Here is a 71,304-nt window from a genome sequence, read left to right as displayed (position 1 = left end):
GTAGAATATGTGGGAGCCAATATGAGCATCCAGGTTCCGCTATTGGTTATTGACTGGAGACGTGTCTCGGTCATGTCTACATAGTTCTCGAACCCGTAGGGTCTGCACGCTTAACGTTTCGATGACAGTTATGTTATGAGTTTATATGTTTTGATGTACCGAAGGTTTTTCGGAGTACCGGATGTGATCACGGACATGACGAGGAGTCTCGAAATGGTCTAGACATAAAGATTGATATATTGGAAGCCTATATTTGGATATCGGAAGTGTTCCGGGTGAAATCGGGATTTTACCGGAGTACCGGAGGGGTTACCGAAACCCCTGGGGGTTAATGGGCCATAGTGGGCCTTAGTGGAGAAGAGGAGAGGCGGCCAAGGCAAGGGCCACGCGCCCCTCCCCCCTAGTCTGAATAGGACAAGGAGAGGGGGGCGGCGCCCCCCTTTCCTTCTTCTCCTCCACCTCTTTCCCCCTCTTCTCCTAATCCAACAAGGAAAAGGGAGGGAGTCCTACTCCCGGTGGGAGTAGGACTCCTCCTGGGGTGCCCCCTCCTGGCCGGCCGCACCTCCCCCCTTGCTCCTTTATATACGGGGGTAGGGGGCACCCTAGAGACACAACAATTGATCGTTTGATCTTTTAGCCGTGTGCGGTGCCCCCCTCCACCATAGTCCACCTCGATAATATTGTAGCGGTGCTTAGGCGAAGCCCTGCGTCGGTAGAACATCATCATCGTCACCACGCCGTCGTGCTAACGAAACTCTCCCTCAACACTCGGCTGGATCGGAGCTCGAGGGACGTCATCGGGCTGAACGTGTGCGGAACTCGGAGGTGCCGTGCGTTCGGTACTTGATCGGTCGGATCGTGAAGACGTACGACTACATCAACCGCGTTGTGCTAACGCTTCCGCTTTTGGTCTACGAGGGTACGTGGACAACACTCTCCCCTCTCGTTGCTATGCATCACCATGATCTTGCGTGTGCGTAGGAATTTTTTTGAAATTACTACGTTCCCCAACAGTGGCATCCGAGCCAGGTTTTATGTGTTGATGTTATATGCACGAGTAGAACACAAGTGAGTTGTGGGCGATACAAGTCATACTGCTTACCAGCATGTCATACTTTGGTTCGGCGGTATTGTTGGATGAAGCGGCCCGGACCGACATTACGCGTACGCTTACGCGAGACTGGTTCTACCGACGTGCTTTGCACACAGGTGGCTGGCGGGTGTCAGTTTCTCCAACTTTAGTTGACCCGAGTGTGGCTACACACGGTCCTTGCGAAGGTTAAAACAACACCAACTTGACAAACTATCGTTGTGGTTTTGATGCGTAGGTAAGAACGGTTCTTGCTAAAGCCCAGTAGCAGCCACGTAAAACTTGCAACAACAAAGTAGAGGACGTCTAACTTGTTTTTGCAGGGCATGTTGTGATGTGATATGGTCAAGACATGATGCTAAATTTTATTATATGAGATTATCATGCTTTGTAACCGAGTTATCGGCAACTGGCAGGAGCCATATGGTTGTCGCTTTATTGTATGCAATGTAATCGCCCTGTAATGCTTTACTTTATCACTAAGCAGTAGCGATAGTCGTAGAAGCATAAGATTGGCGAGACGACAACGATGCTACGATGGAGATCAAGGTGTCGTACCGGTGACGATGGTGATCATGACGGTGCTTCGGAGATGGAGATCACAAGCACAAGATGATGATGGCCATATCATATCACTTATATTGATTGCATGTGATGTTTATCTTTTATGCATCTTATCTTGCTTTGATTGACGGTAGCATTATAAGATGATCTCTCACTAAATTTCAAGATAAAAGTGTTCTCCCTGAGTATGCACTGTTGCCAAAGTTCGTCGTGCCCAGACACCACGTGATGATCGGGTGTGATAAGCTCTACGTCCATCTACAATGGGTGCAAGCCAGTTTTGCACACGCAGAATACTCAGGTTAAACTTGACGAGCCTAGCATATGCAGATATGGCCTCGGAACACTGAGACCGAAAGGTCGAGCGTGAATCATATAGTAGATATGATTAACATAGTGATGTTCACCATTGAAAACTACTCCATTTCACGTGATGATTGGTTATGGTTTAGTTGATTTGGATCACGTGATCACTTAGAGGATTAGAGAGATGTCTATCTAAGTGGGAGTTCTTAAGTAATATGATTAATTGAACTTAAATTTATCACGAACTTAGTACCTGATAGTATCTTGCTTGTCTATGTTGATTGTAGATAGATGGCCCGTGCTGTTGTTCCGTTGAATTTTAATGTGTTCCTTGAGAAAGCAAAGTTGAAAGATGATGGTAGTAATTACACGGACTGGGTCCGTAACTTGAGGATTATCCTCATTGCTGCACAGAAGAATTACGTCCTGGAAGCACCGCAGGGTGCCAGGCCTGCTGCAGATGCAACTGACGACGTTAAGAACGTCTGGCAAAGCAAAGCTGATGACTACTTGATAGTTCAGTGTGCCATGCTTTACGGCTTAGAACCGGGACTTCAACGACGTTTTGAACGTCATGGAGCATATGAGATGTTCCAGGAGTTGAAGTTAATATTTCAAGAAAATGCCCGGATTGAGAGATATGAAGTCTCCAATAATTTCTACAGCTGCAAGATGGAAGAGAATAGTTCTGTCAGTGAACATATACTCAGAATGTCTGGGTATAACAATCACTTGATTCAACTGGGAGTTAATCTTCCGGATGATAGCGTCATTGACAGAATTCTTCAATCACTGCCACCAAGCTACAAGAGCTTCGTGACGAACTATAACATGCAAGGGATGGATAAGACGATTCCCGAGCTCTTCGCAATGCTAAAGGCTGCGGAGGTAGAAATCAAGAAGGAGCATCAAGTGTTGATGGTCAATAAGACCACCAGTTTCAAGAAAAAGGGCAAAGGGAAGAAGAAGGGGAACTTCAAGAAGAACAGCAAGCAAGTTTCTGCTCAAGAGAAGAAACCCAAGTCTGGACCTAAGCCTGATACTGAGTGCTTTTACTGCAAGCAGACTGGTCACTGGAAGCGGAACTGCCCCAAGTATTTGGCGGATAAGAAGGATGGCAAGGTGAACAAAGGTATATGTGATATACATGTTATTGATGTGTACCTTACCAGAGCTCGCAGTAGCACCTGGGTATTTGATACTGGTTCTGTTGCTAATATTTGCAACTCGAAACAGGGACTACAGATTAAGCGGACACTGGCTAAGGACGAGGTGACGACGTGCGTGGGAAATGGTTCCAAAGTTGATGTGATCGACGTCGGCACGCTACCTCTACATCTACCTTTGGGGTTAGTATTAGACCTAAATAATTGTTATTTGGTGCCAGCGTTGAGCATGAACATTATATCTGGATCTTGTTTGATGCGAGACGGTTATTCATTTAAATCAGAGAATAATGGTTGTTTTATTTATATGAGTAATATCTTTTATGGCCATGCACCCTTAAAGAGTGGTCTATTTTTGATGAATCTCGATAGTAGTAATACACATATTCACAATGTTAAAGCCAAAAGATGCAGAGTTGATAATGATAGTGCAACTTATTTGTGGCACTGCCGCTTAGGTCATATCGGTGTAAAGCGCATGAAGAAACTCCATACTGATGGACTTTTGGAACCACTTGATTATGAATCACTTGGTACTTGCGAATCGTGCCTCATGGGCAAGATGACTAAAACGTCGTTCTCCGGTACTATGGAGAGAGCAACAGATTTGTTGGAAATTATACATACAGATGTATGTGGTCCGATGAATGTTGAGGCTCGTGGCGGATATCGTTATTTTCTCACCTTCACAGATGATTTGAGTAGATATGGGTATATCTACTTAATGAAACATAAGTCTGAAACATTTGAAAAGTTCAAAGAATTTCAGAGTGAAGTTGAAAATCATCGTAACAAGAAAATAAAGTTTCTACGATCTGATCGTGGAGGAGAATATTTGAGTTACGAGTTTGGTCTACATTTGAAACAATGCGGAATAGTATCGCAACTCACGCCACCCAGAACACCACAGCGAAATGGTGTGTCCGAACATCGTAATCGTACTTTACTAGATATGGTGCGATCTATGATGTTTCTTACTGATTTACCGCTATCGTTTTGGGGTTATGCTTTAGAGACGGCTGCATTCACGTTAAATAGGGCACCATCGAAATCCGTTGAGACGACGCCTTATGAAATGTGGTTTGGCAAGAAACCAAAGTTGTCATTTCTTAAAGTTTGGGGCTGCGATGCTTATGTGAAAAAGCTTCAACCTGATAAGCTCGAACCCAAAACGGAGAAATGTATCTTCATAGGATACCCAAAGGAGACTGTTGGGTACACCTTCTATCACAGATCCGAAGGCAAGACATTCGTTGCTAAGAATGGATCCTTTCCAGAGAAGGAGTTTCTCTCGAAAGAAGTGAGTGGGAGGAAAGTAGAACTTGATGAGGTAACTGTACCTGCTCCCTTATTGGAAAGTAGTTCATCACAGAAACCGGTTCCTGTGACGCCTACACCAATTAGTGAGGAAGTTAATGATGATGATCATGGAATTTCAGATCAAGTTGTCACTGAACCTCGTAGGTCAACCAGAGTAAGATCCGCACCAGAGTGGTACGGTAATCCTGTTCTGGAGGTTATGTTACTAGACCATGACGAACCTACGAACCATGAAGAAGCGATGGTGAGCCCAGATTCCGCAAAATGGCTTGAGGCCATGAAATATGAGATGGGATCCATGTATGAGAACAAAGTGTGGACTTTGGTTGACTTGCACGATGATCGGCAAGCCATTGAAAATAAATGGATTTTCAAAAAGAAGACTGACGCTGACGGTAATGTTACTGTCTATAAAGCTCGACTTGTTGCGAAAGGTTTTTGACAAGCTCAAGGGATTGACTACGATGAGACCTTCTCACCCGTAGTGATGGTTAAGTCTGTCCGAATCATGTTAGCAATTGCCGCATTTTATGATTATGAAATTTGGCAAATGGATGTCAAAACTGCATTCCTGAATGGATTTCTGGAAGAAGAGTTGTATATGATGCAACCGGAAGGTTTTGTCGATCCAAAGGGAGCTAACAAAGTATGCAAGCTCCAGCGATCCATTTATGGACTGGTGCAAGCCTCTCGGAGTTGGAATAAATGCTTTGGCAGTGTGATCAAAGCATTTGGTTTTGTACATACTTTTGGAGAAGCCTGTATTTACAAGAAAGTGAGTGGGAGCTCTGTAGCATTTCTGATATTATATGTGGATGACATATTGCTGATTGGAAATGATATAGAATTTCTGGATAGCATAAAGGGATACTTGAATAAGAGTTTTTCAATGAAAGACCCCGGTGAAGCTGCTTATATATTGGGCATCAAGATCTATAGAGATAGATCAAGATGCTTAATTGGACTTTCACAAAGCACATACCTTGACAAAGTTTTGAAGAAGTTCAAAATGGATCAAGCAAAGAAAGGGTTCTTGCCTGTGTTACAAGGTGTGAAGTTGAGTAAGACTCAATGCCCGACCACTGCAGAAGATAGAGAGAAAATGAAAGATGTTCCCTATGCTTCAGCCATAGGCTCTATCATGTATGCAATGCTATGTACCAGACCTGATGGGTGCCTTGCTATAAGTCTAGCAGGGAGGTACCAAAGTAATCCAGGAGTGGATCACTGGACAGCGGTCAAGAACATCCTGAAATACCTGAAAAGGACTAAGGATATGTTTCTCGTTTATGGAGGTGACAAAGAGCTCATCGTAAATGGTTACGTTGATGCAAGCTTTGACACTGATCCGGACGATTCTAAATCGCAAACCGGATACGTGCTTACATTGAACGGTGGAGCTATCAGTTGGTGCAATTCTAAACAAAGCGTCGTGGCGGGATCTACGTGTGAAGCGGAGTACATAGCTGATTCGGAAGCAGCAAATGAAGGAGTCTGGATGAAGGAGTTCATATCCGACCTAGATGTCATACCTAGTGCATCGGGTCCAATGAAAATCTTTTGTGACAATACTGGTGCAATTGCCTTGGCGAAGGAATCCAGATTTCACAAGAGAACCAAGCACATCAAGAGACGCTTCAATTCCATCCGGGATTTAGTCCAGGTGGGAGACATAGAAATTTGCAAGATATATACGGATCTGAATGTTGCAGACCCGTTGACTAAGCCTCTTCCACGAGCAAAACATGATCAGCACCAAGGCTCCATGGGTGTTAGAATCATTACTGTGTAATCTAGATTATTGACTCTAGTGCAAGTGGGAGACTGAAGGAAATATGCTCTAGAGGCAATAATAAAGTTATTATTTATTTCCTTATATCATGATAAATGTTTATTATTCATGCTAGAATTGTATTAACCGGAAACGTAATACTTGTGTGAATACATAGACAAACAGAGTGTCACTAGTATGCCTCTACTTGACTAGCTCGTTGATCAAAGATGGTTATGTTTCCTAGCCATTGACATGGGTTGTCATTTGATTAACGGGATCACATCATTAGGAGAATGATGTGATTGACTTGACCCATTCCGTTAGCTTAGCACTCGATCGTATAGTATGTTGCTATTGCTTTCTTCATGACTTATACATGTTCCTATGACTATGAGATTATGCAACTCCCGTTTACCGGAGGAACACTTTGTGTGCTACCAAACGTCACAACGTAACTGGGTGATTATAAAGGTGCTCTACAGGTGTCTCCAAAGGTACTTGTTGGGTTGGCGTATTTCGAGATTAGGATTTGTCACTACGATTGTCGGAGAGGTATCTCTGGGCCCACTCGGTAATGCACATCACTTAAGCCTTGCAAGCATTGCAACTAATGAGTTAGTTGCAGGATGATGTACTACGGAACGAGTAAAGAGACTTGCCGGTAACGAGATTGAACTAGCTATTGAGATACCGACGATCGAATCTCGGGCAAGTAACATACCGATGACAAGGGGAACAACGTATGTTGTTATGCGGTCTGACCGATAAAGATCTTTGTAGAATATGTGGGAGCCAATATGAGCATCCAGGTTCCGCTATTGGTTATCGACCGGAGACGTGTCTCGGTCATGTCTACATAGTTCTCAAACCCGTAGGGTCCGCACGCTTAACGTTTCGATGACAGTTATGTTATGAGTTTATATGTTTTGATGTACCGAAGGTTGTCCGGAGTCCCGGATGTGATCACGGACATGACGAGGAGTCTCGAAATGGTCGAGACATAAAGATTGATATATTGGAAGCCTATATTTGGATATCGGAAGTGTTCCGGGTGAAATCGGGATTTTACCGGAGTACCGGAGGGGTTACCGGAACCCCCCGGGGGTTAATGGGCCATAGTGGGCCTTAGTGGAGAAGAGGAGAGGCGGCCAGGGCAAGGGCCGCGCGCCCCTCCCCCCTAGTCCGAATAGGACAAGGAGAGGGGGCGGCGCCCCCCTTTCCTTCTTCTCCTCCACCTCTTTCCCCCTCTTCTCCTAATCCAACAAGGAAAAGGGAGGGAGTCCTACTCCCGGTGGGAGTAGGACTCCTCCTGGCGCGCCCCCTCCTGGCCGGCCGCACCTCCTCCCTTGCTCCTTTATATACGGGGGCAGGGGGCACCCTAGAGACACAACAATTGATCGTTTGATCTTTTAGCTGTGTGCGGTGCCCCCTCCACCATAGTCCACCTCGATAATACTGTAGCGGTGCTTAGGCGAAGCCCTGCGTCAGTAGAACATCATCATCGTCACCACACCGTCGTGCTAACGAAACTCTCCCTCAACACTCGGCTGGATCGGAGTTCGAGGGACGTCATCGGGCTGAACGTGTGCTGAACTCGGAGGTGTCGTGCGTTCGGTACTTGATCGGTCGGATCGTGAAGACGTATGACTACATCAACCACGTTATGCTAACGCTTCCGCTTTTGGTCTACGAGGGTACGTGGACAACACTCTCCCCTCTCGTTGCTATGCATCACCATGATCTTGTGTGTGCGTAGGAATTTTTTTTGAAATTACTACGTTCCCCAACATCCCCTCCATCCGGCCGCCATGCCGCCGAAGAAGTACGTCGCCCCTCGTGCCGTCACCGATGCCAGCGCTGCCCAGTCGAAGCAGAGGAAGCAGAGGGCGTCGTCGTCCAAACCCCAGGGCATGTCAAACGCCGATTGGGAGGCGGAGGTTCAGCGCCGGGAGGCTGTCACCACCGACCGGCGGAACAGGCTCAACACCAAGAAGGCCCGAGATAGGGCGGCTCTGGCGGCGGCGGCTGCCTTGGCCGAGCAGGCGGATCACGCGGTGGAACAGGCCGAGGCGTCTCGCGCGGGGATGATGAATCCGCCCGGCGGCCATGGCCCACACTCTCCCTGGAGCCAGCAGAGCGTCGGGTCGCCAACTGGATTCTCGACGTCTCCCTGGGGCTGCACTCCCTCGCCTGGCTACGCCGACGGCGACGCGCATGACGGGTTCAACCCCAACATCACCTTTCCACATGGCCACCCCGCCCAGCGCACGCTCTCGTCCGCGTTCGCCGGCGTCCAGTACCCCCCGTACACCTACTCCCCACCGGCTTACGCATACTCCCCAACGCCGCCTTTGCGCGGTGGCGGGCTCTTCTCACAAGGCTCGTCATCGCATCTCGGCAACCCCGACGCGACGGAGGCCGACATGGATGACATCATCACGACCGGCTCGGCCGCCGCCTCCCCCGGGTTCAATGCCCTAGAAGATACAATGGACCTCAACGACGACATGGACGACGAGCTCGACTATGGCAAGGAGGAGCCAGAGGAGGAGGAGGAGGAGGAAGAGGAGGAGGAGCCGGCGCCTGCTCCGGCGAGGAGAGGGAAAAAGAAGAAGCGTGCGGCCAAGACTGGCGAGCCGCGCGTCAAGTGGACGTCCAAAGAAGATGAGTGCCTCGCCGAAGCGTGGAAGATGGTCTGCCTCGACCCGATCACTGGCACGAGCCAGAGCGCCGACACGTACTGGGAGCGCGTCAAGTCGGATTTCGATGAACGCAAACTGGTCGACCCCTACTTCGCCGGCGTCCACATGCAGCGCGGCTCGAAGGCCATGGCGAACCATTGGGGGCTCATCTAAACGGCGTGCAACAAATGGCATGGGATCGTCGAGGAGGTCGCGGCTCGCCCGGAGAGTGGCGCCAGCATCGAGGGTCAGGTATGCCGCCGGTCTCTCGCTCGTTTTCGCCGCGTGTGTGCGTCGCCGACACTTGTTCCTCGGCACAGATGGTCCGGATGTTCGCCATGTTTTGGCTGGACAGCGGCACCGGCCAAGATTTCAAGTACCTCCACGTGTTCTCCCGGATCGAGAAGTGCGAGAAGTGGGCGGAAGTCCGGCGCACCCTCGCCAAGGCCAAGGAGACCTACAAGCCGGACACGCCGACGCCGGGCGCGTCCGACGGGCGCCCCGACGACAACAAACGGGCCAAGTCGGCGAAACACGCCAAGCTGGCCACCGCGCGTCTGCAAGAGTCCATCGAGCATTGCATCGCCGGCGCCAAGACCCGGGCCGCCCAGAGGGAAGAGAAAACCGAGGCGCGATGGTCGGCGTTGATGACGAATAGCACCGTCAAGCTCGACCTGCTTCGGACCAACGTCGCCGCGAAGAAGAGAAACACCGACCTGGCTTTCCTGATATGGGGGGGGCATGTTCTGGAGCGACGCCGAGCAGCTCAAGGCGTGGTACCCGGCGGAGCGTGGCCTCATCCTGAACCAGATGCCGTCGATGGCGGCGCCAACTCCCACGCCGGACCCAATGCCGCCGCCAAGCCCGAGCGATGATGCCTGCCTCCACGACGCCCAGCACAGAACTCGCGCTGACGCCGACCAGCCCGCGCACTCCGACTCCTCCGACGCCGGAGGCCGATGCCGCCGTTTGATGCATTGCTTACGTGTCCTTTCTTTTGCACGCAGAACTTTTTTATTGATCGCCGAACTGTGGCAAGGTGATCGCCGATCGCCGAGACTTTTGTGGCGCCGATCGCCGGACTTGTGGCGTTTTTAGGGTAGCGGGAATGAACAAGTTTGAATTTACGACGCCTTAGGGCGGCACCTGGGGATCGCCGGACGAGCTGCCGAAATAGCGCCGGCCTATGCGCTGGGGGGCCGAATGAGTGGAGTTGCTCTAGTCTCCATGGCTGCGTATGCGACTGCGACTAGATATGGCATGATCGAAACAGGCGAACCACGAAAACTCGTACCGCCGTCACATCCCCTTTGCCTGATAAAAACCGCGTAGGCGTAGCCAGCAGTGTTTTTCAGCCAAGGTCAACAAATGGCAAAACGTGGGCAAGAAAAAGTCACCCGAAATCCGAAACCTTGAAAGCCCCACCCCACCTCAAACCACACTACTGCTTCTTTTTTTTTTTGGTTCCAAACCACACTACTACTAGTAGGTACCAAAAAAAGCTCTCCCACCCAGGACAGGAGGCATCCATCCAGCCGTCAGCGTTGCCCTCAGTATCGTACACGGTAAACTCTACACTCCCCAGCCCCCGTTGCACGCCGCAGGATGAACCATACGAGGCTCGCCGCGAGCCAAAAAAAACAAACCGCAACTTGCTTCGTCGTTCTTCCCGGCCGGCCGAGGCGAGTGTGCTGTGCCTCGTCGCCCTTCCTTCCACGGTTTCTTCCCGGTTTCCACCACCCGCGGTGAGCGGAGGGGCGGGTCGAGGACGGGCCCGTGGCGGGGGCCGCAAGCGACAATCTGCACGGGAAATACCCAATTTCCCAGCCTTCTTTTTTCTCCCGACTCAGCTCCCTATGCTGCCGCACTGTACTGCCAGTACTGCTTGCTCTTCGCAGTCCAGCTATTTCCCATATGGACCTGGCACCAACCCCCTCCCCGTCGCGCACACCCGAGAAACAAAACAATATTAGTACTACTATAGACTTTGTTTTGAGAAAAGAAGGAAGGGGAAATAGAGGGGGGAAATTATACTAGTACCACCACTAGTGATGCTCTACTGTCCAGCCAGGCAGCCACGGACACCAAGGCAGGCAGGCAGGGACGGGAGGGAGGAGGAGCCAGAAAGAGATGAGCTCGGCGTGCTGCTGAGGTGAGGTGAGCTCAGCTGAGGCGACACAGAGAGACGAGCGGTGCGGTGCGGTGCTCTGCTGCATTGCATTGGCCGACGAAGGATCGCCTTCCCGCCCGACGCCCGCGGATCTCGGCCTCGCCGCCAGACGGCCCGAGCTCCGCGGCCGCTGGATTCTCTGCCGTGCCGTGCGTGATCTGCTGCAAGCGCGCCGCCACTTGCGTGGGCGGGAGGACTCGGATCTCCTCTCTACGTCGCTGTCGAGAGAGAGAGAGGCTCTCTCTAAGGTGGGTGGCAGCTTCCTTCCATTGAAACGGTGGTTCGCTCAGCTGCTTGATTGGGGCCGAGCCGGGCGGGAGATCTGGCCGTCGGCGTGGACCTGCAGATCCCCTGCCTGCCACTGCCAGCGCGCGCCCACGCCTCGCTGCTGTGGAGGTGCCTGCGGAGGGCGGCGGTGGTGGTGGGGATGGGCGGCTACGCGGATCCCTTCATGCCTCCGCAGCCGGCCTCGTCGTCGTCGTACGCCGTGCCGCAGGGCGGGCATGGGCAGCCGCAGCCGCAGCCCGCGCCGCGCCCGCCGGGCTGTCCGTACTCCTCCTCCGCCTCGGCTCCGCCGGTTTCCACGTCCTACCATTCTTTGCCCCCCGCGGCGTCCCCTCCGCCGGTAAGTAGCCCCCCTCCGGCCTCCCCGCCACCCGAGCCATTGCCTTCACCTCCTCCAGCATTGCCTTCCTCGCCGCCACCGCCGGCATTGTCGCCTCCGCCGCCCGACGCGCCCCCTCCGTCGCTCCCACCGCCGTCCCCATCGCCCTCGCCGCCTCCCGCCGAGGTTCAGGCGCCACCGCCGCCGATGGCGGCCGACCAGCCACGCGTACAGCCCCGCGTGTACCCGTCGCCGCCTCCCCCGTCCCTCCCCCCGCCGCCGCCAGTAGTCCTCTCGCCACCAGCCCCGCCTCCATCCCACCCGCCATCGCCATCGCCTACTCCAGCTCCAGCTCCAGCACCCACGCCGGTTGCAGTCTATTCGCCTCCCCCGCCAAGAGTTGCATCTCCCCCGCCGCCGCGCCATCATACTAAGCCACATTACGCGCCGCCGCGCTCGCCTGGGAGGTCACACTTAAACTCGACCCGCTCAAATGGCAGCGGCAAGAACATCGAAATATCGAGGGAAACTGCCACCACCATTGTAGCAATTGCCGGTCTTGCAATGCTCAGCTTCATCGGTGCCACCATTTGGCTTGTCAAGAAGAAGCGACGGCGGGCAGAGCCTCCCTCAGCACTGCCTACACAGCAGCAACCAGCTCCCCCGCCGCCACCACCCAATTACATTCCCTCGTCTGCTGGATCCTCACTAGCATCAGGTACTACAAAACATAAACGCCCGAGTGTTAAATGTATCTCTATATCTGCATTTTCTAAATTTAGCCATCCTAGACGATGCTCATTACAGTATTTGTGTTGGCCAGATGGGTTCTACTTACGATCACCGGGCTATCCCTTCATGAGGTCCAGTACTGGGAGCCATGGGTTCCCCTACTCGCCGGCAGACTCCGGGATAGGGTACTCGAGGATGCTGTTCACGCCGGAGAATTTGGCAGGAATCTCAAATGACTTTTCGGATGAGAACCTTTTGGGAGAAGGTGGATTTGGGTGTGTGTACAAGGGTATCTTGCCAGATGGTCGCCCTGTGGCTATCAAGAAGCTGAAGATTGGCAATGGGCAGGGAGAGCGTGAGTTCAGGGCCGAAGTTGATACTATCAGCAGAGTACATCATAGACATTTGGTTTCACTAGTAGGCTATTGCGTATCAGAGGGCCAGAGGATGCTTGTATATGATTTTGTTCCCAATAACACGCTTTATTACCATCTCCATGGTGAGAACTCCCTGTCGATCATAGTGGTTCTTTTATTTGCATCAATTTTAGCTTTAGTGAGGCAGCTAGATTGCTCATCTGTTGCCTGGTCATTAACCATGCTCATGGAATTTCAGTAAATGAAGTACCACTTGATTGGCGTACGAGGGTCAAGATTGCGGCCGGAGCAGCTCGTGGAATTGCTTACCTGCACGAAGATTGTAATATTTTGTGACTAAATTGTCCCTTCTCATTAATCCCCTGAACTAGTGTGGTGTGCTAAGCATTGCTCTGTTTGTATTCATCAGGTCATCCACGGATTATACATAGAGATATTAAATCATCTAATATTTTATTGGATAACAACTTCGAAGCTCAGGTATGCTTTTACTTGGTGTATCAGTTCCAGCTTCCAATTGTTTCTATGCGATTTTTCAGTTGTATTTATTTTTAAAAAAATGCTATGTACCTCCAACCAATCTCCAGGTTTCTGATTTTGGACTTGCAAGGTTAGCTGCCGACTCCAACACGCATGTCACAACACGTGTCATGGGAACATTTGGGTGAGTAATCGTCCAAAGATAGCCATTGCAATCTTCAGTCAATTCTTTTTCAATAATCTGTGATCTATAGATAGTTTCCAGTATAAATGTAGTATGTCCTCTGCAGGTATTTGGCTCCAGAGTATGCATTGTCTGGGAAGTTGACAGCAAAATCTGATCTATATTCTTTTGGAGTTGTTCTTTTGGAACTTATTACCGGAAGAAAACCTGTTGATTCTTCTCAACCGCTGGGAGATGAGAGTCTTGTCGAATGGGTGAGCTTCTTAAAATATTTGTGTACTTGTTGCATGCTCCTCGCTTTAGGTCCTAAACTATGCTCTTTTTTCACATTCGCAAAATATATCTTTTAGCTATAACAAGTAAGAATTGACCTATCGTATTTTCTGGCTATGTTACTTAGATGCTTCAAGATTTGGTTGATTTCCTGTCCATAGTACTAGGTAATTGTTGTTGATCAATATAGTTCTTTAGGTAAAATTTCCAAATCCTAGAGCCTGATATCATGCAGCATCTAGCGGTGCCTTCTCTAGATCACCTCTTTCCCTCCAAAGTTGAACCGTTGGCCTCTTTTAAGGTGGCTGATGCTAGCTGTTGTATTATGTTGGCCCCTTCCACTGGACCCGTTTCCATAGCATGTTGACCGAGAAAGTGATCTGGAGAGAACTAAGTGAGCTGAAAAGTTCCAACTATTGGAGCTTGCTTTTGTAGAAAGTGGGCAACCTGATTATTCTTCCAGGGTGGCATTCAGAAAGTGGATACAGTGTTATTTAATGCAGTGTTCATGCTGTGGTGAGTCATGAAAGAAGCTAGATGAGAACTTGAGAAAACAGGGACCGATTATCCTAGCAAACATAAGCATAAATGGAACTGATGAATGCATCACACAGATGACACCTCACTGCTCTAAATGCATTGCTCTCTGGCTACTGTCTAAATGCATTTCTTCATTTTTCATCATGACTGATAGATGGATGCATAATGTAAGCTCAAAGTTTGCTCTTGCTGAAAAATTTCAGGCCCGGCCCTTTCTCTCACAAGCAATCGAGCATCGAGACTTTGGGGACCTTCCCGATCCGAGGATGGAAAACAAGTTTGAAGAAAATGAGATGTATCATATGATAGGAGCCGCGGCTGCATGCATTCGTCATTCTGCGGTGATGAGACCACGGATGGGGCAGGTACTAAATAATAAACCACATTTCATTCATTTCACCTCGTTCCTGAATTTTTCAAAAAAATGACATCACAGGACTAAGATATATACCCATGTATTTTCTTTGCCATCTCAGGTGGTAAGAGCACTGGATAGTTTAGCCGACTCTAACCTAAACAACGGCCTTCAACCGGGGCGCAGCGAGGTCTTCTTGGAGCCGCGAACCGAGGAGATCAGGTTGTTCCAGCTGAGAGAGTTCGGCAGCCGGGAGTGCAGCGACGAGCTGAGCCAGGCTAGCTGGAGGAGCCGGAGAGACCTGTGAACAACAGGCGTCGGTCGGTCGGTACAAGACCTTCATTAACATTCTTTTTGGTCATTCTTTACATGTAATTATCTCTTTTACATGATTTTTTCCTCCCCTGACGAAAATCCTTGTCCTCCCCGGAGTAAATTTTGCAATTCTTTCAGGAGATAAGTAAATTCCTTCTTTCTTTTCCGTTCCTGGCCAAATGAAAAAGAAAAATACAGAGACTTTGGCTCCAGGCATTCCCAGATAAAGTAACTGTGTTACGCTTTTTTGATCGGCCGGCCAGATTGCTGGCCTTGCGGTGCAAGCTTCAGCAGGGTCTAGGCAGTAGTAGAGCTCGGTGGTTGACTCGGGCCTTGTATTAGCACTACAATCATTCGTGCATGTTAACCCTAATGTTTATTATCTCTGGACGTAATCCCGTGGATCTTATGCTCAATCATTCCGCACCCTCCGTTTTGTCAAAAGGCCGGTGGGAGGCCTCCTTGTCCCGTTGCCACTTGTGGGTACGTAGTGGCGCCGGTGGTTGCCGCGTCCGATGCTGTGCTCTGATGGATCGCTGAGATTTGTGCTCGTGGGTCTCGTTTCCCTGTCTCGCCGATCCGTCGGTCGATAATTAAATGGGCGATAATTTGGACGGGGTGCCCGCCGCATGATGATGGGAAAAGGGAACCGCTGGCGGACGGCAATGTCGCACCAAGAACGAAATAATACTACGCGCACGGTCTGCACGGATGGAGAGGCAGCGGCAGCGAGGGTTGGCACTGGACGGACTGTCGGTTGCCAACTCGCCATGCCTTCCATTCTTTATTTATTTCTTCTTCTTCTACATTTGTTCTTCTGTTTTGCGTGTGTTGCACTGGCCCAGGTGACACCGGTCTGAAGCCCAGCAAGGATGTAGGTCTTCTGAAGCTTCGTTTTTCCCTTTGAGAAGGCTAAGGCTACGTATTAGAACGAAATCACTAGTTGAGGAGTACCCGATTCTTAGCATTAGGTGATATGCGGCATTGCGTGACGGCTTCAATCCAGCTAGATGCAGGACGCCATCGAGGAACCTAAACTACTAACTGTCTCTATGAGGCACACGGTCAGTGGGCTTCAGACTTTTTTTGAAAAACTGATTTTTTTTTTAAAACTTTCATGAACATTTAAAAAACTCTAAACATTTTTTGAAAGTCATTTTTTATTTTCTATTAAACATTTCTATAGAAATGCTAACACGTTTTTTTTAAATTAAACAATTTTTGGATGTTGTGAACACTCTTTAAAAGAAAGAGAAAAGGAAAAGAAAAGAAAAGAAAAACCAGAATGAAGAAAAAAGTAACAAGAAAACTGGTAAAGTAAACAACATGCAAAAGTAAAACGAAAAAACCCAGACTGGAACCTTCTAGAAAGTTCCAAAAATCGGTTTTCTTGAAGAAGCTATGATAGGGCCAACCCTAGCTCGCTCGCTCGCTTTTGCCTATGCGATTGGTCAATAATGCGTTGCGCTGAGCGATGCATAGGATTTTCTTTGCTTTTGCTTGATGTGTGGGTTTGGACCTTGTCCCTGGTGCCCCCTGTGCATGTCCCAAATCGGGTTTTGATGGTCGGGCTGGACTCTCGGCGTCATGGGATCGATGTCAGGAATCCCTAGGGGCTCAAATTACAAATACGATACGTTACTATGAACCATGTCCCACATAATGGTATGAGATTAGGACTCGTTTAGAACAGCATAGCATATTTAGAAAATTGGCATTGCATATTGCAAGCCCCTGAGTGTTACGTCGGATTGGCTGACGGTGCCAACTATACTCAACAAATCTCTGAACACTAGTGCATGGAAGTTCTACTCCGCATTGTCAAGTCAATTGGCTCGATGGCTTGCTGAAGAAGCACCAAATCTATCCAATTTTGCACTGGAAGAGTGCATTGATGGGAGAGAAATGGCGTCGCGTGTTGGGCGGAAGAAGATAGGGTTTCAAAGATTGTAATGGTTTGGTGGGTAACTAAACACAATGTTGGATGTGTACTAGGGTGAAAGACTACAAAATAACAAATAAGCTGCCCAAGGCAACTTATGAGATTATGGTAATCTAGGTAAGTGGATTATATAATCTACAAAACAATCTGCCTTGTTGGCTACCACCCACATGATGTAAACAAACATGGCCATAGCTTGCCTATTCACCCCTGTGGCATGGTGGATTATATCACCTGGTGAGTTTGATCACACTAATGTGTTATTATGAACCATGTCCCACATGATTGATATGAGACTAGGAATTTGAATGCATATTGCAAACAGGGCATCACAATGCACAACAAGTTATGGAGATAATAAATAGGCCACATGGGCCTCAGGTATTTTTGTAGGAATTTTTGTAAATAGTAAATGGGCTAAGCCGAACAATTCCAACAGAAGAAGCCCTGGATCTCCGGATCTACCCAATTCTGGACTAGGGTTTGGACAATTTGGGTGAAGTGAGAACAATGAGAATTAGTGGAGTGCATTGATGGAAGAATGGGCGTCGCACGTCGGGCAGAGCAAGATAGAGTTTCAAATATTGTGATGGCATTGATGGGTAAATAACATGATGTTGGATAAGTGTTACAGTAAAAGAACAAAGAAAAAAAAATCTAAAATAAGCCCCCCAAGGCAACTTATAAGATTATGATAACAGTCTTGCTAAATCTAAGTCAACTGAGACTTGGCTATGCCTCAATTGATGCTATATTTGTGAGATCTTACATTTAGATTCGTGCAAAAGTTTCTTTTCAGTTTTTCCTTTTCTTTTTTTACATATTATATCACTTGACTGAGACCTAGCCATAGCCTTATGATAATCTAGGCAAGTAGATTATATAGTCCACAAAATAATGTGCCCTGTTAGGCTACCCCCACAAAATAATCCATGGGCTAAACAAACATGACCATAGCTTGCCAGTCACTTGGAAGCATAGAAGATTATAAGCATGATTCGTTAGCTACCAATATTTGGCTAGCCAAATGTTGACATTGCCAAATATTGGCAATACCAATACTTGCCAAATACTGGCAACTTTATGTGAGATAGACAAGACAACTTGGTAATCAATCAATTAGTAGCAAATATTTGGCACAATGCCAAACATTGGTAAGCCAATTTTTGGCATCAAACCAATTTTATCACCAGTGTTACAGAATACACATAATTTGAATAACATAAAACATATATAGTGGTGACACAATTAATATCACGAGTAGTGGTCCGTTGCTTATAATCTTGAAACTGAAGCGCAACCCTGCTCAACATGTTGAGCCAGGAGCCAGGGAGCGAGCGCGTCAACAAGCCTTCTGATGTCATCCGAGGTATGAGCCGAGCTAAGAGTAATTCGCAACCTGCCAGTAGTTCAATAATCAACCAATCTTGCTTGAAATAGACTCTGCCTATCTGGTTTACATACAGTATATTGGCCCAGGAAAAAGGCAATTTGAGACCTGCTTGAGTTGGGTGGCACCACGGGCGGTCTGATTGGCTGGACGAGAAATCCAGATCTCAGAAGATGCCTGCAGTTTCAAACACAGGAATCATGATCGAGAAACATGAAGCTGAGCACACATCGATGAAGGCAAATGGTAGGAAAACGTCGGCGGAAGATGGAACCTGTGAGCCTTGACCGCCGCTTCCTCGCTTCCGACAAGGATGACGATGATGGGGCTGGTTACGTTGAGTTTGGTCAGAGAAGCAAAATACTGCACGTGCTCCCAGATGACTGATCTTCGTCATCTCTCCTTCTTCGAGACATGGATTGCAGCTGAAACATGGTTACTATTCTCTCAGGTTAAAAGGAAAAGTTATGGTGGGTGCTCAGTTCAGTTTAGTATAAGCATGGAAAATCGGCAAACAGTACCATGCACAGAAGCAACCACGGGCAGCGGCAAAGCTGTCGAAAATATGAATGAGCGGCCTCGCGATAGAATCAGCCTCTTCCATCTAGTGCTGCTCACCACAATGCAAGCAGTTAATCATAAGGGCAATTACAATGGTTATATCTTAACAGTGTCATGTAGGATAAATACTGAGGTGGAGGAAAGAGAAGCTAGAAAAAAGGCTTTGTCTTCTCTTATTTAAAAGATGATCCCTCAACAACAAATCTCTCACCACATTTTAGGAATAACTAGTTACTAGAGATAAAATTAAGAGAGAACCATTGTACATCATATTTTTCTGTCATCTCTAGATTACGTGGCTGAATTAAGATAAGACTGTCTTATCAATCACTGTATATGCCCTAAGGCTCAGACCATAAGATTCGGATCTAACTCTAGATAAATATTTTTGAGAAAATCAGGTGTCAGTTAATATCATAATTTTACAGTTGTATGGCGTAACCTAATTTGCAGCATTACTCTTGGTGATGATAACTTGATAAGCATGTTTCCTATCCATATGTACATTACGTGTTGAAAGAGTATATAACATATACTCCCTCCGTTTTTATTTAGTCCGCGTATTAGCTTTGGTGAAAGTCAAGCTTTGTAAACTTTGACAAAGTTTATAAACAAAAATATTAACATATACAATAACAAATCAATACCATCAGATTCATTATTGAATGTACTTTTACATCATATAGACTTGTTATGATAAATGTTTATATTGTTTTTTTAAACTTGATCAAACTTTACGAAGTTTTACCACCCTGGCAACCAACTCCCTTGCTTAAGGAGCCAACACATATGTCAATGTCATCGTCACATCCAAACAGCTCAGGTATGCCACCACCGTTCTCGCCGCAAAGAAGCGTTCCATGTGCCTTGAAAACGCAGTGATAACCATTATTTGTCGATACAAAGATCTGAAAAAATCTCTAATTGTCGTGGAATTGTCACGGCAGATGTCCTCGAGCTAGGACTTAGTCGTGGAGCCATCGCAGCTAGGAAGCTTAAATGGGTTAAACGGGACAAGGAACACGGGGGTTATACTGGTTCGGCCCCTTACGGTGAAGGTAAAAGCCTACGTCCAGTTGAGGTGGTATTGACTATGATTTCGATGACCAGGGAGCTTGATTGCTATGCCTGGCTCTCGACGAGATATTTCTTCCCCCTAAACCACCGCCAGGTCGTCCCTTTATATAGAGAGGTTGACGCCCAGCGGCTCTCAGAGTCCCGGCCGGCTCATAAGAGTGTCCGGCTCGGACTCCCAACTATTCTTGCCTTACACTACAAGTCTTGCCATACGGCGGTTTATCACTACGGGCCTTAAGCCATCTCCGGGTCTTAGGCCCATCATTGACCCGCCGTCTTCAAGCTCGGTACTGGGCTTCGCGTGATGACCATTATGAGTAACCCGACCCCTCCTGGCGGGTGACTCTAAGGGTTATATCCTCAACATTAGGCCCCAGATTGATTTGAACCGGTTCATGTCAATCTTCAATTCTTTTGAGAGAAAAGATCTTCCGGCTTATGGTCGTGTGAAGGTTATAACCCGCCGTGACGTCATCTTCTGGATTCCTGGTAACCAGCCATGACGTCATCTTCCATTAAGTCCATTTTTTATCCCACCATATCCTCAACGGATCTTATCTTTAAAGGCCATCCCAAAAATCGAGGCGTTTTTGTGGTGAGATAATCACGCCGTGGCCTCCTCGTTTCTCGCGCCCACTTATGAGCCTCACTTTATAAATAGCCCGGCCTATGAGCCTCCAGTCACTCGTCGCCTCCATCTTCTTCCTCCTCTCGCCACTGTGCTGCCGCCCGAGCTCCGCCGCCGCCGCCGCGGGTTTCCTCGTCTTCACCAACTCAGGCCGCTGCATCAACCTGACGTGACCAGAGAAACGCGACGAACCCCCGCCGTAACTCCGCACCTGTAAGTCCCTGCACCTCTCCACCGTAGATCCGCATTAGGGTTCCACTGTTCTTCCTCTGTTCTTCGCTGTTCTTCTCGAATTCTCTGTAGTTCTGCCACTATAGTCATGTTTGATCCAAGAGTAGTACAGAGCTCCTGTGGTAGTTGTTGCACATCCATTTTTCCACTAGTAGATCCCCTTTGTTTGAAATAAGATCCCACTCTGAATCCATGAACTTCTTCTGCGTCAGTTCTAGGTCTAGAAATTTTTCCTTTTAGCCAACCGTTTGATCCAAAATAATTACTGCGATCTGTGAAACTTGTTTTCACCACACTTAGTCAAAAATTGCATCTGCTGAGCTATGGCGGCTCACATTCCCGGCTTAAAAGAAGCCACGCGCTGTAAAATTTCCGGCTCATTTATGATAAAGCTGTAGACAATTTGAATTACTCACGATACCTTCAGCGGCTTAGATAACCCGATGCACTTAACCATATGTCATTAGGCCCCTCTCATAAGCCGCCATTGAGTATTAAACTGTAGACGTCTGCCGGCTTATAATTGAACCGGACATTTTCCTTTTGTCATAGGCTTCATCTTTCACAATGCCTCCTAAAGCTCCCAAGGCACCCATCACGTGCAACTGGATGAGATCCAACGTCACCGACGACACTTTAGCTGATTTTGTAAAGACGGGTTACTTGCCCAAGAAGGAAATCATGTCTTATCTGTTGGGAATCGTAGCATAATTTAAAAAATTTCTACGCTCACCAAGATGCATCTATGGAGTCTACTAGAAACGAGGGGAAAGGAGTGCATCTACATACCCTTGTAGATCGCGAGCGGAAGCGTTCCAATGAACGTGGATGACGGAGTCGTACTCGCCGTGATCCAAATCACCGATGACCGAGTGCCGAACGGACGGCACCTCCGCGTTCAACACACGTACGGTGCAGCGACGTCTCCTCCTTCTTGATCCAGCAAGGGGGAAGGAGAGGTTGATGGAGATCCAGCAGCATGACGGCGTGGTGGTGGATGTAGCGGGTCTCGGCAGGGCTTTGCCAAGCTTCTGCGAGAGAGAGAGAGGTGTTGCAGGGGAGGAGGGAGGCGCCCAAGGCTGTGTGTTGCTGCCTCCCTCCCCCCCTTTATATAGGCCCCCCTGGGGGGGCGCCGGCCCAGGGAGATGGGATCTCCAAGGGGGGGCGGCGGCCAAAGGGGGGGAAGGGGTGCCTTGCCCCCAAGGCAAGGGGGAAGCTCCCCCCTAGGGTTCCCAACCCTAGGCGCATGGGGGGAGGCCCAAGGGGGGCGCCCCAGCCCACTAAGGTCTGGTTCCCTTCCACTTTCAGCCCACGGGGCCCTCCGGGATAGGTGGCCCCACCCGGTGGACCCCCGGGACCCTTCCGGTGGTCCCGGTACAATACCGGTAACCCCCGAAACTTTCCCGGTGGCCGAAACTTGACTTCCTATATATAAATCTTCACCTCCGGACCATTCCGGAACCTCTTGTGACGTCCGGGATCTCATCCGGGACTCCGAACAACTTTCGGGTTTCCGCATACATATATCTCTACAACCCTAGCGTCACCGAACCTTAAGTGTGTAGACCCTACGGGTTCGGGAGACATGCAGACATGACCGAGACGCCTCTCCGGTTAATAACCAACAACGGGATCTGGATACCCATGTTGGCTCCCACATGTTCCACGATGATCTCATCGGATGAACCACGGTGTCGAGGATTCAATCAATCCGTATGCAATTCCCTTTGTCAATCGGTATGTTACTTGCCCGAGATTCGATCGTCGGTATCCCAATACCTTGTTCAATCTCGTTACCGGCAAGTCTCTTTACTCGTACCGCAATGCATGATCCTGTGACTAACGCCTTAGTCACATTGAGCTCATTATGATGATGCATTACCGAGTGGGCCCAGAGATACCTCTCCGTCACACGGAGTGACAAATCCAAGTCTCGATCCGTGCCAACCCAACAGACACTTTCGGAGATACCCGTAGTGCACCTTTATAGTCACCCAGTTACGTTGTGACGTTTGGCACACCCAAAGCACTCCTACGGTATCCGGGAGTTGCACGATCTCATGGTCTAAGGAAAAGATACATGACATTGGAAAAGCTCTAGCAAACGAAACTACACGATCTTTTATGCTATGCTTAGGATTGTGTCTTGTCCATCACATCATTCTCCTAATGATGTGATCCCGTTATCAATGACATCCAATGTCCATAGTCAGGAAACCATGACTATCTGTTGATCAACGAGCTAGTCAACTAGAGGCTTACTAGGGACACGTTGTGGTCTATGTATTCACACATGTATTACGATTTCCGGACAATACAATTATAGCATGAATAATAGACAATTACCATGAACAAAGAAATATAATAATAACCATTTATTATTGCCTCTAGGGCATATTTCCAACAGTCTCCCACTTGCACTAGAGTCAATAATCTAGTTACATTGTGATGAATCGAACACCCATTGCGTCCTGGTGTTGATCATGTTTTGCCCTAGGGAGAGGTTTAGTCAACGGATCTGCTACATTCAGGTCCGTATGTACTTTACAAATATCTATGTCTCCATTTTGAACACTTTCACGAATGGAGTTGAAGCGACGCTTGATATGCCTGGTTTTCCTGTGAAACCTGGGCTCCTTCGCAAGGGCAATAGCTCCAGTGTTGTCACAGAAGAGAGTCATCGGGCCCGACGCATTGTGAATCACCCCTAGGTCGGTAATGAACTCCTTCATCCAGACTGCTTCCTGTGCTGCCTCCGAGGCTGCCATGTACTCCGCTTCACACGTAGATCCCGCCACGACGCTTTGCTTGCAACTACACCAGCTTACTGCTCCTCCATTCAAAATATACACGTATCCGGTTTGTGACTTCGAGTCATCCAGATCTGTGTCGAAGCTAGCGTCGACGTAACCCTTTACGACGAGCTCTTCGTCACCTCCATAAACGAGAAACATATCCTTAGTCCTCTTCAGGTACTTCAGGATATTTTTTACCGCTGTCCAGTGTTCCATGTCGGGATTACTTTGGTACCTTCCTACCAAACTCACGGCAAGGTTTACATCAGGTCTGGTACACAGCATGGCATACATAATAGACCCTATGGCCGAGGCATAGGGGATGACACTCATCTTTTCTATATCTTCTGCCGTGGTCGGGCATTGAGCCGTGCTCAATTGCACACCTTGCAATACAGGCAAGAACCCCTTCTTGGACTGATCCATATTGAACTTCTTCAATATCTTGTCAAGGTATGTACTCTGTGAAAGACCAATGAGGCGTCTTGATCTATCTGTATAGATCTTGATGCCTAATATATAAGCAGCTTCTCCAAGGTCCTTCATTGAAAAACACTTATTCAAATAGGCCTTTATACTTTCCAAGAATTCTACATCATTTCCCATCAATAATATGTCGTCCACATATAATAAGAGAAATGCTACAGAGCTCCCACTCACTTTCTTGTAAACACAGGCTTCTCCATAAGTCTGTGTAAACCCAAACGCTTTGATCATCTCATCAAAGCGAATGTTCCAACTCCGAGATGCTTGCACCAGCCCATAGATTGAGCGCTGGAGCTTGCATACTTTGTTAGCATTCTTAGGATCGACAAAACCTTCCGACTGCATCATATACAACTCTTCCTTAAGGAAGCCGTTAAGGAATGCCGTTTTGACGTCCATCTGCCATATCTCATAATCATAGTATGCGGCAATTGCTAACATGATTCGGACGGACTTCAGCTTTGCTACAGGTGAGAAGGTCTCATCGTAGTCAACCCCTTGAACTTGTCGATAACCCTTAGTGACAAGTCGAGCTTTGTAGATGGTCACATTACCATCCGCGTCCGTCTTCTTCTTAAAGATCCATTTGTTTTCTATGGCTCGCCGATCATCGGGCAAGTCAGTCAAAGTCCATACTTCGTTTTCATACATGGATCCTATCTCGGATTTCATGGCTTCTAGCCATTTGTCGGAATCCGGGCCCGCCATCGCTTCTTCATAGTTCGAAGGTTCACCGTTGTCTAACAACATGATTTCCAGGACAGGGTTGCCGTACCACTCTGGTGCGGAACGTGTCCTTGTGGACCTACGAAGTTCAGTAACTTGATCCGAAGCTTCATGATCATCATCATTAACTTCCTCCCCAGTCGGTGTAGGCACCACAGGGACATTTTCCCGCGCTGCGCTACTTTCCGGTTCGGAAGGGGTGACTATCACCTCATCAAGTTCCACTTTCCTCCCACTCAATTCTTTCGAGAGAAACTCCTTCTCAAGAAAGGACCCGTTCTTGGCAACGAAGATCTTGCCTTCGGATCTGAGGTAGAAGGTATACCCAATGGTTTCCTTAGGGTATCCTATGAAGACGCATTTTTCCGACTTGGGTTCGAGCTTTTCAGGTTGAAGTTTCTTGACATAAGCATCGCATCCCCAAACTTTTAGAAACGACAGCTTAGGTTTCTTCCCAAACCATAATTCATACGGTGTCGTCTCAACGGATTTCGACGGAGCCCTATTTAAAGTGAATGCGGCAGTCTCTAGAGCATAGCCCCAAAATGAGAGCGGTAAATCGGTAAGAGACATCATAGATCGCACCATATCCAATAGAGTGCGATTACGACGTTCGGACACACCGTTTCTCTGAGGTGTTCCAGGCGGCGTGAGTTGTGAAACTATTCCACATTTCCTTAAGTGTGTACCAAATTCGTGACTTAAATATTCTCCACCACGATCTGATTGTAAGAATTTTATTTTCCTGTCACGTTGATTCTCGACTTCACTCTGAAATTCCTTGAACTTTTCAAAGGTTTCAGACTTGTGTTTCATTAGGTAGACATACCCATATCTACTTAAATCATCAGTGAGAGTGAGAACATAACGATATCCTCCGCGAGCCTCAACACTCATTGGACCGGACACATCGGTATGTATGATTTCCAATAAGTTGGTTGCTCGCTCCATTGTTCCGGAGAACGGAGTCTTGGTCATCTTACCCATGAGGCATGGTTCGCACGTGTCAAATGATTCGTAATCAAGAGACTCCAAAAGTCCATCTGCATGGAGCTTCTTCATGCGCTTGACACCAATGTGACCAAGGCGGCAGTGCCACAAGTATGTGGGACTATCGTTGTCAACTTTACATCTTTTGGTATTCACACTATGAATATGTGTAACATCACGTTCGAGATTCATCAAAAATAAACCATTGACCAGCGGGGCATGACCATAAAACATATCTCTCAAATAAACAGAACAACCATTATTCTCGGATTTAAATGAGTAGCCATCTCGAATTAAACGAGATCCAGATACAATGTTCATGCTCATAGCTGGCACTAAATAACAATTATTGAGGTTTAAAACTAATCCCGTGGGTAGATGCAGAGGTAGCGTGCCGACGGCGATCACATCGACCTTGGAACCATTCCCGACGCGCATCGTCACCTCGTTCCTTCGCCAGTCTCCGTTTATTCCGTAGTTCCTGTTTTGAGTTACAAATATGAGCAACCGCACCGGTATCAAATACCCAGGAGCTACTACGAGTACTGGTAAGGTACACATCAATTACATGTATATCACATATACCTTTGGTGTTGCCGGCCTTCTTCTTGTCCGCTAAGTATTTGGGGCAGTTCCGCTTCCAGTGACCACTTCCCTTGCAATAAAAGCACTCAGTTTCAGGCTTGGGTCCATTCTTCGACTTCTTCCCAGCAACTGGCTTACCGGGCGCGGCAACTCCCTTGCCGGCCTTCTTGAAGTTCTTCTTATCCTTGCCCTTCTTGAACTTTGTGGTTTTATTCACCATCAACACTTGATGTTCTTTTCTGATCTCTACCTCAGCTGATTTCAGCATTGAATATACCTCAGGAATGGTCTTTTCCATCCCCTGCATATTGAAGTTCATCACAAAGCTCTTGTAGCTTGGTGGAAGCGACTGGAGGATTCTGTCAATGACCGCGTCATCTAGGGAGATTGACTCCCAGCTGAGACAAGCGGTTATGCCAACCCAGACATTCTGAGTATGTGCTCACTAACAGAACTGTTCTCCTCCATTTTACAGCTGAAGAACTTGTCGGAGACATCATATCTCTCGACCCGGGCATGAGCTTGAAAAACCAGTTTCAGCTCCTCGAACATCTCGTATGCTCCATGTTTCTCAAAACGCTTTTGGAGACCCGGTTCTAAGCTGTAAAGCATGCCGCACTGAACGAGGGAGTAATCATCAGCACGTGATTGCCAAGCGTTCATAACGTCTTGGTTCTCTGGGATTGGTGCTTCACCTAGCGGTGCTTCTAAGACATAATCTTTCTTGGCTACTATGAGGATGATCCTCAGGTTCCGGACCCAGTCCGTATAGTTGCTGCCATCATCTTTCAGCTTGGTTTTCTCTAGGAACGCGTTGAAATTGAGGACAACGTTGGCCATTAGATCTACAAGACATAGTGTAAAGATTTTAGACTAAGTTCATGATAATTAAGTTCATCTAATCAAATTATTTAATGAACTCCCACTCAGATAGACATCCCTCTCGTCATCTAAGTGAAACATGATCCGAGTTTAACTAGGCCGTGTCCGATCATCACGTGAGACGGACTAGTCAAGATCGGTGAACATCTCCATGTTGATCGTATCTTCTATACGACTCATGCTCGACCTTTCGGTCCTCCGTGTTCCGAGGCCATGTCTGTACATGCTAGGCTCGTCAAGTCAACCTAAGTGTATTGCGTGTGTTCCGAGGCCATGTCTGTACATGCTAGGCTCGTCAACACCCGTTGTATTCGAACGTTAGAATCTATCACACCCGATCATCACGTGGTGCTTCGAAACAACGAACCTTCGCAACGGTGCACAGTTAGGGTGAACACTTTCTTGAAATTATTATAAGGGATCATCTTACTTACTACCGTCGTTCTAAGCAAATAAGATGCAAAAACATGATAAACATCACATGCAATCAAATAGTGACATGATATGGCCAATATCATCATGCTCCTTTGATCTCCATCTTCGGGGCACCATGATCATCTTCGTCACCGGCATGACACCATGATCTCCATCATCATGATCTCCATCATTGTGTCTTCATGAAGTCGTCACGCCAACGATTACTTCTACTTCTATGGCTAACGCGTTTAGCAACAAAGTAAAGTAATTTACATGGCGTTATTCAATGACACGCAGGTCATGCAAAATAATAAAGACAACTCCTATGGCTCCTGCCGGTTGTCATACTCATCGACATGCAAGTCGTGATTCCTATTACAAGAATATGATCAATCTCATACATCACATATATCATTCATCACATCTTCTGGCCATATCACATCACATAGCACTTGCTGCAAAAACAAGTTAGACGTCCTCTAATTGTTGTTGCAAGTTTTTACGTGGTTTGTAGGTTTCTAGCAAGAACGTTTTCTTACCTACGTATGACCACAACGTGATTTGCCAATTTCTATTTACCCTTCATAAGGACCCTTTTCATCGAATCCGTTCCGACTAAAGTAGGAGAGACAGACACCCGCTAGCCACCTTATGCAACTAGTGCATGTCAGTCGGTGGAACCTGTCTCACGTAAGCGTACGTGTAAGGTCGGTCCGGGCCGCTTCATCCTACAATGCCGCCGAAACAAGAAACGACTAGTAGCGGCAAGAAGAATTGGCAAACTCAACGCCCACAACTGCTTTGTGTTCTACTCGTGCATAGTAACTACGCATAGGCCTGGCTCATGATGCCACTGTTGGGAATCGTAGCATAATTTAAAATTTTCCTACGCTCACCAAGATGCATCTATGGAGTCTACTAGCAACGAGGGGAAAGGAGTGCATCTACATACCCTTGTAGATCGCGAGCGGAAGCGTTCCAATGAACGTGGATGACGGAGTCGTACTCGCCGTGATCCAAATCACCGATGACCGAGTGCCGAACGGACGGCACCTCCGCGTTCAACACACGTACGGTGCAGCGACGTCTCCTCCTTCTTGATCCAGCAAGGGGGAAGGAGAGGTTGATGGAGATCTAGCAGCACGACGGCGTGGTGGTGGATGTAGCGGGTCTCGGCAGGGCTTTGCCAAGCTTCTGCGAGAGAGAGAGAGGTGTTGCAGGGGAGGAGGGAGGCGCCCAAGGCTGTGTGTTGCTGCCCTCCCTCCCCCCTTTATATAGGCCCCCCTGGGGGGGCGCCGGCCCAGGGAGATGGGATCTCCAAGGGGGGGGCGGCGGCCAAAGGGGGGAAGGGGTGCCTTGCCCCCCAAGGCAAGGGGGAAGCTCCCCCCTAGGGTTCCCAACCCTAGGCGCATGGGGGGAGGCCCAAGGGGGGCGCCCCAGCCCACTAAGGGCTGGTTCCCTTCCACTTTCAGCCCACGGGGCCCTCCGGGATAGGTGGCCCCACCCGGTGGACCCCCGGGACCCTTCCGGTGGTCCCGGTACAATACCGGTAACCCCCGAAACTTTCCCGGTGGCCGAAACTTGACTTCCTATATATAATCTTCACCTCCGGACCATTCTGGAACCTCTCGTGACGTCCGGGATCTCATCCGGGACTCCGAACAACTTTCGGGTTTCCGCATACATATATCTCTACAACCCTAGCGTCACCGAACCTTAAGTGTGTAGACCCTACGGGTTCGGGAGACATGCAGACATGACCGAGACGCCTCTCCGGTCAATAACCAACAGCGGGATCTGGATACCCATGTTGGCTCCCACATGTTCCACGATGATCTCATCGGATGAACCACGGTGTCGAGGATTCAATCAATCCGTATGCAATTCCCTTTGTCAATCGGTATGTTACTTGCCCGAGATTCGATCGTCGGTATCCCAATACCTTGTTCAATCTCGTTACCGGCAAGTCTCTTTACTCGTACCGCAATGCATGATCCCGTGACTAACGCCTTAGTCACATTGAGCTCATTATGATGATGCATTACCGAGTGGGCCCAGAGATACCTCTCCGTCACACGGAGTGACAAATCCCAGTCTCGATCCGTGCCAACCCAACAGACACTTTCGGAGATACCCGTAGTGCACCTTTATAGTCACCCAGTTACGTTGTGACGTTTGGCACACCCAAAGCACTCCTACGGTATCCGGGAGTTGCACGATCTCATGGTCTAAGGAAAAGATACTTGACATTGGAAAAGCTCTAGCAAACGAAACTACACGATCTTTTATGCTATGCTTAGGATTGGGTCTTGTCCATCACATCATTCTCCTAATGATGTGATCCCGTTATCAATGACATCCAATGTCCATAGTCAGGAAACCATGACTATCTGTTGATCAACGAGCTAGTCAACTAGAGGCTTACTAGGGACACGTTGTGGTCTATGTATTCACACATGTATTACGATTTCCGGACAATACAATTATAGCATGAATAATAGACAATTACCATGAACAAAGAAATATAATAATAACCATTTATTATTGCCTCTAGGGCATATTTCCAACAGTCTCCCACTTGCACTAGAGTCAATAATCTAGTTACATTGTGATGAATCGAACACCCATTGCGTCCTGGTGTTGATCATGTTTTGCCCTAGGGAGAGGTTTAGTCAACGGATCTGCTACATTCAGGTCCGTATGTACTTTACAAATATCTATGTCTCCATTTTGAACACTTTCACGAATGGAGTTGAAGCGACGCTTGATATGCCTGGTCTTCCTGTGAAACCTGGGCTCCTTCGCAAGGGCAATAGCTCCAGTGTTGTCACAGAAGAGAGTCATCGGGCCCGACGCATTGGGAATCACCCCTAGGTCGGTAATGAACTCCTTCATCCAGACTGCTTCCTGTGCTGCCTCCGAGGCTGCCATGTACTCCGCTTCACATGTAGATCCCGCCACGACGCTTTGCTTGCAACTGCACCAGCTTACTGCTCCTCCATTCAAAATATACACGTATCCGGTTTGTGACTTCGAGTCATCCAGATCTGTGTCGAAGCTAGCGTCGACGTAACCCTTTACGACGAGCTCTTCGTCACCTCCATAAACGAGAAACATATCCTTAGTCCTCTTCAGGTACTTCAGGATATTCTTGACCGCTGTCCAGTGTTCCATGCCGGGATTACTTTGGTACCTTCCTACCAAACTTACGGCAAGGTTTACATCAGGTCTGGTACACAGCATGGCATACATAATAGACCCTATGGCCGAGGCATAGGGGATGACACTCATCTTTTCTATATCTTCTGCCGTGGTCGGGCATTGAGCCGTGCTCAATTGCACACCTTGCAATACAGGCAAGAACCCCTTCTTGGACTGATCCATATTGAACTTCTTCAATATCTTGTCAAGGTATGTACTCTGTGAAAGACCAATGAGGCGTCTTGATCTATCTCTATAGATCTTGATGCCTAATATATAAGCAGCTTCTCCAAGGTCCTTCATTGAAAAACACTTATTCAAATAGGCCTTTATACTTTCCAAGAATTCTATATCATTTCCCATCAATAATATGTCATCCACATATAATAAGAGAAATGCTACAGAGCTCCCACTCACTTTCTTGTAAACACAGGCTTCTCCATAAGTCTGTGTAAACCCAAACGCTTTGATCATCTCATCAAAGCGAATGTTCCAACTCCGAGATGCTTGCACCAGCCCATAGATTGAGCGCTGGAGCTTGCATACTTTGTTAGCATTCTTAGGATCGACAAAACCTTCCGGCTGCATCATATACAACTCTTCCTTAAGGAAGCCGTTAAGGAATGCCGTTTTGACGTCCATCTGCCATATCTCATAATCATAGTATGCGGCAATTGCTAACATGATTCGGACGGACTTCAGCTTCGCTACGGGTGAGAAAGTCTCATCGTAGTCAACCCCTTGAACTTGTCGATAACCCTTAGCGACAAGTCGAGCTTTGTAGATGGTCACATTACCATCCGCGTCCGTCTTCTTCTTAAAGATCCATTTGTTTTCTATGGCTCGCCGATCATCGGGCAAGTCAGTCAAAGTCCATACTTCGTTTTCATACATGGATCCTATCTCGGATTTCATGGCTTCTAGCCATTTGTCGGAATCCGGGCCCGCCATCGCTTCTTCATAGTTCGAAGGTTCACCGTTGTCTAACAACATGATTTCCAGGACAGGGTTGCCGTACCACTCTGGTGCGGAACGTGTCCTTGTGGACCTACGAAGTTCAGTAACTTGATCCGAAGCTTCATGATCATCATCATTAACTTCCTCCCCAGTCGGTGTAGGCACCACAGGAACATTTTCCCGCGCTGCGCTACTTTCCGGTTCGGAAGGGGTGACTATCACCTCATCAAGTTCCACTTTCCTCCCACTCAATTCTTTCGAGAGAAACTCCTTCTCCAGAAAGGACCCGTTCTTGGCAACGAAGATCTTGCCTTCGGATCTGAGGTAGAAGGTATACCCAATAGTTTCCTTAGGGTATCCTATGAAGACGCATTTTTCCGACTTGGGTTCGAGCTTTTCAGGTTGAAGTTTCTTGACATAAGCATCGCATCCCCAAACTTTTAGAAACGACAGCTTAGGTTTCTTCCCAAACCATAATTCATACGGTGTCGTCTCAACGGATTTCGACGGAGCCCTATTTAAAGTGAATGCGGCAGTCTCTAGAGCATAGCCCCAAAATGAGAGCGGTAAATCGGTAAGAGACATCATAGATCGCACCATATCCAATAGAGTGCGATTACGACGTTCGGACACACCGTTTCTCTGAGGTGTTCCAGGCGGCGTGAGTTGTGAAACTATTCCACATTTCCTTAAGTGTGTACCAAATTCGTGACTTAAATATTCTCCACCACGATCTGATTGTAAGAATTTTATTTTCCTGTCACGTTGATTCTCGACTTCACTCTGAAATTCCTTGAACTTTTCAAAGGTTTCAGACTTGTGTTTCATTAGGTAGACATACCCATATCTACTTAAATCATCAGTGAGAGTGAGAACATAACGATATCCTCCGCGAGCCTCAACACTCATTGGACCGGACACATCGGTATGTATGATTTCCAATAAGTTGGTTGCTCGCTCCATTGTTCCGGAGAACGGAGTCTTGGTCATCTTACCCATGAGGCATGGTTCGCACGTGTCAAATGATTCGTAATCAAGAGACTCCAAAAGTCCATCTGCATGGAGCTTCTTCATGCGCTTGACACCAATGTGACCAAGGCGGCAGTGCCACAAGTATGTGGGACTATCGTTGTCAACTTTACATCTTTTGGTATTCACACTATGAATATGTGTAACATCACGTTCGAGATTCATCAAAAATAAACCATTGACCAGCGGGGCATGACCATAAAACATATCTCTCAAATAAACAGAACAACCATTATTCTCGGATTTAAATGAGTAGCCATCTCGAATTAAACGAGATCCAGATACAATGTTCATGCTCATAGCTGGCACTAAATAACAATTATTGAGGTTTAAAACTAATCCCGTGGGTAGATGCAGAGGTAGCGTGCCGACGGCGATCACATCGACCTTGGAACCATTCCCGACGCGCATCGTCACCTCGTTCTTCGCCAGTCTCCGTTTATTCCGTAGTTCCTGTTTTGAGTTACAAATATGAGCAACCGCACCGGTATCAAATACCCAGGAGCTACTACGAGTACTGGTAAGGTACACAACAATTACATGTATATCACATATACCTTTGGTGTTGCCGGCCTTCTTCTTGTCCGCTAAGTATTTGGGGCAGTTCCGCTTCCAGTGACCACTTCCCTTGCAATAAAAGCACTCAGTTTCAGGCTTGGGTCCATTCTTCGACTTCTTCCCAGCAACTGGCTTACCGGGCGCGGCAACTCCCTTGCCGTCCTTCTTGAAGTTCTTCTTACCCTTGCCCTTCTTGAACTTTGTGGTTTTATTCACCATCAACACTTGATGTTCTTTTCTGATCTCTACCTCGGCTGATTTCAGCATTGAATATACCTCAGGAATGGTGTTTTCCATCCCCTGCATATTGAAGTTCATCACAAAGCTCTTGTAGCTTGGTGGAAGCGACTGGAGGATTCTGTCAATGACCGCGTTATCTGGGAGATTGACTCCCAGCTGAGACAAGCGGTTATCCAACCCAGACATTCTGAGTATGTGCTCACTAACAGAACTGTTCTCCTCCATTTTACAGCTGAAGAACTTGTCGGAGACATCATATCTCTCGACCCGGGCATGAGCTTGAAAAACCAGTTTCAGCTCCTCGAACATCTCGTATGCTCCATGTTTCTCAAAATGCTTTTGGAGACCCGGTTCTAAGCTGTAAAGCATGCCGCACTGAACGAGGGAGTAATCATCAGCACGTGATTGCCAAGCGTTCATAACGTCTTGGTTCTCTGGGATTGGTGCTTCACCTAGCGGTGCTTCTAAGACATAATCTTTCTTGGCTACTATGAGGATGATCCTCAGGTTCCGGACCCAGTCCGTATAGTTGCTGCCATCATCTTTCAGCTTGGTTTTCTCTAGGAACGCGTTGAAATTGAGGACAACATTGGCCATTAGATCTATAAGACATAGTGTAAAGATTTTAGACTAAGTTCATGATAATTAAGTTCATCTAATCAAATTATTTAATGAACTCCCACTCAGATAGACATCCCTCTCGTCATCTAAGTGAAACATGATCCGAGTTTAACTAGGCCGTGTCCGATCATCACGTGAGACAGACTAGTCAAGATCGGTGAACATCTCCATGTTGATCGTATCTTCTATACGACTCATGCTCGACCTTTCGGTCCTCCGTGTTCTGAGGCCATGTCTGTACATGCTAGGCTCGTCAAGTCAACCTAAGTGTATTGCGTGTGTTCCGAGGCCATGTCTGTACATGCTAGGCTCGTCAACACCCGTTGTATTCGAACGTTAGAATCTATCACACCCGATCATCACGTGGTGCTTCGAAACAACGAACCTTCGCAACGGTGCACAGTTAGGGTGAACACTTTCTTGAAATTATTATAAGGGATCATCTTACTTACTACCGTCGTTCTAAGCAAATAAGATGCAAAAACATGATAAACATCACATGCAATCAAATAGTGACATGATATGGCCAATATCATCATGCTCCTTTGATCTCCATCTTCGGGGCACCATGATCATCTTCGTCACCGGCATGACACCATGATCTCCATCATCATGATCTCCATCATTGTGTCTTCATGAAGTCGTCACGCCAATGATTACTTCTACTTCTATGGCTAACGCGTTTAGCAACAAAGTAAAGTAATTTACATGGCGTTATTCAATGACACGCAGGTCATGCAAAATAATAAAGACAACTCCTATGGCTCCTGCCGGTTGTCATACTCATCGACATGCAAGTCGTGATTCCTATTACAAGAATATGATCAATCTCATACATCACATATATCATTCATCACATCTTCTGGCCATATCACATCACATAGCACTTGCTGCAAAAACAAGTTAGACGTCCTCTAATTGTTGTTGCAAGTTTTTACGTGGTTTGTAGGTTTCTATCAAGAACGTTTTCTTACCTACGTATGACCACAACGTGATTTGCCAATTTCTATTTACCCTTCATAAGGACCCTTTTCATCGAATCCGTTCCGACTAAAGTAGGAGAGACAGACACCCGCTAGCCACCTTATGCAACTAGTGCATGTCAGTCCGTGGAACCTGTCTCACGTAAGCGTACGTGTAAGGTCGGTCCGGGCCGCTTCATCCTACAATGCCGCCGAAACAAGAAACGACTAGTGGCGGCAAGAAGAATTGGCAAACTCAACGCCCACAACTGCTTTGTGTTCTACTCGTGCATAGTAACTACGCATAGGCCTGGCTCATGATGCCACTGTTGGGAATCGTAGCATAATTTAAAATTTTTCTACGCTCACAAGATGCATCTATGGAGTCTACTAGCAACGAGGGTAAAGGAGTGCATCTACATACCCTTGTAGATCGCGAGCGGAAGCGTTCCAATGAACGTGGATGACGGAGTCGTACTCGCCGTGATCCAAATCACTGATGACCGAGTGCCGAACGGACGGCACCTCAGCGTTCAACACACGTACGGTGCAGCGACATCTCCTCCTTCTTGATCCAGCAAGGGGGAAGGAGAGGTTGATGGAGATCTAGCAGCACGACGGCGTGGTGGTGGATGTAGCGGGTCTCGGCAGGGCTTTGCCAAGCTTCTGCGAGAGAGAGAGAGGTGTTGCAGGGGAGGAGGGAGGCGCCCAAGGCTGTGTGTTGCTGCCCTCCCTCCCCCCCCTTTATATAGGCCCCCCTGGGGGGGCGCCGGCCCAGGGAGATGGGATCTCCAAGGGGGGGGCGGCGGCCAAAGGGGGGAAGGGGTGCCTTGCCCCCAAGGCAAGGGGGAAGCTCCCCCCTAGGGTTCCCAACCCTAGGCGCATGGGGGGAGGCCCAAGGGGGGCACCCCAGCCCACTAAGGGCTGGTTCCCTTCCACTTTCAGCCCACGGGGCCCTCCGGGATAGGTGGCCCCACCCGGTGGACCCCCGGGACCCTTCCGGTGGTCCCGGTACAATACCGGTAACCCCCGAAACTTTCCCGGTGGCCGAAACTTGACTTCCTATATATAAATCTTCACCTCCGGACCATTCTGGAACCTCTCGTGACGTCCGGGATCTCATCCGGGACTCCGAACAACTTTCGGGTTTCCGCATACATATATCTCTACAACCCTAGCGTCACCGAACCTTAAGTGTGTAGACCCTACGGGTTCGGGAGACATGCAGACATGACCGAGACGCCTCTCTGGTCAATAACCAACAGCGGGATCTGGATACCCATGTTGGCTCCCACATGTTCCACGATGATCTCATCGGATGAACCACGGTGTCGAGGATTCAATCAATCCGTATGCAATTCCCTTTGTCAATCGGTATGTTACTTGCCCGAGATTCGATCGTCGGTATCCCAATACCTTGTTCAATCTCGTTACCGGCAAGTCTCTTTACTCGTACCGCAATGCATGATCCCGTGACTAACGCCTTAGTCACATTGAGCTCATTATGATGATGCATTACCGAGTGGGCCCAGAGATACCTCTCCGTCACACGGAGTGACAAATCCCAGTCTCGATCCGTGCCAACCCAACAGACACTTTCGGAGATACCCGTAGTGCACCTTTATAGTCACCCAGTTACGTTGTGACGCTTGGCACACCCAAAGCACTCCTACGGTATCCGGGAGTTGCACGATCTCATGGTCTAAGGAAAAGCTACTTGACATTGGAAAAGCTCTAGCAAACGAAACTACACGATCTTTTATGCTATGCTTAGGATTGGGTCTTGTCCATCACATCATTCTCCTAATGATGTGATCCCGTTATCAATGACATCCAATGTCCATAGTCAGGAAACCATGACTATCTGTTGATCAACGAGCTAGTCAACTAGAGGCTTACTAGGGACACGTTGTGGTCTATGTATTCACACATGTATTACGATTTCCGGACAATACAATTATAGCATGAATAATAGACAATTACCATGAACAAAGAAATATAATAATAACCATTTATTATTGCCTCTAGGGCATATTTCCAAAATTATCGTGCCCCTGACCCGTCGGAGGAGAGACCTCAACCTAGAGATGGTGAGGTGGTGATATTTGCTGATCACATGAGCCGGGGCTTCGCACCGCCCGGCTCAAAATTCTTTAGGGATGTTCCGAACTTCTTCGATCTGTGGCCGCAAGACATAGGACCCAATTCCGTGTCAAATATATGCAACTTCCAAGTATTCTGCGAAGTCTATCTTGGAGAAGAGCCCAGCCTGCTGCTCTTTAGAGAGCTATTTTATCTGAACCGCCAGAATGAGTGCGCCAACGGGCCAAGCCTGGAACTTGGTGGAATCTCCATTCAACGCCGGAGAGACTGCCTCTTTCCTTATGCTGAGCCGCCAAGCCATCCAAAGGACTGGAACCAGACGTGGTTTTATTGCCAGGACACTTCTCCAGCTGACGAGAGCCCTCTGCCCGGCTTTCGTGCCCTGCGTCTGGAGCCAAATCACCCTCTGCCAGACAAACTCTCTCAAGCTCAGCGTCAACCTCTGATCCCTACCATCAATAAGATCAAGGCTCTCCTGGGAAACGGCCTCAACGGCATTGATCTGGTCCGGGTTTGGATCTCTTGGCGGGTGATCCCCTTGAGCCGCCACCCCGGCTTAATGTGTGCTTCTTGAGGACGGCATTGATCTGGTCCGGAAGGATGACCCTTTGCGGCACAGCCCCAACGATCTTCTTGAGGACGTTGTGGACGACATGACCAAGTCTCTCCTGAATGAGAGCTTAGCCGACTGTGGGAGAACCGGACTGAACCCCTTCTGCCAAGCTAACCCGGCTCCAGCGGTAAGCCACTGACCTGAACACCTTGGTTTTCTTTTTAATAGTTTCCATCTGAACCTTAAGAAATCTTTGTTGTATGTTTCAGGCTAATGACAAGTTCTGGAAGGTCAAATATGACCATGAAGCGGCCAAAAAAGCCAGGAAGGCTAAGAAAGCCGCCAGGAGAGCCGCTCCCCGCAAGAAGGGAAGCAGGCCTACTGCCTCAGAGCTACTTCAGCTAAGTGAGAGCTCCGAGTCAGAGGTAACCCCTGAATCTGTAGGCTCTTGTTTTGTTTCTTGCTTATTCCTATCCACCTTATCGATACTGATCATCAGCAGGATGACACCGGAGCAAGTAACCCGGTGACTGAAGAGGTAACGACACTTTCCTCCGACTCGGAGCCCTTGCCAAGGCCGAAAGTCCGAAGAGTAACCTGGAAAGTAAGATTTTCACATCCTTTAGCTTATCAAGATCCTCAATTTCTTTTGAAGCAACAGATTCATGAGAGCCGGCGGCACACCCAGACCAACAAGGATGCAGAGCTCTCCTCCGGCTTACCTGAAGCGTCAAGGAAGCGCCGGACCGAGGTTATCTCCAACTTATATCCTTTTCATCCTTTGGCGGGCGTTATACGTCAACCGCTCAATTCTTCTGATTCAAATTATCAGGAAACTTCACCTTCCTCTGGTGACTCTATGCAATCGAACCTGCCGGCTTTCAAGACCGCACCCGGGTAATGATGATCATCTCTTGTTGTGCTTATCTTTACTCATGCTTTGTACTAACCTTTTGTCCTTTCAGTGCCCAGGCAAAGCTCAGCAAGAGGGCGAAGAAGAACAAACCGGTCGAAGAGCCGGTCTTGACTGAGCCGGAGGTTTCAGCTCAAGAGCCGCCAGCTGCCTCTGCTCCTGAAGCCACCGCTCCAACCGACGAGCCAGTCATAGAGACTTCTACCAATCCGGACATCTCCAGCCCGGCTCAGCCGGCCGATGACCCGGACGTGGTAATCACCCGGACGGAGTTTGTCGAGCCGGGGAGACCCACTGCGCTGGCTAAGTGCTCTGCCAAGGAAGAATTGCTAGAGCGCCGCAGGGCCAAGCTGGACATCACCAACTACGCTAACTTGATCATTGGAGATATCATCTCCGGCTATGTCAATCAGGTGCACAGCAGCCGGGATCTAGAGATTGACATGGTGAAGCAGATACAGCAGAAATCTGAGGTACCACTCTCTTGCTTACTGCATAGTCATCTTTACCATACTAGCCCCCAAGTCTACTACTTATGATAGAATACGTTGTAGACTTAATTTCCGGCTTACTTTCATGAACCGGCAATTCGTTGATAGAACCTTTCAGCATACATTAGCCCCCAAGTGCCAAGTGTCTTTGCTTGGAAAGTGCTTGGGACTTTAAAGTTGTATAATAATTATTCATACTATAACCCGGAAATTGTACAGGCTGCTTGCAAAAAATTTGAGGCTGATATCTCTGAGCTGAAGAACCGCCTGAAGACTCAGGAAACAGAGACCCAGAAGGCCAACGCTAAATTTGAATCCAGTGTTGCTGCTCAAGAGAAGCTAAAAAAGAAGTTTGAAACTGAAAGGAAGACTTGGACCGAAGAGAAGGCTGCTCTGGTCAGCCGGGCCAAACAGGCGGAAGCGGCTCTGACGGAGAGAACCGCCGAACTCTCCGGCTTAAAACGCCATGTGTCACAGATGGTCGCCGCAATCTTCGGTAAGTCATTCTGCCGGCTTTCAACAAGTTTACAGTCTTTATGTCTCATAACTCCCATCATTGCTAGCGGCTTATCTTACTTTGTTAAACAGGTCCCAGAAGCGCCAACCTCAATCAAAATGTGCTGACCAAGCTGAAGGCCGTGTACACTCTGGTGGAGCAACTCTACACCGGGTCACAGCGCGCCTTGGCCGTTGTGGCCCTGTCCAATGAGGTTCCGACTCACCTGGCGGACGTACTTCGCCGGCTTGCCATTCTTCCTCAGCGTTTCCAAGAGCTGCGACGGGCCTCTGCAAGAGCCGGAGCCATAGCTGCTCTGAGCCGGGCCAAGGCTTTCCTTCCAGAGCTAGACCCGGCTGACATCGCACTTGGATACCCCAGCCTGAAGGAAGATGGCACCCCCTTCGACCAAAAAGACTTTGCTGCCTGTGTGAAGATCGTGCTCCCGGTGGCCACCCTGATTGGGAATGACACCGACCTTACCAAGTACCAGCCGGGCTACGACGCAGAGAATCAGAGGATCCCCACTCCGCGTTATGAAGCCATCAGCTTGGTCCCGCCGACTCGTAAGCACACCTTTGCCCCAGAAATTGACCCGGCCGGGTTAATTGACGAGGAGGCTCAATTTGAAGCTTTGAGCGGCATTGACTGGAAATCGTCCACCTTCCAGGTCATGGGAACAGCCGGAGGAGCGGAGAGGGATGAGCCGGAAGCTTCGACTCCACAAGCATCTTGATCTTTAGACGGCTTATGGTTGCACCTTAGAGCAATGCCTCACCTTTTGGACTCGGGGAGTCTTGTAATAGAGTAGGACAAACATGTTAATCTTGTCGTGCCATCGTGCACATGTTGAATGCTTAGCTCCGTTAAAGTTGCTTCCTTATATTCCTCCGGGTCATAATTGATCATTTATTGTCCTTAATCTCGAATAGCCGTCTTTAACCATCCTGCATAGAAAAACAAGTCACAAGTCTCGAGGCGGCTTACCGCACTGAGAACCATAAACCTTACATACATAACCCGGAATAGGAATTAACAATCCTCAAAGACTGGCCCTCCATTACCTCTTTGATGTAACCATAATGGCATACTTACGGGCCTTCAAGTAGAGTTCCGGCTTATGTAACCCGAATGATGAGATGAAGACCTCAACTCCGGTTTACCAGCGTCAAGAATACTTACTATATGTTATCAGCATTGTGAATCAAAATTAAGTCGGCAAAAGGAAAAGCCGCCCTTGCACACTGCTGATGTGACCAACAGTACTTGTTGTAAGTCAGAAAATCAAAAACTTAAGGGCTTCCAGTTCGAATACGACCAGAGAACCGTCCCAAAGGGGTTAAGCTAAGATTCGAATGCGATCATATAGCCCCCAGTGGCTTTGGCGATGCCAATCAAGAGGGTACCTACAGCTATGTTCTCTTTGGTTCGAATACGACCCATGTTTGAACAGGAAGCCCCCAAATGACCTTAAGAGTTGTTTAACGACGCTGATTCGAATACGATCCACGTCGGTTCCCAAAGGGGGTTGAGCTATGATTCAAATATGATCAAAGAAAACTCCCCAATGAGCTCGGCACTTTGCCAATCAAGTGGGTATCGACAGCTATGTTCTCTTTGGTTCGAATACGACCTATGTTTGAACAGGGAGCCCCCAGGTGATTCTATTGCGTACGGCTAGATTCGAATGCGATCATAAGCCGGATCCACCTCCAAGTGACCATGTGATGGTGTAATGGAAACAACACTTCTACCTTTGGAGGAGAAAAGGACAGAGGTCCTACTTTATTTTTTAACATAATATATACATGGCTATAGAAATATGTACATTATGAGAGCCGGTGGCTCAAGTGTAATAAGGCCGAAGCTGAGCTATGTTCCACGGCCGACGGGTCTCTTCCTCTGACTTGCGTGAATCTTTATGTTCCCGAACGTCAATAAGGTAGTATGACCCGTTGTGCAAGTTCTTGCTGACCACAAATGGCCCTTCCCAAGGCGGGGATAGCTTGTGTGCATCTGTTTGATCTTGGATGAGCCGGAGCACCAGATCGCCTTCCTGGAAGACCCGGGACTTAACCCGGCGACTGTGATAACGGCGCAGGTCTTGTTGGTAAATCGTTGAACGAGCTGCTGCCACGTCACGCTATTCGTCCAACAAGTCAAGAGCATCTTGGCGCGCCTGTTCATTATCCGCCTCAACATAAGCCGCCACTTGAGGCGAGTCATGACGGATGTCACTGGGGAGGACTGCTTCCGCTCCATAAACCATGAAGAAAGGCGTGTAACCCATAGACCTGTTAGGAGTAGTATTGATGCTCCATAACACGGAGGGTAGCTCCTCCACCCAACAACCCGGCGTCCGTTGTAAAGGGACCAAAAGCCGGGGCTTAATGCCCTTCAAGATCTCCTGATTAGCTCTCTCAGCTTGACCATTGGATTGAGGATGAGCCACTGATGAAACATCAAGTCGAATATGCTCTCGTTGACAAAACTCCTCCATGGCGCCTTTAGACAGATTGGTACCATTGTCAGTTATAATGCTGTGTGGAAAGCCAAAGCGAAATATCACCCTTTTCATGAACTGAACCGCCGTGGCTGCGTCACACTTGCTAACTGGCTCTGCCTCAACCCACTTTGTGAACTTGTCAACTGCCACCAAAGGTGAGTCTTCTTATCCTTGGACCTTTTAAAAGGCCCAACCATATCAAGCCCCCAGACCGCAAATGGCCAAGTGATTGGTATCATCCTCAGCTCCTGAGCCGGCACATGAGCCCGTCGCGAGAACCTCTGGCAACCATCACATTTACTGACCAAGTCCTCCGCATCAGCATGAGCCGTCAGCCAATAAAAACCATGACGAAAAGCCTTGGCCACAAGGGATTTTGAGCCGGCATGATGGCCACAATCCCCTTCGTGAATCTCACGCAAGATTTCTTGACCTTCCTCAGGGGAGACACAACGCTGGAACGCTCCCGTAACACTGCGGCGATGCAGCTCACCATTGATAACAACCATTGACTTAGACCGCCGGGTTATTTGTCTGGCCAAAGTTTCATCCTCAGGCAAATCTCCCCGGGTCATGTAAGCCAAGTATGGCACTGTCCAGTCTGGGGTGATATGGAGAGCCGCCACCAACTGTGCCTCCGGGTCAGGGACAACCAAGTCTCCTCTGTAGGTACCTTAACCGAAGGGTTATGCAGGATGTCCAAGAAAGTATTAGGCGGCACCGGCTTTCGCTGAGAGCCCAGCCGGCTTAATGCATCAGCCGCCTCGTTCTTCCTGCGATCGATGTGCTCTACTTGGTAACCCTGAAAGTGTCCAGCAATGGCATCAACTTCACGGCGATAAGCCGCCATGAGAGGGTCCTTGGAGTCCCACTTGCCTGATACTTGTTGAGCCACTAGATCTGAGTCGCCGAAGCACCTTACGCGGCTCAAGCTCATCTCCTTAGCCATCCGAAGACCATGGAGCAAGGCCTCGTACTCAGCCGCATTGTTAGTACAAGGAAACATCAACCGTAGCACATAATGAAACTTGTCACCTTTAGGGGAAGCCAAGACAACTCCAGCCCCCGAGCCCTCCAATTGCCTAGACCCATCAAAGTGAATAGTCCAATATGTATTATCCGGCTTTTCTTTAGGCACCCGTAGCTCTGTCGAATCGTTGATGAAATCCACCAAAGCTTGAGATTTAACAGTAGTGCATGGCACGTATTTCAGACCATGAGGCCCAAGTTCTATAGCCCACTTAGCCACTCTCCCTGTGGCTTCTCTGTTTTGGATGATATCTCCAAGAGGAGCAGAACTAACCACAGTGATGGGGTGACCCTGAAAATAGTGCTTAAGCTTCCGGCTTGCCATGAACACACCATAAACAAGCTTCTGCCAATGTGGATACCGCTGTTTGGACTCGATGAGCACTTCACTGACGTAATAAACCGGCCGTTGAACCGGATATTCCTTACCCTCTTCCTTGCGCTCCACCACCACAGCCACACTGACGGCTCGTGTGTTAGCAGCTACATACAGTAGTAAGGGCTCCTTGTCAATCAGAGTAGCGAGGACTGGGGGCTCGGCCAGCTGTCTCTTCAAATCCTCAAACGCAGCATTAGCAGCATCATTCCAGATAAAGTCATCAGTTTTCTTCATCAACTGGTACAACGGCATGGCCTTCTCCCCAAACGGCTTATAAACCGGCTTAAAGCAGCGATACGACCCGCCAGGCGCTGGACGTCGTTTATGCACGCCGGCTTAGCCAGAGAGGTGATTGCCTTGATTTTTTCCGGGTTAGCTTCAATGCCTCTGTTAGAAACCAGGAAACCCAAGAGCTTGCCTGCAGGAACACCAAAAACACACTTGGCCGGGTTAAGCATCATCTTGTAAACCCGGAGATTATCAAAGGTCTCTCTAAGGTCATCTACCAGGGTCTCCTTCTCCCTGGACTTAACCACGATATCATCCACATAGGCGTGAACATTGCGCCCAATCTGGTTATGAAGACAATTCTGCACACAACGCTGGTAAGTCGCTTGTGCACTCTTCAGTCCAAAAGGCATAGACACATAACAGAAGGCTCCAAAGGGAGTGATGAGCGCCGTCTTCTCCTGGTCCTTAACTGCATATCATCCACATAGGCGTGAACATTGCGCCAATATGGTTATGAAGACAATTCTGCACACAACGCTGGTAAGTCGCCTGTGCACTCTTGAGTCCAAAAGGCATAGACACATAACAGAAGGCTCCAAAGGGAGTGATGAACGCCGTCTTTTCCTGGTCCTTAACTGCCATTTTAATCTGATGGTATCCAGAATAAGCATCCAAGAAACTCAAGCGCTCGCAACCCGCCGTAGCATCAATGATTTGATCAATACGGGGAAGGGCAAAAAGATCAGCCGGACACGCCTTGTTTAAGTCCGTGTAGTCCACGCACATCCGCCAGGTGCCATTCTTCTTGAGCACGAGCACCGGGTTAGCTAACCATTCTGGATGAAAGACTTCGACAATAAACCCGGCCGCCAAGAGCCGGGTCACCTCCTCACCAATGGCCTTCCGCCTCTCTTCATTAAACCGCCGAAGGAATTGCCTGACCGGCTTAAATTTCGGATCAATATTGAGAGTGTGCTCAGCGAGTTCTCTAGGTACACCTGGCATGTCAGAAGGTTTCCATGCAAAGATGTCCCTGTTCTCACGAATGAACTCGATGAGCGCGCCTTCCTATTTTGGATCCAAATTGGCACTGATGCTAAACTGCTGAGATGAGTCACCTGGAACGAAATCAACAAGCTTGGTCTCATCAGCTGACTTAAATTTCATTGCCGGCTCATGCTCCGTGGTCGGCTTTTTCAGAGATGTCATATCTGTTGGGTTAACATTATCCTTGTAGAACTTTAGCTCCTCTGTTGCACAAACAGACTCTACATAAGCCGCGTCGCCTTCCTCACATTCCAAGGCTACCTTTCGGCTACCATGAACCGTAATGGTCCCATTGTGACCCGGCATCTTGAGCTGTAGGTATATGTAACACGGCCGTGCCATGAACTTGGCGTAAGCCGGCCGCCCAAATATGGCATGATACGAACTTCTTATCTTGACCACCTCAAAGGTCAATTTTTCCACCCTGTAGTTGTACTCATCTCCAAAGGCCACTTCCAATTCGATCTTACCAACTGGATAAGCCGACTTACCAGGCACCACGCCATGGAAAATAGTGTTGGACTGGCTGAGGTTCTTATCAATCAACCCCATTCGACGGAAGGTCTCATAATAGAGGATGTTGATGCTGCTGCCTCCATCCATGAGCACCTTAGTGAACTTATATCCTCCCACCTGAGGAGCCACCACCAGGGCCAAGTGACCCGGATTGTCAACCCGGGGAGGGTGATCCTCCCTACTCCACACAATAGGCTGCTCAGACCATCTTAAATAGCGTGGAACCGCCGGCTCAACAGCATTCACCGCCCTCTTATGAAGCTTCTGATCTCGCTTACACAGACTGGTGGTAAACACGTGATACTGTCCACTATTAAGCTGCTTTGGATTGGTCTGGTAACCCCCTGCTGCTGTTGATGACCCTGGCCGGACTGCTGATTAAAGCCCCCTTGACCATTCTGAGGATTAAGATTTGAGCCGCCGCCCGGGCCATGAAAACCGCCAGCGCCTGAGCCGCCACCCGGGCCATTGTTGCCATTAAAGGCATTGGAATTCTTAAAAGCCTTCCTAGAGCCATGTCTCGGACAAGGCTCGTTCAACAACTGCTCGAGCGTCGGGCCTGACCCGCCAGCTCGGGGAGGTGGCCTCCCTTTACGTCGCTGGCTGTTACCCTGTGAGTTGGCATTGGCCACAAACTCCATGCTTCCATCAGCCTTACGCTTGTTACCTCCTTGGTTTGCCGGGTTATGCTGAGGACCCTTGCCATTGCCGTTCTTCCTTCCCTTCCCTGTCCTTTCATCATCTGAAGCGGAGTCCTTGGTACTGTCAGAGTCGGCGTACTTGACGAGAGCCGCCATCAGCGTACCCATATCATTGCAGTCACGTTTGAGCCGCCCGAGTTTCATCTTCAGGGGCAGGAAGCGTCAATTCTGCTCCAACATTAAGACTGCAGAGCCGACATCCATCTTATCAGATGAATGTATTATCTCCTTGACCCGGCGAACCCAATGTGTCGTAGACTCACCCTCCTGCTGTTTACAGTTAGTCAAATCCACAGTTGACATAGACTGCCTACAGGTATCCTTGAAGTTTTGTATGAACCGAGCTTTCAGCTCAGCCCAAGACCCGATAGAATTCGGCGGCAGCCCTTTCAACCAAGTGCGGGCAGTCCCATCTAACATCATGGTGAAGTACTTGGCCATCGCCGCTTCACTGACCTCCAGCAATTCCATGGCCATCTCGTAACTCTCGATCCGGGCTCCGGGTTGTAAATCAGCCGTGTAATTAGGCACCTTCCTAGGCCCTTTGAAGTCCTTGGGTAGACGTTCGTTGCGGAGAGCCGGCACTAAACAAGGGACACCTCCAGTCCTCGTAGGGATACCCACGTCGACGGAAGCCGTCGGATAAGCCGGGGGTGTCTGGTAAGCCGTCAACTGAGGCACCTGGTCCGCCTCTTGCCGTGCTCTGTCTTGGTCTATTGCGTGAAAGGCTCCGTTATGAGCCGGGCCATGGCCAGGTGGCAAGTCATGGCGTCGGACATTACTTGAGCCGGTCGCTGAAACCATGTGTCTGCTATAACTCGGGATCCGGCCTGGACGAGGGGTTGAATGGATCCTGTCCCGGCTGTAAGAGTACGCCTCTTGCTGCGCCAGAGCTGTCTGAAGGAGCTCCCTGACCCGGCGGGTTTCGACCGCAGTTGGAGAGTCGCCATCAATTGGGAGAGCCGCCAGCCGTGCCGCCGCGGCGACCATGTTTTCCAACGGGTTGGCATAATGACCTGGTGGTATTGGCACATACTGAGGCGGGGCAGGGTTCGCCCGGGGCGGTCCCATTACTTGGGGCTGAATTGGTGTCCCAGCCCCGGGCACTATGATCTCCAGCGGGTTACTAGACCCTGCACCTGGCGTGTTGAAGAGGTTTCGAGGATCATAAACCGGAGGGAGTCGAGATTGGGTCTTTTGATGCCTCCTTCTCATGACCTCATTGGATGCGTTTTGATCCATCGTGAGCCGGAAGGACTGTGCCTGAATCAGCTGAGTCTGGGCGTCGAGAGCCGCCCTCTCCGCAGCCATCCTGATCCCCTCCGCCGCCAGATCCTCCTTGGCCTTTGCTAGATCCAGTTTTAACTGTGCCACCTCCGCGTCATGTTGAACTTGATCCGCCGGAGCTATCATAGCGGTCAACAGGACCGTCATCTTATCTGTAAGATCCATCAGCACCTGAGCCGGCGAAGGCACCGGGCTCCCTGACCCGGAGGTGGGGTTTTGAACAGGTTGCGCGCCGGCCATGAAGATTCCAACCCGGCTCGGCGGTTCAAAGGGGTCCGGAATGCTGTCGCCATCGGAACAACCCCTGAGCCTGCCATCTTGAAGTTGATACAACGAGTTTGACTCATCCGTAGATGACTCGCCGTTAGAGCCGGCGGCCGTCTCATCACCAGATCCAGACCCTTCAGAGAGTCCTCCATGAACACATCCCACAAAAGCATGCTTTAGGGCAGGTAGAGCCCGGGCGGGTCGTGCACGCTGAGCCGTCTCGATGAGACCGGCGCAGAGATCCGGCTCAGGGCCCGGCTCACCAATCTTGCCAATGAAGACATGAATTCCGCCGAAGGGGACCCGGTACCCGTACTCAATTGAGCCGGCGTCGGGGCCCCAGTTTGCATCGTCGATGTAGAGCTTGCCGCGACGACTCTTGGTCATCCGACCCACAGCGTATCCCTCGAGCCCTTCGAAGCTGCCCTTTAAGAACTCAAATCCACCGTGCGCTGGCCCCACGGTGGGCGCCAACTGTCGTGGAATTGTCACGACAGATGTCCTCGAGCTAGGACTTAGTCGTGGAGCCATCGCAGCTAGGAAGCTTAAATGGGTTAAACGGGACAAGGAACACGGGGGTTATACTGGTTCGGCCCCTTACGGTGAAGGTAAAAGCCTACGTCCAGTTGAGGTGGTATTGACTATGATTTCGATGACCAGGGAGCTTGATTGCTATGCCTGGCTCTCGACGAGATTTTTCTTCCCCCTAAACCGCCGCCGGGTCGTCCCTTTATATAGAGAGGTTGACGTCCAGCGGCTCTCAGAGTCCCGGCCGGCTCATAAGAGTGTCCGGCTCGGACTCCCAACTATTCTTGCCTTACACTACAAGTCTTGCCATACGGCGGTTTATCACTACGGGCCTTAAGCCATCTTCGGGTCTTAGGCCCATCATTGACCCGCCGTCTTCAAGCTCGGTACTGGGCTTCGCGTGATGACCATTATGAGTAACCCGGCCCCTCCTGGCGGGTGACTCTAAGGGTTATATCCTCAACACTAATAACTGTAAGTAAGGATAAAAAGAAAACTAACATCATCGAGGACCAACAAAAATCCATATTTGTTGCGTAATTTGACAAGTTGAGGCAACGGAGCAAAATCCCCGTCCATGCTGAACAGACTGCGCGCACATTGTAATTAAAAATATGGCTTAAGTTTAGTAGTACCCTCACAATATGCATGTGTATGAACAAGCAGCAAGCACTAGGTGTTAATTCTGACGGAGATATCAAGAGCACTATTTTCAATGGCAGGTTACTTGCCTATATGTGACAACAACTTTCTTTTTCATTGAGCAACTGGACCTGTACGTAACGATACACAAAATAAAAATAGGTATTGCTAAGTAATTGAAGGCGTGGCTAAATATGTATGTATATACTCTCTTTGTTTATTTTTAGTCTGCATATAAAATTTGGTCAAAATCATACTTTGTAAAGTTTGACCAACTTTGTAGGAAAAAAATATCAACATCTACAATACTAAAGTTATATGTTATGAAAATTAATTTCATGATGCATCTAATAATAATAATTTCATATTGTGAATTTTGATTTTTTTTCTATAAACTTAGTCAAAATTAACAAAGTTTGACTTTGACCAAATCTTATATGCAGACTAAAAAGAAACGGAGGGAGTATATTGCATCTAGGGCATACTGCCAGGTGGTGGAAAGGAGAACGCATACAGCAGGAAATCAAGGTGCGACATGTCACAGTGCTTGTAGACGAAGGCCACTGCTTGGTGCTGCCTCTCCACAAGGCGGATCCCGTCAACGGTGGAGGCATGGTTCAGCGCATCTGAGAAAATTGCGATCCTCTCATCCTCTGCGTTTATTCGAGACTTGAGCAAAACTCCGATTGGAGAAGAATATGGTCCCTGGGTGGTTTCCTCCTAGCGGCCAGAAGAGAGCTGATGCTGCCCAGTGCAGTCATCAAGGCCGTGTTTGCGGAGAATCCGGTGGGACAAAGAAGGCAATCATGTACAAGTTGCAGAACAGATCAAAATAGAAATATATTCAGGTGGGGAGTCTTTCAATCAATGTAGAGGTGAAGAAATCTCGTGATGGTTACCAGTACTACTCTAGTTTGGACTTCACTACTTATTGTTTAGGAGCGGCTACAGGTCAGTTAGTTACTGACCTACTCCCTCCATTTCAAAATATAGTGCGTCCGCGTTTCCCGAGATCCAACTTTGACCATAAATTAAACCAACGAGACCGACTGCGACAGGAAAAAAAATTATATAATTGAAAACTTCTTTTGAATACGAATTCATTGGTATAACTTTTGCTCCCGCCGCAGTCGGTCTCGTTGGTTAAATTTATGGTCAAAGTTGAAGCACTGGAATAGAGGAAGCACTATATTTTGGAACAGAGGGAGTAAAATAGGTGTCAGTCGAACGGCACGCACGGCTTTGTTCTGCACAAAAGAGGCAACTGCTACGCGCACGCTTCTGCTTGCCTGCTTCCGGTAAAAGCCTACCGCAAAATCACGCCCACAGATGCATGCTGCATGCAAGGATACCCACAATACAAATTGCAGAAACACCCGAGGCAGCAGCTGCAGCATGAAAAGCAAGCAATTCTCCGCCAGGTAATGGCAAAATTTGCACGCAATTTACACAGAAATTGCGCTATGTTTTAATATGCAAAAATAAAGGTATTACCATTAAAGAAAGAAAATGAAATAAAATAAAATTAACATGAAAACAAAATAATATTTTTTTCTAGGGAAGAATAAAACCCTTTAAGAAGAAAGATAATAATAATCGAAAACAAAATAATGAAATTTTCTAGGGAAGATTGAAACCCTTTAAGAAGAAAGAAACTAAAAAAAATAAAAACAAAAAAATGAAGTTTTCTAGGGAAGAATGAAACCCTTTAAGAAGAAAGAAAATAGAAAACTAAAACAAATACAAAATAATGAAGTTTTCTATGGAAGAATGAAACCCTTTAAGAAAACAAAATACAAAAACTAAAACTAAAAAAATAATGAAGTTCTCTATGTAAGAATAAAACCCTTTAAGAAGAAAGAAAATATAAAAACAAAAAGCAAAACAAACTAATGAAGTTTTGGAAAAATGAAACCCTTTAGGAAGACATAAAATTTAAAAATAACCTGCACACAAGTATGCCCTGAAATTGCACTTTTCTAATATGCCAAAAATAAGCATATACAGTGCAATTTTTGCTTATATTATAATTTACACACATGGTGTATCATACGTGCATGTATACTTACTTACAAACAAAAAATAAAAATATTTTTTCTAAGAAGAAATAAAGTATAGTGGCATTGGTACCACCCTTTAAGAAGAAAGGAATTCAAAAAATAATAATGATACAATTTGCACACAATTTACATATAAATTGCACTTTTTTAGTTATGTAAGAATAAACATATTATAGTGAATTTTACATAAAAAAATTTAAACAAGGAACGAATAAGTGGCATTGGTATCATCCTTAAAACAGGAAATGAATTAAAAACTAAACATAATAAAACAAATAATTTTTTTCTAAGAGAGAATAAATTGGAGCGACATTGGTATTACTCTTAAGAAGAAAGAAAATAAAGAAAAAACTTGGACACAACTTTGCTCTGAAATTGCACTTTTTATAATATGCAGCAAATACACATATAATAATGCAACATTTTTTTTGTGGGAAATATAATAATGCAACTTGAGCAGTCTAGTATAATTTACACACATATTGTATTGTACTTTCATGCATACATACAAATAATAGTAGAATGTATTAAATTAGCAAAACAATTAGCATTGGTATTACCGAATAAAGAAATTGAAAAAAAAATTCCACACAATTAGCATAAAAATGCACTTTTTATAATATGTAGAATAAATATATAAGAGTGAAGTTTCAGTACTCTGATGTAATTTGTACATGGAGTACTTACATGTATACATTTTCACGCACTTAACATCCGAAAATAGAGAAAAAAAGCTCAACTGGAAAATGAAAAATAAAAGCATACACATGCAGAAAACAAAAGTAAACACATGAAAAAAGAGCATACACACACCAAAATCCAGCCCAAGAAGAAAATCGACTGACCCAAAATAGGTGTCAATCGAATCCAAACGGCCCAATACCACCAGCAAAATGTGACAGAAAAAAAAGCTACACAAATCTTAAAGCACAATCCAACGGTCAGAAAATCGATTGACCACAAAATAAAAATTCAGCTGACTGAAATATAGCTAAAATGTTATTGTTTTGTACCTCTTTTTTCTGCAGTTCCGCCAGTGACTCCTGCACCAATTTGTGATAAGTAGTGTACCCGCAGATCAACGAAGAGCCTCTCGGCCCCATTCCATACTCTTGAGCTGCCTGACAAGCATAGCATGCACAAATTAGAGTTGTCAGGTTGCTTGTTCAGAGTACGTGCCGCTACAGTCCTAGTAGCAAATGAAATAGTAAGAACCTTTACTGCAGCCTCGCGGACTGCTGGATGCGAGCTGAGAGCATCTCCAACCGCGCCCCCAACAAGCCTCCTCAGGCGATTTTTCGGCGCCGGCATAAAAAAACGGCTCAGTCGCGCCCACAGGACGACGAAAAGCGCTGGTTCGGCCCTTTTTTCCGCCCGGCGGCCGTAGGCCGAACCCGGCGCGCTGGGGGCGTTTGGGGGCTCCGGCGCAAGGGAAAAGCGTGGCTGGCCCACGCCGTCAGGTGAAAAGTCAAGATTTTCTTCCCCGACTCGCCTTCCACCCCCCGCGCTCTCGGCCGCCACTAGGTATATCCCGGCGCCGCCCCGCCGCCCTTCACCGGTAGATAGCCATTCCCCGCCGGAAAAATAGCAGATGTTCGCCGCGGCAGTCCCTCCGACACCAGCTGGGCGTTTCCGGCCACGGAGGGGCAGTTTAGCGGCGGGTGCACGCCCACCGCGCGCAAGGTGTTCGGCGATTTGCCTGCTTCGGCGATGGACAGGATGACGAGGAAGTGCTCGCCGCGCTGTTGGAGGAGGAAGCCGAGGCCGACGTCCAGGAAGAAGAGCATCTCATGGTATTGAACTATGAGTTTTTATTTGTTGAACTATATAATTTGTATTGAACTATTTGTTGTTGAACTATTTTATTGAAGTATTTGAATTTTCTGTGATAAAAATATATTTATGTTATAATTGAACGTCGAGCCACGGCGAACCACGCCGAATATGGGCCTATTCTCGCTCATATGGTCCTTTTTCGCCGAAATGGGGCTTCAAAAGTGGGCCAAAATCGGCAACCGGAGGCGAGCTGGGGGCGACGACTGCGCCGAACGAATCACCGGCTCGCCCCCGGGACGATTTTTATGCGTCCTTGGGGGCCAACGGCTGGAGATGCTCTGAGGCACGTGTAGTCGTTCCCGGAGAAGAGGATCAGTTCCCGGTTCGCCTCGTCTTCTTCTTGGCTGCTCACCTCCCCATCTAACCAGAACAAACGTATGTACGTGCGTAACCCGTTCATTTAGTATGGCTACAAGCAAGCAAAAAATGTGGCATGCATTTTCCTGCACGGCTGAGAGGCAGAGGTATATGGGCACTGACTTGCGGCGAGCCATTGTCGGATGGAGGTGCGGTCGACCTGGATCTCGACGGTGGCGCGGTCCCAGGGCCCCGGTCCGGTGAATCTGGTTTCGGAGGGCGCCGGCGGCGGCGCGAGGGCGATGAGGCGCGTGTTGAACAGCAGTCTCCTAGCGGCCAGGCTCGCGAGCGCGCCGTCCACGAGGGTGTCCCATTGCGCCATTTCGTTTCGTCCCGTCGCTCAGCACGGACGGCGGCGATGTGGCGTGGATGAGAGGACATGCAGGAGGAGACGGACAGGGCTGTATTTGTAGCGTGTATGGTATGGTACAGTGCGCTAGCTGACACTTTAGACAGCGTGGAAATGCATGCATACATGCATGCAGCGTTGGATTGGATCCGAATGGGCGACGGGAGCGCTCTCGCATTTCTCTGGTTCGGATATCTGCTGAATCATCGACGGGCCTATCAATTCGATTATTGCACTTGGATTTGCTTGTAAATGGAAGGGGCTGTCTAACCCACATTCGTGTGTTTTGTGGACAAGCACAAACCGGTTGTTGGCGGCAGCTAAAACACCCGAATTTTGCTGGCCCCTCACAGATTCGGGCTTTGCCATGCATGTTTGGATGTACGCACCATTTGCACGTTGTCATGCATATATGTTTGGATGCATACACTATTAGCAACACCGGATTTTTTTCATGAATGTTCGCATGTTAAGGTGCTTTTCTCTACAAATGATTGCATGTTGAGAGAAATAGATTAGTGAAGCATTCCTCCAATTCCAAATAAGTCCCCACAAGACAGATAAGAAGCCACAATTTTGTACCTTCTTATTATTAAGCTAGCGAAAGACTTAAGCTCCCTAATTGCTGACCTTCGTGCAATGGCTCTTCGTTTGGCGCCGCCGCTTCCTCCGTCACCACCCGAGCCGGATTAGTTTCCTTGTTGCGGCTCGTCCGCTTTGTCTTTTTTTTCTTCTGTTTTTTTGGGTTTGTTGAGCTGTGCCCTCAGCAAAACCCTTTTGTACTATCTGTCGTGCTGCTACTGTGTGTGTGACCTTGTTGTTCCTTGTGGCTGTGGTGGTTTGTTTTATTTATAAAGCAGGGCGAAAGCCTTTTTCGGTAAGCTCCCTAATGAGGTCTCCAATTTTAAATTTGGGCCCCCTGATTTCGATCGGGTGAACAATTTCTTAGTGAGCACTCTCATTCAGTTCTTTTAATTCACAATGCTTCCTAATTTTTAAGCTCTTCCATGTTGATTGGGGTACCAAATTTTGGATTTGGTTCACATTTTGACCGGTCGGCTTTCTTCAAATCAATTGGCAACATAAAAACATATCGATCCCGTGCACCTTCCCACCATCTAGAAAGAAAGCTTATGTGATACTGTAGCACTAATATAGTACATGTAGTCACCGACGCAGAAAACTTTTCCACATAAATATGAATTCATTAGCAGATAACACATAATCACACCACGGAAAGCTCACCAATACACCGCATTATAAATAAAGAGAAAACAAACTCCATCATCTCCCCACTCGCCAAACCAAATATTTCTTCAGTTCCAAATATAAGGTGTATTAGTTTTTTGAAAAGACAATTTTCTTTTACTTTGACCAAGTCCAGGGCCAAAAACATAGACGTTCACAATACTAAAATAAATAAAATATAAAAAATCATTTCAGGATGAATCTAATGATATCGATTTGATATTATGGATACTAATGTATTTCCTTACAAATTTGATCAAACTTAAAGAGGTTTGACTTTTCAAAAAACTAATACACCGTATATTTTGAAATAGATGGAGTAAAAAAATTATGAAAACCCAACAACACGACCGGCGCAGCAAAGCGCGCCCAACCCTTCTAGTAAATCATGAATGTTCACATGGAAGGTTTTATCTATATCATTCCACATTTGTCTAGCAACAATGTATACATATTCATTCTCAGAAAAAAGCACACAAAGTGATTTGTCTATTCCTCTCTTTCTCAACATGTCATGACTTTGTTCTAGAGAAAAGCCATAGAAAACCTGAATTCTGGGGGGTACTTTGATATGTCAAACGCCAGGAAGATATATTGGTTGTACACCCTTAACATTAACAATTTCATATAGTGATCTAGAGGAGTAAACCCCTTTTCAGATTATTTTTTGGGTTGGTTTCTTTATTTTGGAAATATATTTTTGGAGCGGCTGGCCGACTGGGGCTGGAAGAATCCCCGAGAAAGGCCGTCTGTTTGGGCTCGGCTTCCCCGGCCCAGAAGCTGGTGGAGCCGCTCTTTCTTTGTTGCGGAGGCAAACAGGGTGCGTGCGTAGCTCCACTCCGGGTCACGGCTTCCGCTTCGCCGCCTCCGCCGCTGGAAAGCAAATTTCTAGGGTTCCCTTCTCCTCTCACGGAAAGCAAAAAATCTGCCGGGGGGATCAGGAGCTTCTCCCCCGCCTCCTCCGGCGCCACCTCGCCAGCCTGATTTGGTAAGCCCGCTCTCGCACACCACGGCTGGATTTTACTCGCCTCCCTTGGATCTCGGCGCACGCCGTTGTCCCATTGTGTGTGCTCTGGTCTAGCGCGCAGATTATTCAGGTGCTTTGAGCAAGGGAATAGTGGGTTGATACGGATAACTTGATATGTAATGGGGACAGTGGCACTACTATGTTCTTGTCGAACCTGTGGCCTCCTATAGTCCAGATGTTTCAATGAAAATCCCTTTTGTCTGAATAAAAATGGGACACTGGTCAGCTGTAAGCCTGTAAAATGCTGGTTTCTTGTCTAAGGATGAAGAAATTGCTCAGTCAGACTATATATACATGTTTACGAGTTGCTCTCCCCATAAATAAGGAGATTTAGATTTAAGATGTGGTGTTTCAGTTGGTCATTGCAAGTAGCTAGTTCCGTGGAGCAACATTTGGAGTGGAAAATAACTCACAGTTGACAAATTAGACCGTGCTAAAGATTTCCAATAGAAGATGAATGCCATATCTCTTAAGCATATGCCTTTTTTGATGGTATATGCTTCATTTCATTTTGTGCAGAGTTCCTTTCTTGTATATAAGCTATGGTTTTAAATCTTAACAGAATGAGCAGCGCTCACGCCGTCCATTGTATTTTTTTTTTCTTGCTGTGATCATCTATGGCATTCTGGCAACTGATGTAATGATTATTTGTTTGCAGAGTAGTCCATGTCTTCAAGGGCAAGAGGACGTGCACGTCGTGGCCGGGGCCGGGGCCGTGGCAGGTGTTCTGTGGCAGAAAATGAAATGGATCAGCATGAAACATCTGCACCTTCTTCGCCGAGTACCACTTCTGATAGAGAGGACAATATTGGGTTCATTCCCGAACAAGTCCATGTTGCTTGTTATGCAGGACATGCAGAACCTTCATCCAGTACACTACTCAATCCTAAGATTAACCACCGTTCGGATGCAATTTTTGGCGACCAGGTTAATCTAATGACAATAAACTTTGTCATATTTCATAGTAGAACGAGATTTTTTTTTAATAGCACTGAATTCTATATTCTCTATTATTGCAGGCCCTGGAGCAGTTGAAGTTGCGTCACCACAAACCCTTGAAATTTCATGAGAGGTATCGTCCTTATTTGAGGGATGCTGGATTGCTTGGTCTCTCACAAATCTGCCAGAGAATGCCTCAATTGGACAAAGCCTTGATTACTGCTCTTGTTGAGCGTTGGAGGCCAGAGACCCACAGCTTTCACCTGGCTTCTGGGGAGATGACAGTTACACTTCAAGATGTTGCAATGTTGTTTGCTCTTCCTATTGACGGCCGCCCGGTTTGTTCTAGTACGGATCATGATTATGGGCAGATGGTCCTTGATTGTCTAGGTCATGATCCAAGAGGTCAATCAATGCCTGGAAAATCCTTCTTGCATTACAAATGGCTGAAGAAGCACTTCTATGAGTTACCAGAAGGGGCGGATGATCATACGGTACAGAGGCATGTTCGAGCATACATCCTGAGCCTTTTATGTGGAGTGCTCTTTCCAGACGGGACAGGAAGGATGAGTCTGATATATCTTCCATTGATTGCTGATCTTTCTCTTGTTGGAACATACAGCTGGGGCTCCGCAGCCCTCGCATTCCTCTACCGAGCTCTTTGTTCTGCTGCCTCCTCCCACAACATGAAGAACATAGGTGGTTCATTGCTTCTCTTGCAGCTTTGGAGTTGGGAGCACTCTCATGTTGGCAGGCCATTGGCTCGATCTTCCTTGGTCGTGGAGACAGACATCCCACAGGACTTGCCCCCAATTGGCTTCCGTTGGGTGGGTGCTCGCGCACAAAGTGAGAATGCTACCCGCTGTCTTAAGCAGTACAGGGATGAGCTAAATCTGCAGCGAGCAGATCAGTTGAAATGGGAACCATACATGCTCATTGAGTCCTCGAGCTTACCACCACTTTGTACAAAAGATGCTGACCTGTGGATTACTCAAGCACCATTAATAAATTTTCCTATTGTTGAGATGTATCTGCCTGAGCGAGTGATGCGGCAATTCGGGCTTCGTCAATGCATTCCACCACCTTTTCGACCTACCCTACAGACATTGCATCGTATTAGTCGACGTGGTAGAGAGCGTGAAAATTGGGAAGAGACGCATCATGAGTATATTCAGGAATGGGAAGCACGGCGACAGCGCATATTTCGGGAGGCTGAGCAGTATGATTTGTCATCTTATGACGAGTATCTGCAGTGGTACTCTGGAGCTACACGGCGGTATCTTGTGCCATCGACCGATGATGATGCTGAAGCAGGACTTTTATCCCCACCCGATGATTCCTCTGATCTTCAGTACAAAGCCAAGTCTCCTATGATCCGCAAAGCGGTAAACCTAGCTTATGCATCACATTTATATGATTAAATTCCACAGTTGACTGAACTAATGTTTATCTCTAGATATAATAATACGATTTGAATTGAAGCTTGTCCAAGTAGTTCACGCATACTGAATCAGTACTGAAGATGAATTCTTTCCTGTAGGTTGATAAGCTGCATGGTATGATGAAGAAGGCCAAAACAGCCATGGCATCCACAGCTGATACAGCCACACAAGCCTTAGTCTTTGAATTTCTGCATGGCTTTGAAGATGTCCTCAGTGATCTTGGTGAGATCAAGGAAAGGGGTGGCCCAGAGGCTCCACCTTTTGATTCAGCTACTGGCTCACATGGTGGCTCAGCTGCTGGCCATCACGAGCCTCTACTTTTGCTTGAAGCTGAACAGAACATTATATGTGACAATCAAGAGGGTGAATACCAGGAAGATGAGGACCTTCACACAGTGGAGCAGGCTACGTTGGGCCTCGAACCTATGGACGAGGTAAACCGCTGTGTCGACAGTTTACTACTGGGAGTGAACGAAAACTGTGACTCAGCTTCATTAGCCATTGAGAACTGTGAGGCAGCAGACTTTGTTATTCTACAGCACACTGAGGATGTTGATCACGCTGACGAAATGGAACATGGTGCACAGGTGGTCGAACCTATGTCCACATGCGAGGAAAACAATGGTTTCGATGTTGCACCCTCTCCACAAGAGAGCGCCGATGTCAAACTGGAAGGTGATGATGTAGCAACGGCAGAACACGAGGACGCGGAGGAGGAAAACAACGGCGGTTGTAACGGTGCCTCTTCCTCACACACATAGTTCATCTGCCTCGGAGTCAGGAGAGACATGATGCGATTCCAGCTTTGTGTCACATATCTAGGGGTTAGATTGTACTTGATGCCGCTTTTCGGAGTTTGCCGTGATTGACGTTTCATTTTTGCTGACATTATTCGGTTTGTTATGCAGCCTGATTCATGGCTGGGATAAATAGCTTGTTGATGTTGGCTATAAGTGATTCAATCCATTATTATTTGTTTAGCCGTGCAGGTTTTGTTACCGGTTTAATCCTTTAGCTGGCATATCTCTTTGCTAACAAATGTCTCAAGTCTGATTCTACTGGTACTATTTACACAGGCGAAATTGGAGATGGGTGTTGTAATTTACACCTTCCACGTCTGAATGTCAGCTTCAGGCGAAGATGTCTTTTTTTTATAGATTAGGAGAAGGCGAAGATGTCTAGGAGTAGAAAATGTGGTCCGCCAGCAGTTGGGCTTTCATACCGCGCACGCGAACGAGCCCAAGGGGAGACGGTCCGAGTCAGAGTCCAGTGCGATTGCCACACAGACACAATGTCCGGTCCGGGCGCTGACTGCCGCCAGCCTCGTTATTATTCCGCGGCGCTCCTCTCCGGACCCCGTCTCCGTCTTGGCGTCGCCACGCCACCGCCACCTCCACCGGCGGGGGTTGCAAGTCTCCAGCCCAGCCATGGATGGGATCATGAAGGTGCTCGATCACACCGTCCGGGAGATGTAAGGCCCTACTTTTGTGTTTTTCGTTTTGATTTGATTTGATGATCGTGCCCGCCGCTCTTTTCTTTTCCCCGTGTGCGCTGACCTCGGGCGCGATCCCCCGTTGCGCAGAAAGAGAGAGGTCAATCTCAAGGTGCTCAAGGTGCCAGAGATCGAGCAGAAGGTTTGATCGATTGTGTTTCATTCATTCGCCTGTGTAATTTGGCCTCGGGGAGGAAGAAATGTCCATGGTGTATTTGTGTTGTTTTACCAGCTGCCTGAAATTTTGTACCCGATAGGTTCTTGACGCGACCAGCGACGAGCCGTGGGGGCCTCACGGTTCAGACATGGCGGACATCGCACGGGCCACCAAGAATATGTCAGTGCAAAGCGCTCCAATTCCAATTCTCCTCACTTGATCTCTGTATTTAAATTGAAGTTATTGAGTTTTTGCACATTTTGATCGGGTCGTCGCTCTGCTCTGCTTTCAGCGGGGAATGCCAGATAGTCATGAAGGTGTTGTGGCAACGGCTGGGCAACACCGACGCGAATTGGCGTCACCTGTATAAGGTGATGAGCTCGAATTGGAATTTAGAACCGTGGCGACTCCACCGGTGTCCGTTCTGGATTGTTCCTCACTGACAGGATGTTTGTTCCACCTGCACAGGCGCTGGCTGTGGCTGAGTATCTTCTGGCTAATGCCACTGAGCGCGCAGCCGAGGAAATTATCGACAACAGCTCACAGATTGCGGTATGTGCCGCTGTGGCTCGTTTTAGTGTACACTTCCTTGTGTATATACTATTATTTACCTCGCCCTGATGATGATTTTATTTGTGAAGAAACTCACGACATTCGAGTTTGTGGAGCCTGGTGGAAAAGATGTTGGGCTCAATGTGCGCAAGAAGGCAGAAGCTGTTCTGGTCATTGTGGATGACAGGGAAAAGCTTCAACAAGCCAGGGAGAAGGCTGCTTCTACGAGGGACAAGTACTGCATTGCATTCGCCGTCTGACTTGTCGTGCATGATGTAGACATAAACCCTTGCCTTTCCCTGTACATCTCAAATTTTGCAATTTGCATGGACCATATGTTTAGGTACTTGGGGGTGTCATCAACTGGCATGTCATCATACAAATCAAGCGCAGCATCATTTGGCAGTGGCAGCTACTCCTCTGGTAGTCGCTACGGGAGCACAGCTGGTTCAAGGGAAACCGCCTCGTTCAAGGACAAGGATAGACACACTGGGAGCAAGAACGATAATAAGCCAAGTTACAGCAGCACTAGACAAAGGTCAAAAGAAGCTACTAAGAGTGCAAATAGCTCTAAATTAGCAAAAGGAGGCTCCAAATCACTGTCGAATCCACGTGCCGCACCTGGAGTTCCAAGTTCACAGAAAGGAAAGAATGAGGATGATGGCGACGAGTTCAATCCACGAGGATCTTCCACATCTGGTCATTATTTCTTCCTTACCATCTCTAATGTTTGGTTATATTGTATGATTACCACGGTTTCCTTGTCGCTGTACCCGTTGTTATACACTTTGTTTAACATGGTATGCGCCTATTATGCTGGTATCACTTATCATTCTGCTTACCGGACTACCTAGCTAAGAGCCAAAGTTCTTATTTGAATTTTCTTTTGTTTGAACTACGCACCATAGTGCCGTCAGCTATTTCTTACTTAACCGTATCAAACATACTCACCATAGCACTGAGACTGGTTTTTCTACCATGCACGGGAGATACCGTGCATGGCATCATCATTAACTCAATTATGAGCACATGGGCTTCACCCTATCCCCTAATAAAGATTCTTTCTCTCCCCTCAATCCATCCATGGATTTTAAGCTGTCTCTTACATATTTGATTCATTATCTTCTTACATATTTGTGTTATGAGATCTTTTCAACAAGACTAACCATGTATATTATTTGAACATTTTTGAAACATGAATTTTATAACTTCATGAAACTACAAAAACTATGATTGTTAGATCTTTTTTTTGTGAATTTGCACAATTATTTTCCGTTGTTATTAATAAACTTACTAATGTGTGCAAGAAGAGAACATTCTTATATATCCACACGAAAACCATCATGTAATATTCTGTACATGCATGTTCCATTGTGTTTCGTAAACTCAAAATTCAAAACATATTAAATATTGAACTTGTTTCGAAGATATCATCGAAAGAAAGACATGCGTTCATACAGACTATTTACCCTGTATTTATTTTAAAGTATATGGTTGTTTAAAGTTTAGATTCAAAATAAAATCCACGTCACATACTAGTGTGTAGGAGAGAGAACTAGTAGGTGCAGCCTTGCTCCATAAAGTTGTCAGATGGATTTTAATATGAGAATGAATACATGGCATGAGTGAGTCTCTAACAAGATGGACGGTTTAGCCATGCACTGGATATCCCGTGCATGGTAGAATCACTTTTCTCCCATAGCACTTGCTTGATTATTTAGCCGAGACGCAAAGTTCTATGCATTTTCTTTTATTTGACATACTCACCATAGTGTTGTCCTCACTAACCTTCATTTTTGGAGTGCAGCTGGAACAGCTAATGTGAGCTCCAATAATTTGGATCTCTTTGGGCCAAGATTAATGCCAAACGCTGGCAGTGCTGCTGTGCCAGAAATTGATTTGTTTGCGTTTGCAGATTTCCAGTCAGCCAATGCCCCATTGGAGGCAGCAACGTCAAGTGGTTCTCACCCTCAGGTTTGTTTTCTTGACCTTCTTCAAAAATTATCCTGACCTAGCAATATCTTTGTAGCACAAATCGTTTTCCATCTCTTACAGTTGTTTGCAATAAGAATCCCACTTAAATATGATATATTAGTTTCACAAAAATGGTGATAGGACAATGCAGTGATTCTGAAGATTCATAATCCAAGTAGGCTATTGGACTGTATAATTGACACTCACACTTCATTTTTATGATAAACCATTTCTACGGGTTGGCCATTTTGCATACTTTCTAACTAATTATCTGCATTCAAATGTTATTGCAGGACAACATTGATCTATTTGCTGGCAGGCCATCCTTTGGTGGCTCAGCTACTGCAGACATGGAGTTCTCAGTACGTGGTACTCCCAAAAAACATCCGGAGCAAAAAAGTTCTTCCCCTGCACAGCCCTCTGCGTCTGCTTTTGATCCCTTCAACCCATCCTTTGCCGCAATATTCCCTTCGGACACAGAGTTCTCAGTGCGTGGCACCCCAAGCAAATCCTCACAAGGAAAGCTCCCCGCACCTGAAAATTCAAGTGACACAGCTTTCGACCCTTTAGCTGGAATTCCGGTGAAGAGTTTCAATGGATCAAACTCTTCTGGTGTATGGTCTTCAAGTAAAGGATCAGCTGTTACTGAACCAACACATGGTTCTCCTGGGGCCACCAAGAGTTCTGATTGCAGTCCTTCGGAGGAGTTGAATTTTGGTGCCTTTACGTCGCACGGGGGATCACGCACGGCAAGTGCCACCAAATCCATGAACGAGTCACTCGCAAAGCAGAAGCAGGACTCCGTGCCGGCATCAAAACCAGCTGTGAAGAAAGAGACTTTTCGGGGCAAATCTAGCATTTGGGCTGACTCTTTGAGCCGTGGGTTGATTGATTTGAATTTAGCTGCCCGTAAGTATTCTCTTACTCTGCTAATGATGATTTATTTGTCCTTTTGACTTATCATACCCACGTGGCTGCCCATACCCCGAATATTTTTTTCGTCCCTGTTGCAAAATCATTAACAATGCCATAACATGAGTTATGGTTGCAATTAGTACATATAAAGAACATGAGTTGTAGACTTGTAGTTCCAGTTACCCACAAACCTTGGATCTTTTTTGCTTGTTGCAGAAAAGCAATGTAAGATAGTTCAAGACTGGCATCTTGCGCTAGATATTATTCCTGCATTTCTTGACAGTAGCTAAGTAGCTCATGATCGCTCTACTTTTGGTGATGTGCAGCAAAGATGGTTGATCCTTCAGATGCCGGGGTCGTTGGGCGGCTCAGCAACGGCTCTGAGGAGAAAGCCCCAGAAGCTGTTCCATGGTACATGGAGGCAGCAACAGGCACTCCTGAGTTTCCACGCTCCACGGGAGCAGGTGGTGAAAGCCGCATTTTCCAGCAGCAGCAGCAGCAGCACTTTGGGAACTTCAGGTGATCTTATTCAGGGTTGTATATTCTCGATTACCTTGAGTGGGCATGTCTCCCCATCCGTGGTTCCTGCGATATCTGATCTGTTCTTCTTATGCAATGATGAGTAGATGTATCGCAGAACACCTGTAATCTGCGTTATAGAGATGGGGCGCTGCTACAAATAAACCGGCTGATCCTAGAAAAGGATAAGCCGCCTCCGTAGCCATCCGATTGCACAAGAGTGCACCGTTGGATCCTTCAATTAATTACCTTTACTCTATACCGTATCACAAGAGTCCGACTCGCATGCGAGGAGAGGAACAGCGCCCGCGAACTTGCGGTGACCACGCTGCACGCCGGCCGCACTTGTAGCCTATGATCTCACGCATCAGCGAGGCTGTCTTGCAGCAAACACCGAAGAAGTCACCGCCGTCCCTTGCAGCACCGCTCCCAGCAGTTTCTGCCACCCATCGGTACAGAAGGCCAGCGACGCCCGCCTCCGGCAACCACCATGTGATGTGTTGCAGCAGTGAACAATGCTCGCCGCCGGCCTCCCCCTGCATGCTGCATTGCAGCACCAACAGGGCGGCGCCCGCCTCCGACCACCACCGCGTGCTGCGTTGCAGCAGTGAGCAGCGCTCACCACCGGCCTCCCCCTGCATGTTGCGTTCAGCACCACAGCGAGCGGCGCCCGCTGGTGACGACCACCGCATGCTGCGTTGCAGCACCTCAGCGAGCGGCGCCCGCCGCCGCCGACCACCGCATGATGCTTCATTACAACTCTATTGTAGCAGCAGCGCCACCCTCGACGACGCTCCATTGGAGCTCCAACGCGGCACCGCACGCCTCATGATGCTCCGTCGCAGCCACAACGATCCCCGACGCTGCTCCATTGCAGCTCGCATCGCTGGACACCCCCCGGTGATGCTCCGTCGCAACACCAAAGGCCACCGGTAGTGCTGCAATGCCGGACGCCGGTCTCTATGGCATCCGACTGCTTCAACGACCGCGGCGATGCTACGATACATGTTGCAATGGTCGCGGTGATGACGCGACCACATGCTTCGATCGCCTATGGTGTACTTCGACGGTCATGGCGATGCTGGGACGACATCCCGATTGCTTCGGCCATGTTGTGACGGGCGGGACATGGGCACGACGACATGCTCGAACACCCGTGGTGTGCTTCGATGACTGTGGTGATGCTACGAGGCATGCCACAACGGCATCCCGACTGCTTCGATGATGTTGCGGCGGCTGCGGCGTTGGCACGATGACATATGCTTCGAACAATCATGGTGTGCTTCGACGACCATGGTGATGCCATGAGCCGTGCTTCGACGATTGTGGCGATGACGCGACGACATGCTTCTAACGCTCGTGTTGCGCTTCGACGTCCGCAAATGTTGCTTTGACGGCCAAGACGATGCTGCACCGGTGTGCTTCGAACAATCGTGCTGAGGTTGTGATGTCGTTCTTCGACAACCGCACGATGCTACTTTCAACTGCTTTGACGATGCCGCGATGACATGTTTCAAAACCCCGGTAGTCTTGCGATGATGGGCATGACTGCTTCGATGATGCTGTGATGGCCGCAGCGGGGCGGCAATGGCGGCCAACTGCTCTGATTATGTTGCGATGACATGCTAGCTAGTTTGGTTGGTTATGTGGTGATTGATGAGGCTGCCTAAGTACTGAACTTAGCCGTGCATGTAGTTAGTTAGCTGCATGTTGAGGTGGTTAGCTACATGAACATCACAGGCCTAGTCGTTAGGATCCTTCAAGCAATCGAGCTTATCTAGGAGTAGGATTAGATCATGGGTAAGTGCGTGTGTTAGTGGCACAAAACCAGGGCAGTTGAGAAAGAGAAATGGAGAGAGAAATACGAAGGCGAGGAGAGACGTGAGAGCTACAGGAGGAGCTGCACGCGGGAGGGCGGAGCCTTGGCCAGGGCGGAGAGCGCGCGCGTAGTGAGCGAGGCGAGACGCAAGAGGAGGATGCTGATACAGGGAGAAGAGAGATGGAGGTTACTGGATACGGGTAAGGGTAGCCGCATGATCCTGTGAGATCGGACGGCGTCGGACGCGGTTGATGCTGAGCCAAAATCATCCGGTTGAATACAAGTGTTTTCCTATAGAGATGCTACTATGATTTTGTATGCATTATAAACAGCAAATGTACTTTGTGCAGTGACTGGATAAACTAAAGTGATGGTCAGAATTGTTGACTGCGTAGAAATTGGTTTGTCATACTCGCCGTGGCCTGGGGGTTGCTGGAGGAGCTTCTCCAAAAGCGGGTGCGCCTTTCGTCTGATCCCTTCTCGTGAGCCACCGGGCCTTTGCAACAAGTCTCATTGCCCTCAGTGCTTTGCAACACGAGCTTTGTTGCAACCCTGAACATCTTTTTATTTTATTTTGTATGATAGTCGTCCAATTCTGCTTGATGTACCTTTGCAACAAGCCTTGTGTTGCGCTCAGTGCTTCGCAACATTATCCTTGTTGCAGTGCCTGGAACTTTTTGTTTCTGTGCCTGATCTGCTCGTTGAACCTTTGCAACAACCTCGTGTTGCGTTCCGCACTTTACAACATGAGTCTTGTTGCAACCCTTGAACAACTTTTTTTTGCGCAATAGCCATTGGTAAGTCTTTGTAACAAGCGTCGTGTTGCGTTCGGCACTTTGCAACAGGAGTCTTGTTGCAATCCTCAAACAACATTTTTTCTGCGCGGCAGCCATTGGCAAGTCTTTGTAACAAGCCTCATGTTACGCTCAACGCTTCACAACATGAGCCTTGTTGCAAATCACGATGAGCCTCATCAACAAGCCTCATATTGTGCTCAACGCTTTGCAACATGGGCCTTGTTGCAAATTCCTCGGATGTTTCTTTCCTGTGGCCAATCTGCTTGCTGAGTCTTTGCAACATGCCTCTTGTTATGTTCAGCGTTTTGCAACATGAGCCTTCTTGCAAATCCCCCTAACAATTTTTTTGGTGTTCGATCTGCTCGTCGATCCTTTGCAACAAGCCTCATCATTGCGCTCAACACTTTGCAACATGAGCCTTGTTGCGACCCCCAAACATTTTTTCGTGTGTGGTTTGCAATGTAGTTTGTGTTGTACTCGCGCGTCTTGCAACAAATGCCATCTTGCAGACGGTTCAATCAGGAGCACATGGTGCGGTGGATAGCGTTTAGTCGGACGGTTGACAGGAAGCGTTTCCGATAAACATATATATGTTTGTTTTCATGACTTCCAATATTTGTCTGGTACATCAGTTCTCCTCCACAGACCCTTGCAGCAATGTGCAGGATACCATCTAGTAGTTTATTACACCAACCATGTCATCAATTCATCGGAAAAAATGACCAGTAATATACCTGTGTCTTTTCGCAAAAGAAAAAAAATATCTGCATGAAAAATAATGAACAAACAATGTGATATGCCACAAGCCCTTATATTTAGAGTTAAAAGCACTGGGAGTCCTACAACTTGTTCAGGATGTGATGATTTGGTCCTAGAACTTGCAAAACGACCCTACCCAGTCCCACAACTTGCACCCAATGTGCAACTTAGGTCCTGGACCAATCACAGAGTGACAAGTGGACTCCTGGGCCCCGAGCCGGTCAGTGCATGCGTTTTTGCAAAGAGCCCCCTGCCTTTCATTAGAATCAACCCGCACTACAGGCTGGACAGCCACGGGGGAGCACCTGAATTTATTATGTCGGGGGGGGGGGGGGACTCATGTATCTTATCCCCACTCGTCCCCCCTTCTCCATCCTTCTCCCTGTCGGGGCACGCACGGCCGTTGCTGACGTCAGCAACAATGGCTGCCTCGTCGGAGCTCTTCGGCGGTCCAGTGCCGCCTCCCTCCGCTCATCTAGTCCGACCGCCTGCTGTCTTTCCTCCAGACTATGGTGAGCAGTCCTCTGCTCTGCATCTCCTCTCCCCTGTTCCTTTTCTTGTATGTGCCCGACCAAGTACGGCCTAGTACGGCGGATCCGTGCGATTTGGAAGCAGATTCAAGGTTCTGAATTGCTTTGATCTTGCAATGTGGCATTCTTACCATGAAGGCAAGCTAGGGTTTTGAGCGATGCATTTAGTCTAGGGTTTCTGCAGAAAGTTATGGGTTTCAGGCATGAAGATAGTGTTGTTGCGTGGAAGCACCCTATGTTGTATTTCTTATGTGAATTTGGTATTTTGTTTATGTAGATTCGCTTACAGTCCCTGTAGTGGTGGATTTCGGATCATAGTGAACTGTTAGTTAGGGTTTTGATGAAGAAGGTGGCCCAATAGCTATTAATTCATTTGTATGGTCCTTCTATATGTAATTTATCTGAATGTGTTTTGCAATCACTGTATATTTATGTTGTTGCTTATAATTCAGTTAACTCAATTTGTGTAGTTAACTGGTCAGTGTTATATTCAGTTAACTGAATTTCTGCAGTTCATGTTTAGTGTTAGAATTTCATTGTTATATGCAATTAACTAAATTTTGCACTGAATTTCTGACCTTTTTGGATGCAGTGTGTGACTCAGCAATGGGACAGAGTGTTCACACTCCTTTCTTTACATTGGAACTGGAACATGGTGGTCTTTTCTGTGGACCTATCAGTGCCCTAGAGTACTATAACTCTTCTTTGGAGGTCTTTGACTATGTTGATGCTTGCACATTTTCATATGCAGTCTTAGAAGAGCACCTAAAATGGTTGGGATATCCTGCCAATGAGCACATAATTTACTGGTGCTTACATGAGAAAACAATTTCAGATGGGTTGGTTAGAATTAGAGGTGATGAAGATTTGCAGCATCTTATCACAGCTAGTGCTCATCACAAAGTTCTTGCAATTATGGTTGACCATGCAGACTTCATCAGCAATTTCAGAGAAGATTTGTTGAAGATGCCATCTGCTGAAAGTCCTGTCAGAATGGCCAACTCAATTGTTGGTGCAAGCAGTGCAGCATCTACTAACAATATCATTTCTGTGAATGTTGAAGATCCAATTTCAGAGGTTGCAGCTGATGGGACAAAAGTAGAGGATATTCTGATAGATTTGCTTAATGATGTTGCTAACCCAAATTTGCTGACAGACGGTGCAGAGCTAGACCTGCTTAATGGTGGTGTTAACCCAAATTTGCTGGTTGCTGGTGCAGAGCCAAATTTGCAGCCTGAAGATATTGTGCTGTCAGATTCAGAATTCAGTGACAGTGATTATGACATAGATGATGGAGATGATGATCTTTATGAAGACAACATTGACTTTGATGTTGATGAAGAGGCTGAGCAAGAGGAGGTAGAGGTTGAGCCTGACTATGTACTTGAAGATGAAGATCTGAACCTCTCCACTGAAGCACAAGATCAACTGAAGTACAAATTCAAAGCTTTCAATTCCAAGGTGGACATGAAATCCCCTGTATTTAAATTAGGTATGGTATTTGCTGATGTGGTTGAGTTGAGGAAAGCTCTCAAGGCATATTCAATAAGGAACAGACTGCAGATCAAGAAGGTGAAGAATTACAAGATCAGATTAGAGACAGTTTGTCAGGGTGGTTGCCCATGGGTGCTTAAGGCTGGAAATGACAACATGACTGGAAGTTTTGTCATCAAGGCCTACAATGCATTGCATAAGTGCCAGAAGAAGTGGAAGTTAAAGGATATGACAGCAAAATTCCTGTGCAATTTTTTCATTGATGAGTTCAGAGATGACCAAAAGATGTCCATTGGAACATTTTCAAGGAAAATAACAAAGGAATTCAATGTTACTCCTAATAGATGGAAGCTTGCTATGTCTAGAAAGCAAGCACTTAAGGAGATACATGGTGATGAGGAAGAGCAGTTCAGTAGGCTATGGGATTATGGGCATGAGCTAAGGAGCAAAAACCCTGGGTCTACATTCTTGCTAACAACTACACTTGTCAAAGATACAAAATTTCCAATGGGCAAAAAATGTTTAAAAACATTATATTTGTCATATGATGCATGTAAGAGAGGATGGCTAAAGGGATGCATGCCTATTCTCTTCATTGATGGTTGTCATATGAAAACAAGGTTTAAAGGAGTGCTCCTTAGTGCTGTTGGAATTGATCCTAATGACTGCATTTTCCCCATTGCAATGGGCTGGGTGGAAGTAGAATGCAAAGGTTCATGGAAGTGGTTTCTGACCACTCTAAAAGATGATCTGAACATTACAAACACAGCTCCTTTCATAGTTATGAGTGACAAGCAGAAAGGGTTAATAAATGATGTGCACAAGGTTTGGCCAGCTGCAGAACACAGGTTTTGTGTGAGGCATATTTATCAAAATTTTAATGAGAAGCACAAAGGAGAGGTACTGAAGCAAGATCTGTGGGCCATTGCAAGATCACCAAACAAGGTGAAGTGGAGAGAGAACTGTCAGAAAATGGATGATCACTGCCCAGTTGCCTTCCACTGGACTCAGAGACTTGAGCCAAACACATGGTGTAAGGCATTTTTCAGGGAATTTCCCAAATGTGACATCCTGCTGAACAATAACTCTGAAGTGTTTAATGTTGGGGAACGTAGTATTTCAAAATTTTCCTACGATCACGCAAGATCTATCTAGCAGAAGCATAGCAACGAGCGGGGAGAGTGTGTCCACATACCCTCGTAGATCGAAAGCGGAAGCGTTTAGTAACGCGGTCGATGTAGTCGAACGTCTTCGCGATCCAACCGATCCAAGCACCGAACGTACGGCACCTCCGCGTTTAGCACACGTTCAGCACGATGACGTCCCTCGAGCTCTTGATCTAGTTGAGGCCGAGGGAGAGTTCCGTCAGCACGACAGCATGGTGACGGTGATGATGAAGTTACCGACGCAGGGCTTCGCCTAAGCACTACGATGATATGACCGAGGTGTGTAATTGTGGAGGGGGGAACCGCACACGGCTAACACAAATCTTGAGTCCCTTTGGGGTGATCCCCTACCCTATATATAAAGGAGGGACGGAGGAGGCGGCTGGCCTAGGGGGCGCGCCAAGCATAGGGAGTCCTACTAGGACTCCCAAGTCCTAGTAGGATTCCTTTTCCTATTCGGAAGAGAGGGAGAGGGAGAAGGAAAGGGGGGGCCGCGCCCCCAACCCTTGTCCAATTCGGTTTGGGTAGGGGGGAGGCACGCGTCACCTCTTGGCCCTTCTCCCCTCTCTCCACTAAAGCCCAATAAGGCCCATTACTTCTCCCGGTGAATTCCCGTAACTCCCCGGTACTCTGAAAAATACCTGAATTACTCGGAACCTTTCCGATGTCCGAATATAGCCTTCCAATATATGAATCTTTACCTCTCAACCATTTCGAGACTCCTCGTCATGTCCGTGATCTCATCCGGGACTCCGAACAACCTTCAGTACATCAAATCACATAACTCATAATACAAATCGTCATCGAACGTTAAGTGTGCGGACCCTACGGGTTCGAGAACTATGTAGACATGACCGAGACACATCTCCGGTCAATAACCAATATTGGAACCTGGACGCTCATATTGGCTCCTACATATTCTACAAAGATCTTTATCGGTCAAACCGCATAACAACATACGTTGTTCCCTTTGT

The 71,304-nt window shown here is 47.6% G+C and overlaps 3 protein-coding genes and 1 pseudogene across 5 annotated transcripts; 3 read left to right on the top strand and 1 right to left on the bottom strand.

Annotated features, from left to right (window-relative positions):
* Window positions 1-10,845: 10,845 nt before the first annotated feature.
* Window positions 10,846-15,159, top strand: LOC123079083 (proline-rich receptor-like protein kinase PERK8). Its single transcript, XM_044501759.1, has 8 exons — window positions 10,846-12,393; window positions 12,499-12,906; window positions 13,023-13,106; window positions 13,194-13,264; window positions 13,372-13,448; window positions 13,555-13,702; window positions 14,465-14,626; window positions 14,738-15,159. Exons 1-8 carry the CDS (start codon window positions 11,499-11,501, stop codon window positions 14,921-14,923), a joined length of 2,031 nt encoding a protein of 676 aa, XP_044357694.1. The 5' UTR covers window positions 10,846-11,498; the 3' UTR covers window positions 14,924-15,159.
* A 2,989-nt stretch (window positions 15,160-18,148) lies between these two features.
* On the bottom strand, window positions 18,149-53,496 carry LOC123074710 (8-amino-7-oxononanoate synthase-like; annotated as a pseudogene).
* A 2,060-nt stretch (window positions 53,497-55,556) lies between these two features.
* LOC123079081 (serine/threonine-protein phosphatase 7 long form homolog) lies at window positions 55,557-59,136 on the top strand. 3 transcript variants are annotated; one of them, XM_044501757.1, is made up of 5 exons: window positions 55,557-55,736; window positions 56,434-56,702; window positions 56,795-58,099; window positions 58,255-58,590; window positions 58,744-59,136. In XM_044501757.1, exons 2-5 carry the CDS (start codon window positions 56,442-56,444, stop codon window positions 58,915-58,917), a joined length of 2,076 nt encoding a protein of 691 aa, XP_044357692.1. In that variant the 5' UTR covers window positions 55,557-55,736; window positions 56,434-56,441; the 3' UTR covers window positions 58,918-59,136. The 3 variants fall into 3 exon arrangements, with proteins under 3 accessions (XP_044357692.1, XP_044357690.1, XP_044357691.1); XM_044501755.1 differs by having other exon boundaries at window positions 58,255-59,136; XM_044501756.1 differs by having other exon boundaries at window positions 55,569-55,736; window positions 56,439-56,702; window positions 58,255-59,136.
* Window positions 59,137-59,404: 268 nt separating this feature from the next.
* Window positions 59,405-64,046, top strand: LOC123079082 (clathrin interactor EPSIN 1). The gene is made up of 10 exons (XM_044501758.1): window positions 59,405-59,627; window positions 59,739-59,790; window positions 59,906-59,985; window positions 60,098-60,176; window positions 60,274-60,357; window positions 60,447-60,592; window positions 60,701-61,056; window positions 62,165-62,331; window positions 62,625-63,240; window positions 63,573-64,046. The coding sequence occupies exons 1-10, from the start codon at window positions 59,584-59,586 to the stop codon at window positions 63,767-63,769; spliced, it is 1,821 nt and encodes a 606-aa protein (XP_044357693.1). The 5' UTR covers window positions 59,405-59,583; the 3' UTR covers window positions 63,770-64,046.
* Window positions 64,047-71,304: the final 7,258 nt, after the last annotated feature.

This window comes from Triticum aestivum, chromosome 3D (assembly GCF_018294505.1).
Source record: "Triticum aestivum cultivar Chinese Spring chromosome 3D, IWGSC CS RefSeq v2.1, whole genome shotgun sequence".
Classification (NCBI taxonomy): Eukaryota; Viridiplantae; Streptophyta; class Magnoliopsida; order Poales; family Poaceae; genus Triticum; species Triticum aestivum.
This window is presented reverse-complemented; position numbering and strand designations above follow the sequence as displayed.

What these genes read in the sequence shown, in the direction of transcription:
- LOC123079083 (XM_044501759.1), top strand. Translation starts at nt 11,499, where the DNA reads ATGGGCGGCTACGCGGATCCCTTCATGCCTCCGCAGCCGGCCTCGTCG. An exon ending in ATGAGAGTCTTGTCGAATGG is followed by an intron (nt 13,703 to 14,464) that starts GTGAGCTTCTTA and finishes GAAAAATTTCAG; the next exon opens with GCCCGGCCCTTTCTCTCACA. An exon ending in TGAGACCACGGATGGGGCAG is followed by an intron (nt 14,627 to 14,737) that starts GTACTAAATAAT and finishes TTGCCATCTCAG; the next exon opens with GTGGTAAGAGCACTGGATAG.
- LOC123079081 (XM_044501755.1), top strand. Translation starts at nt 56,442, where the DNA reads ATGTCTTCAAGGGCAAGAGGACGTGCACGTCGTGGCCGGGGCCGGGGC. An exon ending in ATGCAATTTTTGGCGACCAG is followed by an intron (nt 56,703 to 56,794) that starts GTTAATCTAATG and finishes CTATTATTGCAG; the next exon opens with GCCCTGGAGCAGTTGAAGTT. An exon ending in CTCCTATGATCCGCAAAGCG is followed by an intron (nt 58,100 to 58,254) that starts GTAAACCTAGCT and finishes TCTTTCCTGTAG; the next exon opens with GTTGATAAGCTGCATGGTAT.
- LOC123079082 (XM_044501758.1), top strand. Translation starts at nt 59,584, where the DNA reads ATGGATGGGATCATGAAGGTGCTCGATCACACCGTCCGGGAGAT. An exon ending in TGCCAGAGATCGAGCAGAAG is followed by an intron (nt 59,791 to 59,905) that starts GTTTGATCGATT and finishes TGTACCCGATAG; the next exon opens with GTTCTTGACGCGACCAGCGA. An exon ending in GCACGGGCCACCAAGAATAT is followed by an intron (nt 59,986 to 60,097) that starts GTCAGTGCAAAG and finishes CTCTGCTTTCAG; the next exon opens with CGGGGAATGCCAGATAGTCA.